Below are 55,560 nucleotides of genomic sequence, written 5' to 3'. Positions count from 1 at the left end.
CTGTTCCCAGTTGCTGCTTCCCCCTGAAGCCCTTTGTATCCCATTCTTGGATCCAGGCCTTACTGACTTTGAAATCCCAGCTGTGCCGTCCCATCTGTCCCAACTCTGCAACTCTCAGCCCCAGGCCTTGAAATCTTTTAGATTTCAATGCATAACATCTCTGATGCCATCCAGCACTGACATGAAAGCCCACAAATAAGACCCTGAGCTGGAAACAAACAAGAAGTACAGGAGGTCATTGAAAACCAAATGCAAAAAGAAAATCAGATCATGCACAAAATTGGACATGGTAACTATTTCCAGACATAACTGAGCTGAGAGTGTGCAAGACACTGCCAGAGTTCTCGTCTAGGGTCAGGTTGTAGTGAGAATCTCACTGATGACCATACAGCGTCTCCTATAGGCAAAGCTTGCTCTACGAGGAATGTTTCCTTAGCAGCTGCTGAGCCTTGGGTAAGTTATCTGGTGTGGAGGTGTTTAGGATGGGATATGAAGGAGTCAGGATGGCCAAGTTTGAGGTAGCAGGAGCTTCTGAGGGAGCAGGAATTTCTGATGTTCACTATGGCTACTACCAACCTGCTTTGAGTCTATACCAGTGCTTGCAAGCTCAATGGCAGCTGCATTTGTCTCCTGGCTCAACTCTGCGGATGTCCTAGGACGCTTTATCTAGTCCAGGACAGAGTCTGTTGTTCTTTCTGCCATAGAATTGCTTTAGCAAGAGAACCAAAGTAATCATTGTTCTTTCCTCAGCTAAACAGGTTGTTAATCTTTTCAAAGGTTATTTGAAGGTTAACACCAACAGCTTCTCCTCTGCCTGGATCTGCTCGATTTTTGGTAGCTACCATGCGCTTACTCTTTGAATAGGTTACTCCCAGGCCATGAAGGGCTATGGGTTGGATTCACTAAGGGACAGAAAACCTATGTTGGTGCTAGGTTTGGAGGGAGGGGGAGGTCCCAGGATGAGTGGAATCACGTACACTCCTGAAGGGTGTGTGGCCCAACACACTGCCTTTGAGACAGAAAATACAGTGGGCCTGCAGCAGGGTGGAGGACAGTGAAGGTAGATGGCTCTTCTGGTGAAACCTCTTCTTCTGAGGATAAGAAAGCAATGCTGGAACATGCTGGGATTCCAGACCTGGAAGACTTTCAGGACCATGATATGCAATGTGACCATGGTGGGCAGGGGGACACCCTGGGTAGTAATAATGGGGAGGTACCTTATGGTGCAAGTCTGAGGCAACCCAAGGCAGAAGCCTCTGGCACAGGTTTAGAGGAATGCAAGAGATAGGGAGCAGCACTCTAGATCACATACTAGGTAGCCTGTTAGCAAAGCACTTGAGAGCAGAATGAATGCCTAAAAAATAGTAAGATATCCCAGGAAAAGAAGAAGAGCACTCTTGGAGCATTTGGGAATAGATGGAGCTTTGGGCTACCAAGAGTGTGTCCATTCTCCTTGGTTTCCTTTTCCATGATGGGCAAGTCCTTGTGCTCAAACTCCTCCTCTACCTTAAAGGGAGTGTACTGACCTATGATGAAGGGAAGCCTTCAAATCTCTGCCATGGAGAGATGTACAGGCAACACTTGGCCTTTCCTTTCTATTGGTGTCCTTTGCCACCTTGCAGAACTGTTCAGAGACTTATCCTTCACCCTTAACTTCTGCAAGTGCCTTTGATGTCCCCACTAAACCATCTGTGCAAAATGGTGAACTGTTTATTTAAATGTATTGCCCACAAAGGTCCACAGTGTAATGCAGTGTAAGTGGTGGAACTGGGATGGACGGTTTCTGAGGAACACCAGCTGTGTTTATGGCTTGCGGTAGGCCTTATTTTAGTTAGCTTGGAGCCTGGCTCTGGGTCAGTGACAGTGCTTATTGCCAGACTAGCTGCATGAATGTTGAAGCAAAGGCAAGGCTTGAGGAAAAGATCTGATGAAGAGATCTGATGCAAGACAGCAGCCTAGGATAAGATCTGTGACAAAGAACCCTGACTGCAGTGTGCACAGACACATTAGAGATGGCCAGTGCGACTAAGATTGTAAGCTTGCTGGTGACATCCGGGGATCATTATCTTTAAATAGAATGAGCAGAGTGGAGACAAGAGGGCAATGGGATGTGGCAAGATGTGGGAGATTCACTGAAGTTGCGCTACAGCAAAACTAGCTTAAAAATCTGTTGATACAAAGTTAAGACACCAAAACTTTTTACCATATGTACCAGGGCAGTTCTCTGCATCAGACGGCCACTGCAATTTTGATCTCATAGTATTTAAAAAATGATTTACTGTTTTATTGAACCACAGCCTTAGAGGCAAGGATAGACAGTATAAATACACCTCAAATGCCAAAACAATTTAAGACCGAGCTGTGGGGGTGGGAGGAGAGAGAGAATTAGGCTAACATTGTAGATAGCATGCATATTAAGAAATGCCTGATTAACTGAGTTAATTTTCATCTGTATGAAGTCAAATGGCAAGTATTTGGACATTTTTTTTTCTCTGGTCCATACTGTAATGTAAAATCGTATTAAACAACTTTCCGTGGACGAGTCAAACAGTTTACACTACTAACACAAGATTATTAGTGCAACCTATAATTAGCTTCCACATGTGCACGCATGGCTGTCACTAAGCCAGCCCTCTCACTCAAAAAGAGTGAAACTTAAGTGAACTAGTCCTCAGAAGTAAACCAAATTTGCTCACTAAAAGAAAAACAGAAGTGCACTCTGTAGTCCCCACAACACTAGAAATGCTTACACTAGGCATGCAAATTGCACGGCTAATTTGCTATTTGTGTAAATGCATTGCCATTTGTTCAGGTGCAGCTGTGAGGGTCCTTGGGAAATGTGCAAGCTCAGAGATAAACTGAAAGAACCCATCTTTAACATTCTTAACCAAAACATGTACTACACCTTAGATTCTAATCTAATTCTTATCTACTATCTAAGCTACTGTACAGACAGTTTTTCCAATTTTACAGCTTCTGCTAAATAAAGCTGGTGAAAGTAGGCAGAATAAATATTGTTTGGGGCCTGAAATTTTATTGCATGCTAAGTCTTAACATTCTTTGGCTTAAGTACAAGTTAGAGAAATCTTAAGGATGATACATCTTTTCCAAGTCTTTCATCTCCCAGTAAGGCTATCAAATAGGGACCTAAAGGGAGAGTGAGGTATCAGAACCAGCTAGAAGTACCGTGCCTGTTAAGGGATTCCCAGCTTCTTGGATATCCTCACCAAAAAAGCTAAACTGGATTCCATCTCTTTGGGGTTCAAATGGAACAGAACTGGCCAGATGGCCTGACTCTGTGTGTTCTCCTACTTCTCTGTTTGACTTCTGATCTCCTCTTCAATTTGGGATTTAGACTTGATGTGCTATGGAATGATATACTAGCTACAAATATTTTAGCTGCTTCTGTAAGTTTTCTAATGCTTTTTATTTATAACATTATTATTTCAGTATAAATCACAGTTCTGGAAAAGAGCTGACATTTATTCAGCTGATTAAGTAGACTGATTAGTTATAAAAAAATAAGATGACAAAAGTGAAAAATGAAACACCCACAGCAGAGGTAGCTACATGCTTCAAAATTTGCAGATACAGCTGAAGATATAAAATACGTACTTGGCCGAGTAATATAGTAAATGAGAAAAAACTATCAGACAATTCCTATAACTATATAATGGCTTAGATTTGTGGGTAATTATGCAAACATTTTCTCTAAAAAGGCAAATTATTTTTTCAGAATGATGCACACACATTTTAAAACATGCTAGCTGTTGTCCCATTGCTCAGTGACATTACTCAAAATGTCGCTCTACTTTGCCATCACCTTTGCATGAATCTAAAGCATTGTCAAGGACTGACATTACCACACCCCCAAAGTAGCTGAATGCCTTGATGTGTCAAGTTGACATCTGCCAAGTATGTTGATAGTGTCATTGAGCAACAGCCAGTTGATCTGTCAAACTCATGATCAGAGCAACAGTTCACAGCACTCCCAAAGCAATAGAAGAAATTTCTTTCTACTAGTAACAGCTACAGCTCTGACAAACATTTCTAGCAAAAACTGCCAAGCGGCACTTATGCTGGTAATCTGGAGAGTGGCTTCTGGAAGATCAGAACAAAACAAATGAGGAAGTGGTTGCACAGCAAGCTCAAGGCCAAGCCTCCTGCAATAAAGAAAATCAAGAAAGCAGAGCCTAGGCATCACTTTCTGCCATCCCCACATTCTTGTATCAGAGTTGTTTAGCTTAAGACATCTCATTTGTGAGAGAATAAATGGAATGCAAAAAACAGTATCACTTGTTTTTATGGTGACCATCTTATGTGAATAATCTCCCGTTTCATCCTCTCCATAATTTACTCAAATTACTACTAAATTAGCTAGTTTTTCATTTAGCTATTTTAAAAAAAATCCAGGTCAACCCAAACCCTTAAAATGTATCAATGGGACCACAGCTCTCTCAAATAAAAACTTTTGGGGCCAAATTCTTGAGATGCTCAAGTAATAGAGCTACTACAGGACATAGCTGGAACTATGTGGCCACTCTCCTCCTGCTATTTTTTTCCCTTCCCTCTTTCCATTTTCTTTTGCATATACTATCCTGATTATTCTAGAGCCTAGCTTTTTCTTCCACATTTAATTTCCTCTCCTGACTTTTCTCCTATCTTGTTATCTTTTACCTCTCTCTGACCATGGATCAATTTGCAAAGTGGAGCTGGTTCAGCAGAGGGCTGCAAAGATGATTAGGGGACCGGATTGCATGATGTTCGAGGAGAAGCTGAGACCTATTTTCATCAGGGAGAAGAAATATCTCAGGGCAGTTCTAATTGGAATCTTTAACTACTTAAAGGTATGTAGTAGTGAAGAAGGTGCCAGATTCTTGGAGGTGCAAAGTGAAAGGACAAGAGGCAATGGCCAAGGCTGCAGCAAGAAAAATTCCAACTGGATATAAGGAAAAATATTTTCACCATGAGAGTGGCTAAATGCTTGGAACAGACACCTAGAGAGCCTGTGGGATCTCTGTCCTTGGAGATACTCGAAATTTCTAGACAGAGACCTGGACAACTGGATCTAACTTTGAGGTTAGCCCTGCTTTGAATGGGAAGTTGGACTAGATGGCTTCCAACCTATATTATTCTGCGAGTCTGTCTTCCACACTCTTTGGTCTGCTAATTCTCATCTCAGTCTTCTCAAGGTCCTCCTTTCAATAAGCTTCCTTTACCCCACTCCCACTCAAGCTTCCTGCCCTGTCTGGTCAGCTGTCAGCAGCACTGGCCCCAAAGTGAGACCACACTTTTGATTCAAGTACACCATTGCTCTTTGCAATTTTTCATCAGTACCCAATTAATTATCTTTGAACTGGAAGAAGTTATTTTAACCCTCAGCTGTTCTGCAGGTAGTGGTTGGAAGAAATCTATGGAACAGTAAAAACTGCTGAGAGTCACAACCAGCTTGTTGCATAAGAGGCTGAGCCCACCCATCCAGATCACATCCAGATGCTTCATCCAGTGTTTGGATAGGACATGTCCTGTCTCACACCATGTGTGACTACTTCACTGCTTGGTATTTGAAAGCCAAATTTAAAAATATGGCTCTTAATATCCAATTTAGTATGATGACAAGAATAACAAAACCCTGTTGAAAAAACATAAAAATGTAACAAAGATGTTAAGACACATTTATTCTCATCCAAATATATCATTAAGGCAAAGTGTAAGAAAAGAGGACTCTATTAATTGCATAAGTTTAACCTTGCCTGGCAGAGCAAAATTTCTGTGCTCCTTTTAAAGGTTGAAGGACATTTGAAAAATGAAGCTGCAAGTATCTGACAGCTGCATGGTTGTCGTAGTCAGTATTACATTGTTTCTTGAAAGGCAAGTTATAAATAGCAGTTTTGGCAAGAGTCTGGTTTTGACTAGCAGCGATAGTAACTTGCTATTACAGCACTCAAAGCAAAGTTAAGGCTATTTGCTAATGTAAGCATACAGTGAAACCTAACAATCCGGTGCTTCCTGAAAGAGTTAGCTCAGAATAGACACTATTTAGAATAATAAAAATATTACATAACAGCACTAAGAAATGGTGTTGGACAAATAGACCCCTTGGTCATGGCAAATAAAATCTTCAGGAACTAAGGACCCCATTTATCTTTGACCTTGTGGCTTTCCCCTCATCTAGGCAGTGGAGAATACAAATGAAGATAAACAGGAACAAGTGTGGGCTACTTGCTTAAAAAGAGAAACACTGAAAAGCTCTGTGAAGGAGTCCCACGGGACTCCCACTACTCAAAGAAACTGTCAGGCTGCATGAGACAGCCAGGGAAAAGAAGGACTCGGCAGCATTGAGAACTACTGAGAGCCACTGAGTGGCCTCTTCCTGGCCTTCTATGACCACTTTGTTGGCATCTGCTGGGAGGAAGAAGGCAAGGAGGTCCCAAGGAGGCCCCAAGACTTTGTGGAGCCTCAGAGGTGGGCTGTGTGAGTGTGACAACATGTTGGGGGGGAAGTCACCACCAGAGCCCTGGGGGAAGCTTCAGCTGGGTTCACAGAAGCACCTTCCTGGATCTCACACTCGTGTCAGGGGACTATGTCTACCACACTGTACTGTGACAGGATATGAAGTCAAAGAAAGGCATAGGCAGATGTTCACTAGGAATGAAGACATCTGTAGGACAGACCGATTATCATTCAGCTGGTTGTGCTGGTGAATGGAAGACTATGCAGAGAAGGCCGTTGATACAGGAGGTGTGTTAGACCCAGCCCCCAGCTGCAAGACAGTCAGGAAGCACTTGCACAAAATAGCCACAATGTTTACCTACTTCTGCCAGCAGCTGCTGAGAGGTTTCTGATGCTGAACACAACAGCCAGGATCAAGATGCTGTGTGGAGGAGAGGTGCAGCACCTGTCAAAGCCTTGTGGCATGGAGGCTGTGATGTCTGCTGGGAGGCGACTTCATATCTCCTCCCTGGACACCACACTTCCAAGCTTCTGCACTGATACTGTCTGACCCCAGGATATTGGGACCAAGCCTACCCATGAAAGGATAAACTGGTCTCCTTTTCATTTTCCTGCTTAGGCTGTAAACAATGATGTGAACCATGTGGGTGGTTTGTGCTGTATTCAAGGAAGGGGACAGTGACAACATCCATACAAAACATCTTCCAGTTCTCTGGCGGTGCTGCATTCTGGATAAGGCCAAAATAGGCCAGATATAGACAGCTGACAGAATTATGCATACTTTCATGCAAAACCCTCATGCAGCTTCTGAATAAACTTATATGTGCACTTCAGCATATGCTTTGTGAGTATTCTTTTTCTTGGTATCATCCAGTGTATGGGTTCCACTGAAACATGCATTATAAAAATAAATAAATACAACAAAAAATGTAAAAACTAACAGCAGCATAATACAAACTCTATTTCCTTCCCAACTCCACTACTTGTTTTCTGTTTAAATTTTAAAAACCTTTTCAATTAATTAATGAGAAAAGACTTATTTTTGTGAATCAGCTCAACCGTGTCAGTCATCAAAGCTAAAGGGAAGTACAACCCTAAACCGGTTTATTAGGTATGTTCTGCTGTACAAAGAGAAGTAAAGAATTACAGTGATTACACCATACTAAGCGTTGAGAACATAACAGAAAATTGATACCACAGTCACCAACAACAAACTGAAAACACGTTAGTAAGTGAACTAAAGAGAGGTCCCAGCCATTACAGAAATAAAAGTACCATTTGGAACAAAGCAACACTTTCTTTCCTATGGTATTTTTCATAGCATATTTTACTAAGTCAACTAAATCAAAGGTTTTAGGAAACAGTTGTGGGAGAAAAATTAGGAATGAAAGATAGGTTTCAGGTAGGATTTGGAGAAAAGCAGAGAAAACAAAGTTATTCAGGAAGGCTATCCCAATTAAAAGGGAGAGAAAGAAAAGGTTCTATACTGACGGTGAGAGTAGTCAGAGCAGAGGCTGAAACTAGATGAAAGAAAAAGAGCAGAAAGACATTTGGGGATAGAGCTCAAGGGCTGATGAAAGCCATGAAGAAATTTATAGTAACCTTTATAGTAACTTAAAGTAACCTATAGTAACCTTTTGGCCAAGGCTAGGAAGTAGTATTTCAGTAGTAGTTCCAGCTGGTACTTGGAATTAATAAGTAAAAGCTTTTTTCACCCACACTAGCATAGAGTGTTGAGGTTTGGAGTTAGGGCTTTTTTTGGATAAATAAATATGCATACACATAAATCCAGAGACAGTCCCTGCCCCAGAGAATTCCCAGAGTTGGAAAGCAGATAGGGAGTGGAAGATGTTTTGTTGACAGAAACAGTTGTGAAATAGATGACTGTAGGGGAAGACAGGAGAATTGGTGGCTGAAAACTGGAAAAAAGGGTTTGTCAATATAAAGAACAAAATGCTTGCTGCCAATGTGCTTGTGACCAGAACAGGAAAAGACTCAAAGAATGAAGGAATGGAAGAAGTGTATATGAAATCTGTGTAAAAGAACTAAAGAAAAATCTTCATCCTGGAGAAAATGTTGATGTAAATAGAAAATGAAAACAAGGATCCTTATCTTTATTGTTCTGTCTATTGAGGTTTTATATGTGTGTGAGAGAGAGGAAGAACAGTGCCAGAATTAAACAGATAGTATTAGTATTTAAACACTGACTTTGCCTCATTTCACTGTCAGATCATGAAGTTATGAGACTTATTTATTGACAGAATTTATTACTGGTCATTAATAATGAGGTTTACTGAAACCACAACCACAAGTGGAGACCTACTTGCTATGTCCTGTGTAAATACAGAGTGGCATTTCCTGATAGTAAGTAAAAAGAATACATACTAAGTGGCAATGAAAAATTAAACAGGGAGGGCACAGGAGCAGAATGTTTGTTATGTCATGTCATGTCATGTCATGTCATGTCATGTCATGTCATGTTGTGTTATGTAGCTCCTAGACATCTTGGTGGTTCTAGCTGTCAGTCAGGGTAAATAAAACCCTCTATCTCTCAGTGAAACATGATCATTCTAGTTTGATCAGCTACCTGCTTATAAATGTCACAGAAAAGATAAGTCTTGAGAAGGGATTTCAGGAGGAAGGTGAATTTAAGGAGGTTGCAATTCTTTCTGGTGCAAAGTCATGCCTCCAAAATGTATTACTGAAAATCAGGCTTTATTCATTTTTAATTTCTCCGCTAATTCCCATTTACTTGATCTGTAGTTATAAAGCTGACTGTTTAATTTTTAGTGATTATGTATGTGTACACACAAACACACACACACATAAACACTCTGTCTCTCAGGCTTACTCAACGATTTCTGACTAAATGCTTATCTACCTGATGTCAGATATTTTCTTCCAAAGCCTTTAGATAATAACAGATGGACTTTTGATAGATCTGAAGTTCAAAGCTCTGTTTATACTTATAGTTAGCTTGGAATGAGGAAAGCACTTTTTTGCCAAAGTGTTTCAGCTCTTCCTTCTTTCTCTGTTGTGTTTAAATACATCAACTGTCTGAACAGAACTACTATGTTCTGAATTATTTTTTTCTTCTGTTGGGTACAGGACTTGTTTGAATTCAGTTATGCCATTTTTACTGGTATTCTGATCAGCTGTATCCCCTTGTGAGTATCAAAAAGGAAAACCAGGGTAACCTGGAAATTCTTCTATTCTCATGGGGAGAGCTAAAAAAAGGTTGGAGGGAGATTAGTCTCTAAACCATGAGTGAGAGAAAGGACTGTTGGCACTGAACTCACTTCAGACCTCTCGTCTCTTACAGGTCTTTTCCAGAAAGGCTCCAGTGAAGACTCTCAGCTACTCTCTCCCTCTGATGCTGGTCATTGCTGAAACTTCTTCAAGAGACAAAAGGCTCAAAAAAATTACATCAGCTTCTCTAACCTGCCTCAGGATACTTTTCCTATGAATTCCCTACTGCTGGCCAGGAGGAGACCACAAGCCACCTTGCTGATGTAAACAGAACATCTCCGTACCTGGGTGGGCAGTTACCTGAAAGGTTGACTGACTTCCCTCTCATGACATGCAACAGGATCCAAGCATAGAGGAGAGTATAACTGCTTAGGCAGGAATCCACTGCCACCTTCTTCCCTCCTTCACTATTTATGTTTCAGGAAAAAAAATGTAGAAGTTAAACTGCACAACGGTTACAGGATGTCCTGTTGCATTTATCTAACTATGCAGGCGAATGACTCACCCAAAATATTTGATGATCGGAAGCTATTGTGTTTTTCTTTCTTTCTCACATTTCTTCCTGAAAATATCAAGTATTCAAACTTTAAAACATAGTTATCGGCAAATGTCTTAAAGCTATATGAATACCATGAAAGGGTAAGGGAACCGAGTCTATCTTTAAGAAATTACCATAATCCAGAAAAGTATCACAGGACAAATATGTGTCTGTTCGTCTTTGAAAGCTGTGTTACAAGGCATCAAAGAGTGCCATCCGGATCACCGGAAAAAATCCTGCTCAGAGCATATTCTTTGACTTGGATTATATACTGAATTTATTATCTTGATCTTTGGAGGGGGGGAGGGTGTTGTTTTTTGTTTTTAATAAAAGCATGTCCATAAATGGTTAGTCATGCCAGCAGCAAGTCACACCAGCATTAACAACTTTAAACTGTTCCCCAGTTTGCATCCTGTGGAAACCAATGCAAGCTTATTCACCTGTTGGTAGCCAGGCTGTAGCTTGCTAGCTACTGCCTTGTGCACAGATGTAGGGAGGTTTGGATTCTGCTTCTTCCCCTTGTCACATCCTGAACCAGCCTGGGTGAGGGGGAAACCTGAACTCCAGTCCCTGCTCCACAGACCATCTAGTGTAAACACAGATCAGTTATAAAGCCTGGTTCTGTTTGGCCTTGTACATACCTGTGCTAAGAAACAATCTCTGTTCAAAAGAATTTACAGTCCAAAACAGACCAGAAAAGGAAATATGATTATCCCCATCATACAGAAAACCTGAGGCACTTTTGAAGTGACTTTCCCAGAGTCATACAGGAAGTCTTTGAGAACGGAGCCCAGATCTTCTTAGTCCCAGCCTGATCACAGACTGTTTAAGGAAGAAAAACAACATGGGAGCCCTTTATTAAAATAATAGAGAAAACAAGCCATGTGTAAATTGTCAGAATATCCAATACACATTTCTGTAGGCTGACTATCAACACACACTTTTGGACCAGTAAAGGGAAAAAAAACCCTAAAGCTCTCTGACTGAGGATGAGAGCAAAGACTGTTCCAAGACATTTCACTTTGAAACAATTTTTTGTGTAGTTGTATAAGGGAAGCAGCAAGGAAACATTAGGCATATTAACCCAGGAGGAGTGAAAAAAGGATCAGAATGACAATGAGATGGTTTTATTTACTTTCAGGATTTAAGACTCGCTTGCTTCATGTTTTCTCAGCAACCACAAGACTAGAAATGTACATGTGATTATGTTAATGAAGTCAAGATTATTGTGTGGTTCCTTGATTACCATCAGCAGGAGAATTAAGAAAACATCAGATCCTGTGACATTCACAAGACTGTGAGATTTGATCAGACTGACTCTAAGCACACAGAGTAATCTCTACATGCTACACTCATTTTGGGTACTGAGCTGCTGGCTATTCTTGGGCTCCCTTCCTCTCTTGGTTAGAAGAAGGAATTCTTCAGGGTTATGCAACAGAGAAACAGAGAGGAAAGGGCAATTCCTGTTGCAGAGACGAGGCAGAAAAATGTGGGAGGCAGAAGGAGGGAACAATTTAAGCAGTTCAATGGCTTAGCTGGACACCAAGCTCTGCTGTGACTTTCAACTCAGAGCTTTTGACCCCAGTGCCACTTACATGTGACACATATTGTTTTAGAAAAGTGGGTTATGGAAAGTAAGGCGTAACCTAAGGCAGTGTAAGAATATCTTACTTAAGACTCACAAAGTCCATGTCTTAGAAAGTTCTTTAACTGGTCTTTCCCAAAATAATAGCTCCCCTCAAGCTGAAATGTGTCATACCCAAGTAAAGATTTTCTCTAATTTATAAAGAAGTTGACTTGTCTGCTAGCTTGTTTCTCAGGGATCAGCCTGTTCACAAACAGAAAACATACAGACATCCAGCTGGGGGTGATTGCTGCCAATTTTAAGACAAGAAATGGTTCACTACAATGCAAAATTCAGAACTTCTATTCCACAGAGCAATAAAAGCAGCAGACATTGTCTACTGATTCACTGCCAGGGTAAATATTACCTACTGTATAAGTTTCCGCTCAGAGCTTTCATCCGGTCAAAGTACAACTACAGACATCATCAAGCTTTATACTGCATTAAAAGATATGAAAATATTTTAATTTCATTTTTAAACATATTACTCATTACATTTTAACAGGCTACAATCTCACTCAACAACAGCTGGCACTGTTTTCCTAAAGATAAGGGTTTTATTTAGGATGAAGGCTTTTAAGGATTAGTGGCTTCTGTGGTATTTCTGGCATGCCAAGGCAGGTATCCCCAGTATATAAAAAAGAGGTGGAAGTGTCAGAGTTCAGCACACCTACAATACGGTCCCCAGCAGCAGGTAAGCCAGGAACAGAGTTTTGAGCTCACCTTTACTATTTGTTATTGTTGGATTTGTAATGCAGCCAATTGCCACAGAAAGGGTGAATGTGGGACATATGCATTAAGTGGATCATTGGTAGACTAGATGATTAGAGAGCCGCCTCCTAGTATTGGTGGAAATGCTGGCTACAAATATACCAGCTAGAAATCAAATATACATGTGAGAAATAAGAGTATTCATATATTTGTTCCTTAAAAATAAATCCAGCGTGTTCCTAACCTTGTCATGTTTAACAAAAAGTCATTTTGGCTCTTTCTGTATCTTTAGTAAAACTGTGCTCCATGTACCAATTCACAGCTTTATGCTGTGATTTGCACTGTCAGAGTGAGATGCCCAATGTGCAAATATGCACAGACAGGGATCAACAGACCTGGGTTCTGTCCTGAGCTCTGATATGCTCATTTCACTTCTCCCCATGTTGGCTGCTAAGTGGAGAAGATGTTTTTTATTTGAACAATTTGAGCTGTCACATGGATAGAAAATGCCATATCAGTTGTAAGAAAAATATGCTTTATGTGTGACTGGAAGGTTAAGTGACTTGGGTGATGGTGAACCCAAGGTGTGAAGTGAGTTTCAAAACTGAGGACCTGTCATAATGAATAGCTGTTGGCAACTCATTTCCTTTCATACTGTAAGAAATCCAGCTGAGATGCTTGGTGTATTGACAGGAGAGCAGCAAACTTTCATTGGTATTATATTTTAGGATGAAGCAAAACTTTGGTTTCTACAAGGCAGTTACCAGAAAGCAAAACGAATCATGAAGTGCTGGTCTAATATGATCTTGCTATGTCAACATATTTTAAGAAGCAGGCTTCAGCTTTTGAATAATGTGCATGTGTAGTCCGGTGAGTCCATTACATCAGACGACCTAATTAAATGGAGCTGACTGTACCACAGTTTCAGGGCTCTAGAAAAAAGGTATCTTCCAACCATTAAAAAAAACAGATTTAGATTCTATCTGTAAAAAAAAAAATTACATTCTCCATCCAGGAGATGGAGCATAAAATGCATATGCATCAACAAGCAAGGCTTTCTAAAAAAATTAATTCAATCAGTTCTATTAAATACCCTGTTTCTTTTCCTAGGGTTAATGTTTGTCCCTGCGACCATATTCCAAGATTTTGTTTGATCTGGATTTTTTTTTTTTGGTTTGTTCTTCCTTTGCAATGTCCCTTCAGAGCAGTTCTCCAGCCCAACACAATAGTTTTTCAGGAAAACATTTTTCTGTTTTAATATCATACCTTAAGTTGTGGTTGCATCCAGCAGCGCCACACTACAGAATCTCTTTTGCTTTTATTGACTTGCTCTGGTACTTTGCCTCTTTTTAGGTCAGACTCAGATTTTTATAAGGCAACTTTAAAAAGCAAGATTTTTCTCTTCATTAACTAGTAGTTACCATCTTGTTTTCAATTACATGGGCACTTATTGCATTTTAGACTGCTCAGCACTGCAGGCTGGCAATTATCTGCAATGCCCCCTACCAGGGCTGGGGAATGCATGCACAATTGATAGGAAATGTAATAGTAGCCCACAAGAGGCTCATACGGAAGCTGTTCATTAGAGCTGGTTAGAGTAAATGAGCTCCACAGCAACATGCCAAAGGATGGGAATTGCTTAGGAACTGCATTTTTATTTCATTAAAAAACAGACTCCTTTTCAAGATCTGTCATTGGGTGAGAGAGCAAACTCTAAGGAAAATGTCGGCATTACTGACAGGAATGAGTCATGGAAGAGACAGAGGTAGGAAGGATGGTCTTTGGGACATCAAGAGTTAAAACTAGGAGGTTATAATCTTTTAATGGAAAAGAGCTAAGAGCTTTATATATTTGGTAACCAGTCCCAGCTCTTGGAGCAACTGAGGTGGCAGAATCAAACTGAGAATGTTAATTACTGTAACTAAAGAATGACTATACTTATTATCTGATCTAAAGCAATTTTAGAAACCCCTGGTTTTAAAATAATGGTAATAACAGTAGTTGAGAACATGAACTGACAAGTCACTAACAACCCATTATATCACAGCAGTGTGCAAGTGCTCATATCTCTTACAAAGCACCTTCCATCAATCCAGACCCCCAACAAAAATATACACCCAAATGCAGCCTGAAGAGCTACCCTATGGAAGTTAAATCTATCACAGACCAAATCCCACATCTTGGTGTTTCTTCTGGACCTTTTTATTACTGGAGTAGGGTAGAACTGAATAAATGTATCAATACCCAGCTTAAGTAACTCATACAGGTTTGCCCATACAGATTTATTCTCTGGTGTGAATCAAATTAACTACTCTGAGCTGCCTGGTTTCACTTAGATTTGATAGGAGCTGAGAAAGGGAGGTGGAGTTAAGCAAGTAGGATTAAGAGACTATTTTTCTGTCTTGTCTCCAAGAGGTATGAGCTAGAACACTCTCCTCATTTCAAGTAGCTATAACCTATTAGTTGTCAGTCTACCTCTTAACATGCCTGGAAACAAGCATCCAGACAGGGGTCTCAGACTTCTCTTACTTGGGCTCATATGGGATAAGAATAAAACTTCAAGACATCAGAAACGGAAAGACATTATTTATTACATAGACAAGTGATTCAGAAAGCGTGTTACACAGAGACCTGTCACTTGAGCCAGAAGAGCTGCAGCTCAGCCTGCCTGCATGTGTCCTGAATCAAGTCAGAAGAGGAGAGAGGAGGACATGGGCATGAGTCCCGTGTTGCTGCCTGTTTCCTCAGCCTGACTTGAAAGTGGAAAAGACGGAAAGTTTTGTAGAGAAGCAAGAAACTTAGTCAATGCCAGATTGGACTCTAGAAGAAAAAAAAAAAGAGGTGGAGGCAGGGTATGAGATAATCTATTTAGATAACTGTGGTGTTTACATAGCAGCAGCTGGTATTTTAGGAAAACTCCTGGTAGCTAAATAATTAATAAAATAATATTAATCTCTGATCCAGCACTTGTAAGGGAGGGGCAGTTCTGAGGCTCACATAAAGTAGCATATAATTTTGTTCCATAGAAAATGTCAGGAAATGGGAAGAATGATAATTTTGGAGAGGCAGCCAGGATTTGGGTATTCCCTGCCCATGAGACTCCTGTTCACTGCTGTCTTTAATTGCTTCAAACCAGCGCTCAGAGCTTGGTGGAGGAGTGGTCCTGTGTGTCCTGCGTTTGCAGTGATCTTGCTTGAAGCTGGTAGGTACTGTGAAGCCAGCCAGCCCAAAAACACTTGACTCAAATTGAAATGAATTTTATGTGAAAGCACAACGAGATTATACTGACATGCAAAGGAGAAGTGTTCAGTGGGTCGCTGTAGAGACAGACACGTATAGAAACAAGAAGTAGCCCTGAGGGCTACTGGTGCTTTTTTTAGCTCTATTTGGTCCTCCAGTTCTTCCAGCTAGCAAGGTTTCAGGATGCTGAACTGGGTTCAGTACCTTGGCAAGGCATCTGTTCTCTCTAGGTGCCTTTACACTGTTGTATTAATTTGGATGAAGGACACATTCTTTAAATGAATTTCCTGGTTGCCACTTACTGTGGCTCACCTTGCGGAGTGGTCTAGGAGTGTGTAAACTGGATTCGTTGCAGGTGAAACTTAACTAGAAGATCACTTCACCCACTAATGCGCACTCAGCCCCTGGGACCAGATTAGAACGGTGTGTGCCACATAGGTCCCCTGCTCCGATGGTTTTCTTCTGTACCCACTTGCTATGGGGCTGCACGACTCGTGGATGTAGCCATAGCTGTAGTAAACTCTCCTGAACCGGATGCTGATTTGGGGATTGGAGTCTGGGTTGCCCTGGTAGGAAGGCAACATGACAGAAAGAAAACTAGGAGTTTCTCTTTAACTATAAGAAAAGGGATTTGGGGCTTACTCCATTCATGGTATCAATTAAGTGTCCAACTTAGCCAGAGATCAATAAGAAGCCATGAGTTATAATCAATAATTTCAGAACTTTTGCTATATCCCCTTACATATATTGTTTATTCTCAGCTATTGTTTATTCCCACAATGGTTTTAGCAAATACATTTTATAGTACATGTAGCAAATTGTGGCATTCCTATTTTGTGTTACCAGCATAAAACTAAAAGTTACCATGTCTCAGCATCTAAGTGTCGCTGCATCAGGCCACTGACCCATTTTGATCTGTTTTTAATGCAAAAGTAACCAGGAAGGGCCAGTGCAGGTGCTGGCCCCAATAGATGGGGGCTGACCTTCGCTTGTAGTGCCTCCTCCCCCAGCTTCCTTCAGCAACCCATTTGGACCTGTGAACTGTTTCAGCCACTGTGAGAGGGGACCTGGCACAGCACTGCCCACACTGGTAACATTAGCCAGTTGTTCTTCATCCCAGCTCATAGGACAGCTGCCTTCCAGGCCAACCAACTGAAGCATCTTTGGTAATTTTCTCTAAACTGCAGTTTGCCCTGTGTTTTACTGCATTTCAGAGTCTTGCTGTGTGGCCACAAGGAGCAGCTCTTGTACTTACTTCCTCTGTGAGAAGCTGGGGAAAAATGAAACCACTGGTAGTGATCGCAGCTTTGCTGCTTAGCAGGAAGTCTCAAAAACATGACATGATGCCTGTCACCAAGGTCATCTGATCTCTCTCATCGTGTGAATGAAAAATAAACTCCCTTGCATTGACCGCCCCACCCTGCAAAAGGCAATGCAAACCTCATATCGCAGAAGAGAGGACAGGAACAGCCCGTGTTTGGTTAACACAGTCTGGACTCTAGCAAGAATTTGATCTTTTCTTAAGATTGCTTTATCTATGTTATTAGGAAATGCCATGGACATCACTTCATCTTTGCTCAGCATGTTCTGCTGTGCAAGGCAACAGCTTCTTTAACATCGGCAAGGCTGTGAAGTAATGCTAGGCTGCTCCCAGTCACTCCCTCAAACACCTGCACTGGGCTGGGCATGACAATCTGCTTTTCCCCTGTCTCCTAGGACTTGTGAACTCCTTGCAAGACTAGATATCCAAAACCTGTGATCTGTAAACTCTGGTTCTTTTTATTTCTCACCCAAGCAGTTGACTTCCAGGCTGGGATCCATTGCTTCTTGGAATTTCTTCTCCTGGCAGTTTTCCAAGATCTCTAATCCCCACTGCTGATCGTGTTCTGAGTTGGCCAAACATTCAGGTTCTCTTCTCTCACTTTGAAAACTATATGGTGCATAGCTGTCAAACAGCTGCTCATCTCTTTGGTTCTTCCTCTGGACTGAGTTGAGATCACGAATCTTCTAGGATTTTCTGAGTCTTCTTGCTGACATAGCTCTTTTTTTTTTTTTTCTTAGCTATCTGGACAGTATTAATTTTTCCAAATTGTCCAAATTGGATTTCTTCTTGGCAGACTTTGATTTTGCAGCCACTGCATCCATTTGTGAACGGGTTTTCTACTTGCAAAGAGTTTAAATGATTTATTCACTTTGAAATTTTATCCTATATCCACTATCATGTCACCCAACCGACAGTAATTTTAGATTAGGCGATTCTTCTTATTAACAGAGAAACCAGTGTACAAGAAGTCAGAGTGTTTTCTACTTTAACTTATTTATAATAATAACACCATTCCTGAAACAAAGCTGGTAAATCAGAGCAGCAGCAAAGACAAGCAGCATGGTCAATCCCAAACGTTGAAAAATCATGTCAGCCTCTCTGCATGTCTGCCTCAGCCCAAATCATGAGTTTGTTCTGCTAACAAAGCAGCTGCAAAATTGCCATTTGAGCCATTTTTATCTGATTTCTGAACTATTATAATGCATCTGGATCTTGTTTTTGTGTCATCTTTTTTTTTTCACTGCAAGGTCTACAAATTTAGTTTTAAATGACACCCTGTTTTTTCAAACAATTGTTCTTTACAATTTGCATCAAAAATAAAAAAAAAAGTCACAAGACTTGGCAGCAAGATGCAAAACTGGACATGAATGTTATCTCTTGCAGAAACCACAATCCAGGCACCCTGGCATTCAGCTCTGTAACTTGAACACAGCCACTTTGGACCTGCACTCTCTGTCCTGCTTTTAGTACTCAACTTGTTCCTGAGCCATCTTCTACACTTGCTTGTAAAAGACATCTCAGTCTTTTACATCATCTCATCCTGAATGATAATCTCTCTAGTAGGTAAAGAATCTCCACAAGATTTGCTTTTGCTGGGAGAACTGGGCTTTTCAATGTAGAAAAGCAGCATTAAAAATGCTTCCCGGCACAAGGTTTCGTAGCTAAAGCCGCAGCCCTGGGTTCTCAGCACAGCCTCTTCCTGGGGAACTCCGACTTCCTACTTTGGGACAGTTGATTTCTAGAAGTACAGATTGGAGCCAGAGCTGCAGCTAGTCATGTCTTTGCTGGAATCATCTAACTGCTGTTAAGTATAAGGGAACTCTTCAAACAAGCTCAGCTGCAACTTGCATCTGCTGGAAATCCCTCCTGCGCAAGAATGAGTGTTCAGCACACAAAGCCACCCCAAGTAACCCTTCATGGTGCTCAGCTCAGTTGATCTGGGCTTCTCTTGGGCAAAGCTATAGGTATTTAACCTTCCTAGGCAGAGTTTCAGATTTCGCTTCTGTATACCAGTAAAGCTGAGTGTACAACTTGCTACCCTGTTTGACATAATCATAGGCTGTCCTTGTGCCCGGAACAACTTCATTAATACCTTAGGAACTGTTTTGCTGTCAGATCCTAATATTGCCTCTCACAGAAGCCACTTGCCACCATTACAGCTGCCATTTATGACACCGTGACAATGTGAAGAACCTTCAGAGATCTAGATAGCAATGCCCTGACAGGATAAATGTATTTATTTAAACTGCCTCAACTGTGCAGAAATATATCTTCTCTGATGTGCATTCTTTGGTCACATTTTTAGGACAAAAACTTGGGAAAAGGTATTTTATTATTCCTGATACAACATAGGAACACTGTGAGCCTCTCAACTCAAATTTATCCAGTGTGTATTAAAGTTCTAGTGGAGTCAGTGCACAAACCACAGTGGTTTCACAAGAAGGTTGCAATGTAGTCTTGAGAAAAAGGAAGATTAGTTGAGCCATATAGAGACAGGAAGAATCATACTGTCGTGAAAAACAGACCGTTTCCAACAGCACTTCTTTTTCCTAAATGATCTGAGAACTAAGAAACCCAGACTGACACTCAGCTTCAGCAGGTTTTCAATGAAACCCATGCTGCTGAGAAGTGCTTTAAATCTCCCTTAGGTCTTGCAGTGTTGCAATGGGATGGGTCAAGACCTCAGAGAACTGGCTAAAGGAAGATCTCAGAAAACTGATTTGCACATGCTCTGAAGAAGGGTACACAAGTGGCTGATGGCAAAACCTCAGTCCCTGATGCCCAAGAATATGCCTGTCAGGACATTTGCTAAAAAGATATTGATCCTTGGTCCTTTATATGGAGAATTCCAGAGCTGACATTTAGGGTAGTAGGAAAAGCACAAGGCAGATGGCCAGTGGCTACTCGGCGTTGCAGGGGCTGTTTTGCACAGCTCGGTGCACAGCTCGGTGCACAGCAACCGCCTGGGGAAGTCCCTGCTCAGGGAAACCCTTGAGCGGAGCTGCTGTAACGTCTCCCAGATGGGCTGCTCCCCCTGACCCTGGTGCGGGCACTGGTCCTGCTCAGAGCAGCGACCAGGCAATAGCAAAGTCTCACATGTCTTTAAGAGCCACCACAAAGCCAAACATCTTGCTTTAAGCTTGAAGACTACCCTGACTGAAAGCAGAAACCAAATCCTGAGGTGGACGAGCCTTGTTTACAGCCTCAAACATCACCTTTCCTCCTGCCTCTTCCCCTTGTGGTTGTGGCCAAGATTTTCACTAGTTACTTTTGTAAATCTCCAGCCTCAACGGGTTCAAGTCAGTGCAGCTTGTTTTTAGCCATTCCTCCCACTTCCTTTCAGCTAGCAAACTCTTCTGCAGCCTCTTCTCTCACAGGCTTTTCTAAATTTAGGTGGCTACATCTAACAGTGATACGACTATTTTAGGCATTTGGGGGACTGCAGTTAACAGAATCCATAAAGTATCAGTCTCAAAACTCCTTCCACAGAGTGTATGAATTGGTAACATCCTTCACTGGTCGAGTAGGCTGGAGCACTCAACATCTTACTGTTCTGACAGTTGAAATATGAAAGTGTCTAAATCAATTTCCAAGTCAGTTTTATAGCATGTATTCCTTCTCTCCCCCCCCCCCTTTTTTTAACAAAATATAAAAACATTTAAACAATGAATGCTAGGCCTTCCTCACTTGGAACACACTTGCAAAAATGTATTTGTTTTGTTTACATACAGAAATCTAAAACTTTCTTGCCACCAAAAACCAGGTTTTTAGTACTCTGGACTGCATCAAGATATTCCAGTGACAGGAGTAATAAAATACGTGTTCCAGAGAGGCTAAACTAGTCATGATGAACTAGTTAGCGCTAGGTAACAAGACTACTCTCCTTCCCTGGTATTTCGGGGCAGGACGATTTGGGCAAGAAGGGAGGAAAGTTAAAGAGAAACAGTGCGGGCAAGGAATATAAAAGCAGAGAGAGTAAAGCAAGTGAAAACATCCCAACTTTCTACTGATTTGTTCAATAAGTTGCTGCAAATATTTTTCTCCCTGTGCTATTTATGGGGTTTCCTTCTTCTAAATGTTACCATGGTCACTGTGGTGTAGCATTAATTTGTTTATATAACCCTGAGTTGCACATATAGACCCAGATGTTATTTCAGAAACACTACACTTGGGGAAGATTTTCTAAAACCTGCACATTAAAACTTCATGGAACAGTGATTTTTACCATAACATTAACAAGGCCTCCTTCAGAGAAGGGCAGCAATGCTAACTTTCCTACCATGAAGAGACGGTTGTTCAGCCTCACTGATGCTATGCTCGGATCCTGTTGAATTTGCAAACAAACTTAAGCCTTGTAATGTGCTTGTTTTAACTGAATGTTCCATCTGTTATCTTCATACCATTCAACAGAAAAAGGAACTGATGGGCTTGATTTAATATCAGATGTAATTCAGATAAACCTAAGAGATCAGGGGCTCAAGAGCATGGCAGAAACTAAGACAATTTTTTTTTATTATTTAGACTATTAACTCATGTTCAAAAAATTCTGCATTTTTTCTGCAGCCTATTTTGTAGATAAATATCTGTCATGGAACAAATCTCTATGAATATTTATTTCCCAGTTGCAACATGACTTCTTTGTATCCTGACATTAATTTTTTGGATATTTTATGCAAAATACTACTCAAATCTCAACAGGGTATTAGGAATCTGAGCGTGAGACAATCAGAACTTTGTGTCTCAGCATATACTAATTTCCGTTCTACAATTTAAAACAGAATGATATTTAGAGAATGCCTTATCATAAATGAAGCTGTCCTCCATGAAGAGTTTGTCGGTGATTTCAACCAACAAAGTAAAATTACTTAGATGTATTTTGGGTTTAACAGATCGACTGATTCACAGCCCTGTGAAGTGTTGCCTGTTCTGCCCAAGAGTGAAGCTGACAGCAGACATTCACCACAACTCAGCAGAGTATCCAGAGTCATATTAAAAAAAAAAAAAAAAAAAAAAAAAAAAAAAAAAATCAGCCCTGTTTTCCTAGTTGGTTACATAGATGACGTTCTTCCCAACACTTTTGGTTCTTAATGTGTTTGCTAAACTCAGCAGGGACCTTTGATAAGTTTGTCCTTTTTACCACTAAGTTTGCTATAATGGAAGTAAATATTTCTGGAACTAAAACTGTGTATATTATATATCTTTTATGTCACCTTTCAGCTTCCACACTTTGAATACTGGGCACTGAACAGAAACCGATTACTTTCCTGAAGGAAAAAGTAAATTCACGGATGTTTTCCCAAAGAGCTTCATTGCGTATGAGTGGAATGAGGAAGCCCTAAAAATGCTTCTAAAGCTACTCCTTAATTTTAGACAGAAAAAGAGGACAAAAAAAAAAAAAGAAGAAAAGAACTAGTATTTCTGTAAGCAATTAGGAGCACAATATAGCCAAATTCTGGTATACACAAGTGTAAGACATACAGCATAAATTAATGTATTCATTTAGCTTCATGACCATTTCTGGCTTTTTTATTTTTTTTTAGTTTGTAGAATAAAAATTGAATAATATCATTACAACTACATGCTGTTGCTGCAGTAGGTTTGGACCTCCAGTAATATTAGGTACTCTTGTCAATGCCCTCCTACTAGTAGTAAGAGGACATCTATAAAACCAACAGATTTTTCAGAAGAAGGAAGGGGTAAGGAGAGGGACTATCCTTGTCATCCTTTATAAACAAAAACTGAAGAGCAGATAGTTTTTTTTTCCAACTTCCTTTAAATATTGACATAGAGGCCTGCACTATCGCAACAGTTCTTCCTCTCTGTAGTACAGCAGCAAAACACAGTGACGCAAATTAAACAAAACTAACAGATTATCTTCAAACTAATCTAACACACCTTACATACAGCATGGATGAAGCACTCATCTTGGTATCAACTTAGCAGTTGTCTGGTACCGGATGGACAGTAAAGTTAGCAAAAGCTGTGCCCTAAGTGTAATTTTACTGCACTTCAAACTTGCACTGAGTCAAGCTCTCAGTGTATATATTTTTAACATCCCCTAAGCAAATACTTAGGACCTCCTAACTGTGATTTGAAGAGTTGGATTTCCTTCCTTACAGGGAAAAAAAAAATCCTCTGATTTGGTTATTTTACAGGGTTTGCTTGGTCAGCACAGTTCTTGTAAAATCTGAGCTTAGTCTTTTCTGCCTTCAACATCATGCATTTATATCGCTGCACTCCAACCTCAAAAACAGGCTCGAAATTGGTCCTGGGTACTCACTCTAAACCTGTTCAAATGAAAGCCATCCCCATGCCCTGAAGGGGAACCATGTACGTTACCTGTCGAAACCCTGCAGCAGGGTTTCCTGGAGGAAAAGAACGCTGGAGGAGGCCAGCCTTGGAGATCCTTCTCTGTCATGCGGTCTGAATTTGTCTCAGAGGTGTGCATCCAACAGCTCCACCAGGCTCCCTGGAGATCCCAATGGGGTAGCACAGGGAAGGCTGGGCCTGGCAGCTCCTTACCCCAGCATATGGCACCAGCCTCTCTTGTGCTGCAGCTACTGTCCGTGATTCAGTGCCTGGAGGGGAGAGGGGCTTTGAGTGCAAGGGGCGGCTGCTGGCGCTGACTTTCAGGGAGAACTGCCTTCTGGCTGCACCACCACCACAGAGCAGGAAGGGGTATTAGTTCCCTGGCACAGTTCTTTTCTCACCCAACTCCTTTTCTGCTGGAGAAGCAACTCACCTTACCCCAAAACCAGAGTGGGAACGCAGAACCACACGTCAGAGATAATTGGGCTCCCCTGAGAAAGGACCGGGATGGAGCAGAAGGAAGACACAGAACTTTTCTTTTGCCTCTTCCCCTGTGGCTTAAGTCACTTCCTGAAGCTGGCACAAGGCTCAGGTAGCCAAAGGCTTCAGAAAGGGAGGACCCAGGTGAGAACCGGGCAGGTATGGTGCAGAGGAAAACCTCATGGCAGAACTTCTCCTCAAAGCCTCTTTGCAACAAAGCAGATGGGCAAGGAAAAAAGAAGAAAAAAAAAAAAGGAGGGTTTGCACTGATGCCAGCTTTGTGCTTTTGTGCCACACATCTAGTTCTGTCCCTCAGCTGCAACAAGCTGCAGAATCCACGGTAACAAATCTGTGGTTCTTCATGTTATAAAGAAAACCTGAAAAGCTTTCCAAGTGAGTAGTGAGCCGAACAGAGAGGTTAACGCAGGGCTATATCTGGTGATGTATCTGAGCAGCTAGCTCCATACTATATTGAGATTTTTGTTTGTTTCTTAAGCATTGACAATAGTTCTTGACACACACTGTCTCTTTCAAACCATTCTCTTTTTGACGCTTTGACTATTCAAAATAGAGTACTGAAGTAGCGTAAATGAGAGTTACAAAGAAGTCCTGAACTCCCAATCAATTAGTGGGAATTGAACTTGCAAGACTGCATTCTATGAAGATTTTTTCCTACATTCATAACAATTTTCGTGTTAGAATTGTTGAAATTATTAAAAAATTTATTGACAGTAGCAATAAACAAAAATATTTTTCTGAACAAAAATTACAGCAGAAAACAGGTTTAAGTCATTTTTGACAAGCTAACTGTATAAATGGTTATACAAGCAGGAAGTCAAGGTCACATTTAGAAGTATCCACACTTAATTCAGGAGATGTCATGTCTTATTAGATCACCAAAATAAGCAGTTATTGTCTTCAGTTTGTTATTGAGAAAATTTTGTTCTATTTCAACTTTCCCTCCTGGCCCTGCTAAGGAAGCAACCTAAAAACAAAGAATGAAAAGCAATCAATCAATGCACAGGAAAAAAGGTAAAACAAAACTTTCATTCATATAAAACACCATCTAAAGCACATCTCTGCTGTGTTAATGCTGGTGACAATATTTCTCGTCATCTAACACCTCTAGTCTTTTCTCTGTGTCATTATTCACTCACAGAAGTGGTTAGTGGCTTTGTGACTCAAAATCCACCCCCCTCCCCACTCCCAAGCCATGAAAGTAACAGGACTTCAGAACCAAGATAAATAACCATTGTTTCACGCCCTGCTCAAAAGCCAGAGATGTTACACTCTGGTTTACTGGATAGCTGCATTTGAGAGACCTTGCTGCTTGCCTGTAACAGTCGTGGCAAAAAGAAAGCTGTAAATTGTGCCATGAAGGCGTCAAAATGCAAGTTGCTTTTTTTTTTTCGGGGGGGGGGGGGAAGGGGAAACTTGTGAAAACGAGTCTTAAAACCAGGAAACAAAGGTTGCACTGAAAAGGGCAGTGTGAAAAAACAATACAGGATGAAGAGAAAGGTCACAAAAAACAGTTAAAGATTTTTTTTGTTGCCGTTGCTACTGTGTGCATTTGAACCTCAAACTGTGTTTAGGTAAAGCTGCTGGCAGCTGACTCAGGGCTGTGGAATGCTGCAGGTAGACAGAGCCCGGCAGGACATGCTGCACCAGCGAGGACGACATCAATACACAGCCCATGCTTGCAATCAACGGAGGGAGAATTTCACTGGTTATGTTCTGTTGACTGCACCCGGCGAACACCTTTAGTGCTTAAAGATTAGAGAGGACAATAGCAAGGGAAATTCATTGCAACGGACTTTTTATTTTGGCCTGGAGACCACAAGATTCTGTCCTCTTCTGTTCATATTGACAATGTCTCGTAGAACCGCTGTGATGGATGACAACCATCAGACTATAGATTTCTTACGATTACAGACTGCATGGATAGAAGGAAGAGAACACCAAAATTCCCCTTTGACTTCTTTTTTTCTTCAGCAGCCCCAAATGCTGCTCCCGGGACAAGCAGACCAGGAGGACGGGTGCTGATGGGGGTTCCCTGCTCTACAGGCAGTTCTGCTCAGTGCTGCAGTTTTCCTGACCACTGCAAGCTTGGGAGACCAGGCTTATTTCATGGAACAGCCTCTGTTTCTGCATACCACACAGATGCAAATTGTTTCTACGCAGTCAAAAACTGATCAAGGTCCACAAACCTGCAGTAAATTTTAACTGATCTTTAAACCAAGAAGTCCATGATATTACCAGCTAAAATTTAAAGTATAGCTTGCATTATTAACACTTGTAAACTCCTCTGAGACTCTACCCTGTAGCATGGTTTTATATATAAATATGTTGAACTTCCTCTATTTTACTGTAAGTAAAAAACCAGCCTATCACTGAGAGGAAATAACAGATTAATCTAGATTATACTTTGAACCTTTATTGACTCGCCCAGAAAACTACCACACTTATCTAAAACAGGTGTTTACTTTTTTTTTTTCTTAATATTTGCAGACAAAAACAAAGGCATGAGCAGTTTCTTCATCCTTCAATTTAATGCTAATAAGAAAAAATCTCTATGTTCTTGTCAAAAAGGAACCTGCCACTTAAGTAAAAAAGCAGAAGCTGGCTGATTTATAAATAGCACAAGAATCTGAAATTGGCAAGTGATCAGGAATGTTAATTTTATGACTTATCTTTTCTTACTTGAAATTCTAAAAGCTGTTAACATTGCAGGGCAATTCATATTTAAAAAAAGACATTAATTTTGTACTTTTTGTTTATTACAAACAAAAGCTGGAATGACCATTTCAAAAAGCATTAAACAAACAAATATAGCTATAAAATATAGGGTAAGTCTTCTAAAATATTGATTGGATTAGTCAATTTAATATAACAATACTGAAATTACTTTGTTGGGGTTATGTATCCCCAGATTTTAGGACACAGTTTGTAGCACTAAAAGCATGTCTAAGTACAACTAATGCATTCACATTAAACAACTATTTACTAAATTTTTCTCTTCGAAGACCAAATACAGTAACAACTGATATGTTGCTCCTTCTCTTCTAAGAGGGGGCATTTACTGACGGACAGCTGAGAAGTCACATGCACTATACCTAGTTTTAAAGGCTCAAAGTATTAAACCCAGGATAATGAAGACTAATTTCAAATGACTACTAAAAATATTTGAAAACCTAAATGTGACAAAATCTAATGTGTATATAGGCATAAATTTCATAGGGAAATTAAGATTCAGTACAAAAATCTCAGGATTCCAGAATGCCATGAACTATATCACATTTTCTTCAAATCTCATTAACTCATTAGCTCAATGCTAATTTCTCAGCTTCTCATGTTAATGGCAGGTCCAGAGAAACAGACTGAGCTCAGTAAGAAGGTGCTGCCCACTCAAATGGAACAGCCAACATTCAGAGGAAAAAATTACAAATAATTTGCGGAAGTCTTCATTCGTAAATTATTGGAGGTTGCAAATTTAATTATGCACAAGTTGCCAGCCTGCGAGTTTTCCTCAGAGAGTTCAGTGAACCCTGACAGCTTAACAAGGAAAAACTGCTTTACAAAAAACTTATATACTGAATTGGTGGGGGGACGCCTTCTAAAAATAACAAGCAGATTTTTTGACAATGTTTTGAAAAAACAAAGGTGCTTATCTATTTTTAGAAATATCAACACACATCTCCCATTCTTAAAGTGAATTACAAGGAGGAGTATGGAAAGACTTCTGAATTTATTAAAAAATTGAAATGGACTAATGCAAAATTTATTTTTCATTTTTCTTTCCCATGCTGATCTTAAAGCTAGGGAATTCTTAACCCCACCCAGACACTCACCAGACTGCTTTGTTAAATTCCAGCCAGTGGATTCAGCACACTTTAATCCTCTAAAGTGCAAGCAAGACCCAGAACAGCACCTGCTTTGATGCCTTGAAGCACATCCTCAGGGTGTAAATCCCACGTATAACCGTACTGAGAAGCAGGCAACGGTGCTCCAGCTGTCCCTCTCTAGGCCTGGTGCCCACCTCCAGTCGTGCATCCTGCCTGGAAAGTGTCCAGCCTGAGGCAGGTCTGACCTCGGCTCACCTCTAACAGCAATAAGCCTGCACATACCCAACACTTCAAAGGCTCAAGGCCACTGCACGTTACTCTCTGCATAAGAAAAACAGATCTAGACAAACAATGATCACTGTTGATGTTCTCCCTCCATCCTCATTCTGGTTTATTCTTTGAGCTGAAATCCTCCTCCTCAGGGAGGAGTGGAGGGACTGTGAAAGTCTTTTCAGCCAAGCTTAATCTTGGTGCACCCAGTTCACCTAAGCCAGTCTTCTCTGCAAAACCTTCCTGGCCTCTTCCTTACCCTCTCTGAAAATCTGCAGATAAGCCCCCACTGCCATCAACTTGCCTTTCTTGTTCTGCTCAGTAATTCTGAACTTTCCACACTCCTCCCTGTGGAGAGGTAAAGGAAGCAACTTCAGTTAATACCTCTGACATTTCTCACCTGGTTGGTTAATTCTTAAATTCAGTGACTATTAATAGAATTAGTCTACAGCTACGGAAACAGTCGCAGAACATTAAGAATCCAGACAACAAGTTTGATATTAAGTTTAGTAAAGGGGTTATCAGAAAAGAAATACGAAAAGGCAAATGAGCATGGAAGACTATTTCAGAAGCACAAGTTGCTTAGAGTGCAAATTTACTTTATATTGTTCAGGTATAATATTGAACAGAATTTTCTCACTGATGCTATTCTCCCCCTTCCCTCCCCTGCCCCCTGAAAGTTTTCTGGGGTACAAGAAATAAGCTTTTTGTCTAATTAGCCAGTCACACAATGACTGTAACTCACGCCATCGTAACTTATGTCACTTTATCCAATACTAGTAAAACCAGAAAAAAAAAAACAACCTAAAGTTTAGGAGAAAAAAATCCTAACTCACTTAAAAACGATAGTATTTTTTAGACCGACCATGGTAAAATCTAGAACACTCATGCTCTCAGGCAACATTTTTGCAAATGTGCAGGTCTGGTGAATAATGTCACTACCACAGCAGTGCTAGCTTTGACAGGCTATAATATTTTTAAAACTTGAGTTGAGCAAGCTAAAATTCAGTATTCAAGCACTATGAGCTTTAGGAAGATTTAAATCCAGAACTGTTACTCTGACTTAGTGTATCGGATGGTGGTGGAGGGGTTATGCCATCTTTATTTTTACTCAAAGACAGAGAACACACGCAAGTTTAAGATTGGCTGCTTAAAAACTGAAGTTATTAATACGATAGTTGCAGCTGAAGCTTATACAATTATGTTCAGTTAAGAAAACAATCTGCAAAATATATCTACCCATAACCTTTACCTGTCAACTCCTGTAATACCCAAGCATCTTACAAATAAAACCAAATTAATTCAAGACTATCTCCTGGCCTCTTACTTCCTGCTTTGCTTGTTTTTATATAAATGTGACATTGCTTAGAAGTTCATATTTCGCTAGGTCTCCAGCCATGAACCTCATCTAAAAATCACAGCTAAATGAAAGGGGCCAGCAGTAGTATTACACGCCAGCCTTCCACAACATTCCTGAAGTAAAAATGGCTTCCATACATATTTTTGTTAAATTGATCTCTCTGGCATGGTTTTCTGTATCTGCAGCAATACCAGTCGAAAAAACAAACAAAACCCTGAATAAACAGAAACCCATGTTTTGCCCATCTTTACACTGTCTTCATTAACTTCTTACATCTAGGCGCTAAGGTTTTAGACAGAACAAGGCCTTTGTTTTTAACTGCCTTCTCTCAAAACTATTAAGATAAATGGGAACAAAGGCAAGAAAAGAAAGCACTTGTATTATGCGTGTTCTTATGACTTCAGGGTCAAAAGCATTTGGCTAGGCAAATTAATTATGGGATAAGCAAATTATTCTAAGCATTAGACAAAGAACAAAAGATAGTGCATTTCTTATGGCAAGGTTTGGAACACAAAACAGATTCATGAGACCAACATTTAGAATATCAAAAGTTCTAGCAAGGATGAAGTGCATTCCACTAAGTTAAAAACAACTATCACACCAAAAAAAAGCCCCCCAAACCTATGCAACTTGATCAACTTGTGCAAATAGTAAATGTATACACAAAGTTATAAATACAGAAGCAGGAAGAAGTCTGGAAAGTGACAGGTTTAAAAAATATTTATTAACTGTGCACAGAAACTAACTGTAAAAATTTTGTCATCCCTCTACCATGCTTCAGTTTTTAAAAACACAGTGTCTTGAGTGAATAAAATTCAGTCTGGAAGGTTTTCCTAGCAAGAACTGTTTTACATACCTATACAAAACCAATAGGACCGCTGATAGGCCAGCACATGATTAATGGACTTACTACTGGCTGATAAAAATTAAATCACATGTTAATTTGAGAGATGTTTATAATTTACATTACTTTCTTGGTTTATGTAGTTCTAGTCAACTAGTAGAAATCATGTGGGAGAATATCATAAATACCATAAATAATATTAGAGGATTTTAGAACAGAACACAGAACAGTATATGCCTGTGAACAACTTGCTAGTGCAGAACACTTATAACTTGTCACTGAACCTTCCACAAATCTGCGAAATGTAGCACTATATCCACCACACAGCTGCTTGCACACTGTGTACCCTCCCAGTGCAACTGCTGTTGCATCTGCAAGTAATACAGTCCAGGTCTCCTCTTTATGAGGCCACACTCTGTACAAGCTGTATCAGCTCCTCTTTTCTAGCAAGTTTCAAAGCTATTTTTGAAGTCTGCTCTTTTATCCTTCAGAGTGATGCAGTCATTGAAAATGTAGATTGAAGTGCTACAGTCTTATGTTTGGGAAGAAAAAAAAACACCCCACATACCTAACCTTTACTCAAAGTTAAAGGACAGAATAGGATTTTTCTTTCCACTGGCTTAAGTTAAAACCCTTGAGGTTTTCTCTGAAGTTTTAAGGACAGGAGAAAACTCCTCCTGCAGATATTGAGCAGTAAGTTATCTGCAGCCACCTAAAACCCCACCAACCTGACAACATTATGCCTGTCATGCTGTTCTACTTGTTATTTCAAGCACAAGTATCTTTGGCCTGTCAGTTCTACATAGTTACAATTAACGTGGGCAGCAATAAACAATTAACAGTTCTCCTAGCAGTAAAAATTGTGTCAGCAATTTACTCACTTTAATGTTTTAGGAAGTACAAAACTTTGCATATGGTCTGATGAAGAAGCAATACTTAAAAATGATTAAAAGAAAGCAAAATATTATCCTTTGAAATATATTACCAAAAAAGCAGCATTAGTCCTCTTCCTCTGTTACATTACACTACTGTAAGGTCCAAAAATAGCCAACATGAAGAATGAGGAAATTTTGCAGAGGGTTTAGTAACAACTCTAACAGGAAAAGGCATTCTTTTAAACTAAAAAAATAATTTCTGCTTATGAAACAGGAATTATATTAACATTGCATTGTGAAATAGACTCAAAGTTTGTAGAAGGGCTTTTATTTTTTTTAAGTCATTCCATTATTGAAAATTTTTTTGACACTTACTTTGTTTAAATAAGCCTTTCCTGATACCCTCTATCAACATGAAGTGTAAAAACTTCATAGCAAATTTACAACATCCATGATGCGACTTCACAACACTGTGGCTATTACCCTCAAAGCAGAGCCACAGTGCTGTATCCCTTCCAGGGAGAGTGCATATATATTACAGCTTCAATTGATCTAAATAGAGAAGGGCTTCTGGATACTGGCAGATGTGTTTCTGGACCTGTACTGTTTTTTCTTTTGTCACAGGCTGGATATCGGGCAGACCAAAACTTTTCTCTAACCCAATAAGGTAGCTCTCAAGTTGAACAAAAATCAGGCATTTTACTCTCAGAACCATCCAGATTTAGCAAAGGCACTAGTATTCTGTCTTAACAGTAGGTCAATATTATTCTACTCGATTTACTTTCATTGCTATAAGGGTCATAAAGATTGAAATGCTATCTGGAATTCAGCCTCAATTATCCTGCTGCTTTTATATATTAACAAGCTACCCAAATTAAACCTTTTGCATAAATGTATATTCTAGATGTTAAATATACAACATTTCCCGCAACTAAAAATGAAAGATATAAAAATAACCCCATGGTGTGTGTACACACACGCACACACATATATACACATTATATATATAAAAAATATGAAATTGACTTTCGCTAAGATAGAAAAATCTGTTTCTGAAATTAAATCACTATCTGCAAATTCGTGCAATTTGACTGTCTTAAAAGAATTTTGAAGAAGTTTAGCATAATCAGTTAGACTGAAAACATTATCCAAGGAGTCAGTTATCCTTGGTCAGGCTAGAGTTGGGCTAAACCCCAATTCCCCAGTCTTCTCCAGTAACCTGTCTCTCAAACTTGGCTAGGCTGGTCTGAATTGCTGATCAGTCTCACCAATGTATCAGGTCATCAACATAGTAGGCTCATCAGTTTATTAGGGAGAGCCATTATACAGCCTAATTCCATTCTAACAAGTAGCGACAGAAGAAATACCTTAATGATAGCATTCACGTGGTTTGCAGTAAGTCAGGTGCATCACTACATTAATATGTGAGCATTTAGGAGCATGTGTTTTGGCATCTTGGGTAACAGAGCATACCTCCTGCAACAAGGTGAAAAGAAGCTATCCACCATTATGAAGAGGCTACTACAACAACACAAAAGCGAGGTTCCTCCTTTGCTGCAAATATTAAAAGATACAAAAGGTAGAGAAAACAGGCCAACTGAGAACACAGGACTCCCACTAGGGGAGGGGTGATCCCTGAGGGGTGTACACGTTTCTCACTCTGTGCAACGGGACAGAGTACAGCTTGCTAACCACAGACTATTAATATTTAAACGGTCAGTCTCAACGACCTTGCTTCTCAGACACTCATGGAGGTCTTGGTCACATTTTGCTGAAGTATTAAGACCCAAATGTAGGATCTCCTGGAGAAATCTCTTTTCTTTCCCTTGATCTGGCAGACAGGAACCAGCTGAGAAGAGCAAAGATGCTGGGGAAGGTTCAATACCCCTGTCTTCAGGTTCCCTGCTGCCAGCAGAATCAAACAAAAGCAGAGCAGGAGGAGGAGATTTTCAGAATTTTGCCAAAGGGCGCATATTCTTTAACACTCTAATTTTTAAGTAATATCAGCTTAAATTAACATCACTAATTCCTCTTATAGAAAGCAAGAGCCTTTTTCAACTACCCAAGTATTTTTCAAATTTCCACTAGACTTCATGTTACTAGGACATATTTTTGGTTTAAATATGCAAATCTATTTGACACAGTGATCTCTAATTCTTTTGTACTTCTAAGGAACTCCAAGTAGGTCAAATCTTTTTTTTTTTTTTTTTTTTAATACCACCGGCAAATAAAAGTGTAGCTCTCCCTAGAACTACCTCTTTTTTTTTTTTTTTTTTTAAGGAATGTGAAAAAGGTTAAAGAAGACTCAGATGCAAAGACGCAGCAAAGGGATTGATATCAACAAGGATGTCACACATAGTCAAGCTTTTATGCACCTCATAATAAAACTATGTATTTTTACGTATCTATATAATGGTTCCTGATTATTCCTTGACTAGAAAGAATGTTTTATACAAGACTGATTTGACCTAAAACTAGACCTATATATTACAAATTCTGTAACAAGTATATGATTATGAGCAAAGAGATTCCATGCAATTAAGGGAAATGTTTCAGATTTCTTGTAAATGTACCAACTGTATTTCTATTGGTTTGCTGATCCCTCTTGAGGCAGAAGTATGAAAGTTCTTTTTCCTCTTAAGCTCAGAAAATTTCAGTGCAAGTAAGGACCTATCTTCTCTCTACAAGACTAACTCTACACACAAAAAGGTCATAATAAGCACTGATTTTGTAATAAAATCATGTGGAACAATGTTGTTTGTCTTGCCCAACAATAAAGCAATGAACAGAGTCCTCAGAACCACTGAGATCAAGGTTAGCTACTACCTGCTTTCATACTAGCATTTTCCAACAAGACGGCTATTCCATGTTAGCTATCCAACTGTAAAAACAAGCATGTTTCTTCCACTAAACTTGCACCACCTTAACTAAAGGCTAAACAGTATTTTTACTGTAAGGTTGCTTCTAACTGCTGGGCATTTATTTCTATTTGAGCTAGATAGTCATTGGTCGGACAAGCAAGCTCACACTGATACACTGGCTTACAGTCAGTATAAGTGCCTTCCTGGAGGCTTGCAATGGCAATTAAATCAGCTTCTAAATCAGTTTTAATTGACAAGCACACCTTGTTTGTAGAGCCAAAGCCAGTCAGTGAGAAGCAAAATACTTAAGTTGTAACCATTGCCACCTTACACATTAAGTGTACTAGACTGCCTGTCCTGGGGGCTAAGTTATCTATGAAAGCCTTACATACGTGCATGCATACACCAACAGAAAATTTTTAAGGACACTGAAGAGTCTTACATGCCTAAGCAATGTTCTCAACAATCAATCATAAAAACAAGTTTCTTTGCAAATTTAAGGCATCAGATAATCTGTTCATCAAACATTGCCTTATCTAAGTCATTCAGTTTCCAGGTGTTAATCTCCTCCAAAAATGTTTTAAGATTTACTTAAAAATTTTATAGGCCCCTAGTATTTATGGACTACCTTCACAAGCATAGCTACATTATGCTACACACTAGCAGTGGTGTTCGTGGATCTTTGCGAAGCAGGTTGTTCAAGTAGTAGAAGCGACCCTATCAGATCCATGGGAAAAGTAAGATGGATTAGATCTGGGGCAAAACCATGAGTAAAATGAGAACTGCCCACATTAACCAGTAAGGAACTTCAATATGAAATCTTCATTTTGAGATTCACAGCCCTGAAATTTTAGTGGCAGTAAATTCAGAAACTCCATTCTTAAACACAGCCAGAGACGACAGCAGTCAAACGCATGACCTTTTGCAGTCTCCTATTGACCAGAGCACCCCCTAGGGATTTGGGTAGGTAATGTTCGATCCACCTCTATTCGAGCAGGATCAAGTCTACATCTCCCCACACAGCATCCTAAACAGCAGGCTTGATTCATGCTCACTCTCACATCATCTATCCTTAGTTCCTTTTTTCTTTATACTGGCACAGTTTCTAGAAAGAGGCATAAGGAGTTGCCTTTTTGTCAAGGGAACAGTCTATAGCCTGAAGGATTGAACTGAACTCAGGCGTCCAGCTATGTGCTTTAACAACTGAGTTATGATCGCAAAGGCATGTTTTTGAGTGACAGCAGTTGGCAATCAGTGTGAAGCCAAACTGTGGATGTACATCGAGGAATATTCAGAGCGCACCAACAACATTCAGAGACAACTGGATCGGGATCCAGGGGAGACAAGACACCTAGCTCCCAGCCACGTACAGGTGCTGAGCTGTTCAGGACTGACAAGACCAAGATATTTCTGGGCATATGCTGAAGGGAACCCTTGAGGGGAGCTGGAAGATTTCAGCAACACACCAAAGGAGAGGAAGCATTTGTACGAAGAGGTGCAGGCCTGTGGATTGTACTCTTAGATGCTTTTGTGGGAACATAGGTGAAATTTAGATGCCTTTGTCCACTTGTAAATCTAGTGCCAAGTGCTTGTGAGCAGAGCAGAAGCCTGGTAAGCTGGTTCTTCATTGTGGGAATGAAACGCTTGATAAAATGCAATGGTTAGAAGTTGAAACTAGACAAACTGCCTAAAGTTAAGGTCCCTATTCAGAGATTCATAAACCATTTTGACTTTTCACCAGCTTGAAACATAAAATGCAGCTGAATCATCACCTGCTGAACAAAAGGTGCTGTGCACAGAGCATGCACATACTGTGCTAATACATAGGCCATGTGAATTTTAGCCGGTTTCTCAAGTCAGCTGTTTGCCACAGTCCACCCTGCAGATCAGATGTGGCCTGAGACCTCATCTGCTCTAGGTTAGACAGAGCTTTTGGAAAAGCAGGAAATAATTTGGGGAAGTTCTGTGGTCTGCATAATCTACAAGACATAATTAACATAGAAAATATGCAGAGGAAACTAAACCAGACACTTAGGGAAGTGTAATAGTCATCTAACTACTTCCAAAAAAAAAAAAAAGTATTTGACTGGAATATTTAATTTCAGTCAGTACCGAAATGACTGCAATTGACATTCCACTTCAATAAGCTTGACAACCAAGCATGCATAGTACTTCAACAAAAATTTCTAATAAAAACCATACACTAGTGAAATAAACTGTGTGTTTATGAAGTCAGTGATAAATCTAACTCATCTAACCACTTCAACACAAGCAGTTCATACGTAACTACATACCTGTGTAGATAGCATCAATACCATTTCTATCAGCATGACATGTGTCTCTTGTTTGAGAATCTACTGATCTACTAATCAAAATGGTATTTCAGACCATATAGTGATTATCTGCAGCTTGTCCATAAACTGAAAGCCATGAAGATTTAGGACTCTGCACTTTATCATAAGGTAAGAGCTGGTTAAAACAAATTATTTCTTTTTTTCTTTTACAATAATATATCTGTCTGATACACACTCAGAAATATACTGGCTTTGGACCTTCTGTACCTTCAAGTTGTTGCTCTGTGAAGGAACAATATCAAAATCATGGAAATAATTCACTACTCCTATTTATAAATATGTCAAAAGTCCTGGAAACATAAACTTTAAAAGAAATATACCCAGTCTTAAATTTGTTCTGGTATCTGTGTTTTGAACCAGCTAAGCTTTTTGTGACTACGAAGTCATTACCAAGTAACACACCTGGTCAATGTCAGCATTCCGAGGTAGGAAATACACAATATTGTTGGTGATCTTCTTGGAAAGCCTGAAAATTTCAAATGTAGAAACCAGTAAAGGAAAAGAACAAAAACAGAAAGCAGAGGGAGAAGTTGTTTTAAATTCATACATTTTGAAAGCACACCTCAAATTTAACGATTAAGCAAATAAGTTCTTTTAGTTAGTCTTCTCAGTGTGCAAGTCAGATAGTGTTCTGTAACGCAGGAATTAATATTGTCCAAACACAGAAACTCTTGTTTGACCATTATTGCCTCAGAAAACTAAAACTAAAAAAAAATAACTATACTATTACTCATGTTGCTAAAAAGAAGGTGATCAGGAGTAGTCAGCATGGCTTCACCAAGGGGAAATCATGCCTAACCAATCTGATAGCCTTCTAGGATGGAATGACTGGCTGGGTAGATGAGGGGAGAGCAGTGGATGTTGTCTACCTTGACTTCAGCAAGGCTTTTGACACTGTCTCCCATAACATCCTCATAGACAAGCTCAGGAAGTGTGGGTTAGATGAGTGGACAGGGAGGTGGATTGAGAACTGGCTGAATGGCAGAGCTCAGAGAGTTGTGATCAGTGGTGCAGAGTCTAGTTGGAGGCCTGTAGCTAGCGGTGTCCCCCAGGGGTCAGTACTGGGTCCAGTCTTGTTCAACTTCTTCATCAATGACCTGGATGAAGGCACAGAGTGCACCCTCAGCAAGTTTGCTGATGATACAAAACTGGGAGGAGTGGCTGATACACCAGAGGGCTGTGCTGCCATTCAGAGAGACTTGGACAGGCTGGAGAGGTGGGCAGAGAGGAACCTCATGAAGTTCAACAAAGGCAAGTGCAGGGTCCTGCACCTGGGGAGGAATAACCCCATGCACCAGTACAGGTTGGGGGTTGACCTGCTGCAGAGCAGCTCTGCGGAGAAGGACCTGGGAGTGCTGGTGGACACCAAGTTAAGCATGAGGCAGCAATGTGCCCTTGTGGCCAAGAAGGCCAATGGTATCCTGGGCTGCATCAGGAAGAGTGTTGCCAGCAGGTCGAGGGAGGTGATTCTCCCCCTCTACTCAGCCCTGGTGAGGCCACATCTGGAGTACTGCGTCCAGTTCTGGGCTCCCCAGTACAAGAGGGATGTGGCACTACTGGAGCAAGTCCAGCGAAGGGCCACAAAGATGATTAGGGGACTGGAGCATCTCTCTTATGAGGAAAGACTGAGAGAGCTGGGCCTGTTTAGCTTGGAGAAGAGAAGGCTGAGAGGAGATCTTATCAATGTGTACAAGTATGTGAAGGGAGGGTGTCGAGAGGATGGGACCAGACTCTTTTCAGTGGTGCCCAGCGACAGGACACGAGGCAACAGGCACAAACTGAAACACAGATACTTCCATCTTAACATGAGGAAAAACTTTTTCACTGTGAGGGTGACAGAGCACTGGAACAGGTTGCCCAGAGAGGTGGTGGAGTCTCCTTCTCTGGAGATATTCAAAACGCGCCTGGATGCAATCCTGTGCAATGTGCTCTAGGTGACCCTGCTTGGGCAGGGGGGTTGGACTAGATGATCTCCAGAGGTCCCTTCCAACCTCAGTGATTCTGTGATTCTGTGATTTCTTTACACATTGGAAACATGGCTACATTTTAGCCAAAAAGGAAATAACTAAGGTCATTCTGGAAAAAACAGCACTTCATATTTGAAAATAGCATACTAACAACTTCTCAACTGAATGAGAGTTCACCACCACTGTAAATAAATTAGTAATGAATTTTATGCATTAAGTGAAAGGGTTAATATTTTGCTTTCATTTTTCTGTGCTTTCCCAAGTCACAGGCAGGTGTTGTAATTTAAATAGTCTGAAGAAACTATTTTAAACAAAATGTGCCTTTCACAAATCAAGTAAAAATGGAATTAATGACAAATTCATAGCTCATGTAACTATTTTTTGCCTATATATACACCATGTGTCTACATGATGTCAATACTTTTTCATAAAATAACATGGAGTTAAAAACATCACATGCATGAATATTTTAAGTTAAAAAAAACTATTAAAAGTCTTTAAGAGTTTTTTCCCCATTTATGAGCAACTATGATATAGTTTTTAAAGCTAAAAATTACCTAAATTAAAAATTTTTGATTATAATCAACTTCATATAGCTGAGGTCTTGCGGGGGAGAGAGGTTAAACAAATGGGGCATAGCTGCAACTTCAATTGCAGTCAATATCATTCCAAGTCAGCCAGCTGGACATAACAAAGCCAGTGTCAAGACAGGAAGGAGTGACAGAGAGAAAACCCTTCATAAATGACTGAGAATCATGACTATGAAGACATACAAATCAAAGGATATCCATCAGGGCAAATCATAGTTTGAATATCGAAGATTTCAGCAGTGGCATAGTCAGGCCCTCCCCACGGAGGACTGAGAAACACAACATCTGCTTTTATATCAGAAGCCAGCACCATGAAGTCTCCACATATGAATTCTATCTGATCTGCCACACCATACACTTCTGCATTGTTACGTGCGAGACTGAGTTTCTCAGGATCAATATCAATAGCGATCACTGCAAGTGAAAGTGAGAGGAAACACAAAAGTAAGGCGAATTGTGAAGCACAAACTACCTGATTGTCAGATGGATGCTACGCAATTGCCAGAACAAATCTTCAGAACAAAGATGTTCTTGTGTAGCCACCAGATACAGATCACACTGATAATTTGCTTCTGTGTTTGTAGTTTCAACTTTCACAAATCTGTTTTGTCACACAGCAATAGGGATTATTCCAGTTTTGTAACTAACAGAAATCAAGCTACATTTCCTCAGAGGGGAACAAGTTGCCCCCCTGACTCTGCAGAAGCAGAGGTTCCACAAACACTACAAAACCATTGCACTTGCAAAACAGCAAGGGGAATAATAGAGCCAAGACTGGGGAGACACAGCTGCTATTGTAAAGCCGGAAAGCAAATTTTTTTCCCTGACATGCTATATTACAGTTTCGGGTGTCATATATCGACTACCATGACAATCCCCCATCTCAGCTAAAGCAGTGGACAGGTAAGGTTGCGTGTCTAAGAGAGGAAGTTCTCCTCTCTTTGATCTTGGCAGAAGCAAAACAATTTAAACTGTTGTCTGGAAACTTACTCTTCCCATTTGTTAAAAGTAAATATTCATCTTGTGGCCTATCACACTGTACTGTAAACTAAGCTAAGAAAATACCCAATACAGCACAAGAGATGTGATACAAGGGCAGCACATCATCACAGAAATATAATCTTGGCCAGCAAATACAAAAAGAGACATGCCATTTAGAAAATATTTATAGAATAGATCACAGCCTACCAAATTTAACACACTACAAAATATCATCTGTCTTGCTTAGAAATTACTCAGAAGTGTAAAATGAACTGGTATTTTACCAGAGTGTTTGATGAGCAAAGGAATATCAGGCAGTCAATGCTACAACGTCATGATTCACTGCAGTTCCATTACTGGCAATGGGAACTTAAACTAGGATTAAGTCATCATCTGTATTTGGTTCTGCTGCATCTGCACATTATTCCATTAAGCTATTTTAAGTACTATTCACATGTAATATGTTTTTGAGTATATACATTTAGCATAACTACTGAGAAAATAAGAAACTTTGTGGTGTCACTGCAAGACTGCATTGCTAACAGAACTCAACCTTTACCAGCAATCTTTGGAGCATCCCACAGAGTAGTTACTAAGCCATGTAAAAATAACTCTGACCAGTACAACATATATTTAACCTTACTTAAAACACAAAAGCAGTTTTATAGGTCCATTTTAAAATCATAAAGATCATGTTATGATTCTGATGAAGCAAAAAGGCTTTTGTTGCTTCAGAAGCACTGAAAAAAGGAAAATCAGTGAACAAAATCCATATCCAAATTTTGGGGGAAAAAAGGAAGGGAAAAAAGTGCTGTATACAACACCTACTTACCTCTTTTTGAGGTCAAAGCAAACTGAATAGCATTTCCTCCAACTCCACAAAATGCATCCACTATTATGTCACAGCTGAATGACTGACTGACACGCACTGCAATGTGCTCAGCTATTTTCTCAGGAGTGACAGAAAACCAACCCTCTGCAAAGGAAATGGAAGAAGTGTGTGTTTGCAACTTATTTCAAGGTCACCTACATTAAAACTCCAAGCCCTTCCTCCCTCCCTCCTTCCAGCCCCCCACCCCCAAAAAAAACCCCACCACACAGCTGAAGATTGAACATTAATCCCAACAATTTTTGCTTAACACATTTGACCAGGAAACTACAGGCTTTCAAGATGCTCAGCTTTGTTCAATAGAGCAATTTGCCAAGCATACAAAGTCTGAAGTGAACAGATATGCCAGAATTTCAGTGAATGCTTTGTTGAACTATGCGCTGAGGATTCTGGCTTATCAAGGACAAGTCCTCTAAGGCAGCTCTGAAGAACTTCACATATCAGTCACAATTCCACTCTGTAACAAATAAAACCAGAAATATATTGTCCCACACCTGACACCAGCAATGTCTGGTCCACCAGATAATCTACATGTTTATATGGGAGTGTCTGGTCCACCAAATAATCTACAGGTTTATATGGGAGAGTATTGGAAATGAAAGGTTTAAAACAACAACAACAACGAGCCCCCCCCCCCCCAAAAAAGTAGCAATCATAATTGCTCATTTACCTATGAATTGATGATTTGGAAATGATTTCCATGTAAAGATAGAAAAGAATAAGCTTGAAAATGACTGCTGAAAGACTTTGCATGCTAATAGGGCAAAATTAGACTCATCAGGATATTTCAAATTTTCACAAAATTAATTTTGTAAAATATAGCCATAGAAAATGTCATTGAGTTTCTGAAAAAGTCCTGACCAGGCATAATTTGGGAACACCATGATCTATAGCAAACATCAGGACTAATATAAACAGGGGTGTCCCATTCCAAAAGAGCAACTTAAGTCTGAGAGTTCTGTTCATCTCCTTGCTGGGTCATGGAATTTATTCAGAGGTGCAAAAAGACACTCAGTAATGCTCCTCTTACAAGAAAATGAGTAATAAATTGTAAGAAAGGCCACAGGTTTGGATACATCTTATACTACCAGTCTGCACACTTTGTACTAGACACACCTCTATCTAGTTTAATTCCCTCATCAAACCGTGAGAACAGTCTGTAACGTTGTGCCCAGTACTTGGCCAACTCAGGATCAGCAGCAATCTCAGCAGGTACATTTCCTGGTACAGTTCTGTTCCTCCTCCTCCTTTTTTTCCGGTTCTTCTCTGCAGTCTTTGTTTCACCTACAACTGGAAGACACTGCAAAAGTTAACAATTACTGTTCTCATAGGCTAGGAATGTAATCGGTAGGTAGAAAGGTGTTAAGATACAAAATGCTGAAGTTTAACACCACTGCTAAAATTCCTTTATTACTGTTTACCAGATTATACAGGTCAGTGGTTTAAATATTAAAAAAAAAAAAAAAATGAAAAAAAAAGAGTTCCTATATAACAAGGGGAAAGATTTATCTGTCACAGTCCTATACATAATAAGACTTCACCCCTTATTTAACATTCTCCACGTTAGGCATCTTTTTCAACTGATAGCAATAAATGCTACACAATGAACAAACAACTGGATCACAGACCAATTTAATGTCCATACACATACAAGGAATAACAACCAAGCTGGACAAAAGAGTTTTACTCTAGAAATTCATAGAATTGAACTAAGTGTGGGAAGGATAAAACTATATGCAGAAACCTGAAAAATGTTAAATAAAAAGGTTCATACTATAGAGGATTTTTCGCCTAGAAAACAATTTTAATACCACACGGTCCCTAAAGCTCAGCAACAAGCAAAACCCAGCAGTCCATGCATTTATCTGAAATTAATTACCCTTAAAGGGGAAAAAAGAAGGGCATAAACTGGAGACCTGTTATGTTATGCATATGACCAACAACGGCTGTTTATCTACAAAGAACTACTATTAAAATTAAAGACAAGACCCGGGACTTTTGGTGCTTCAGGAACAAGTCAGTTCCACCACTACAGTTCTAAGCCAGCCTCACTACACAGAACTTGGACTAAAGAAGTCTCTTTGAATAAACAGAATAAATAAATACCACATAAAGCTCCTTTCCCAAATTACTACACTAATTCCATTGCCAATGGATTTCCAGTCTGTAAGAAACAGATGTACCTTGGCTCACATCTTCTGTTTCTACCCGAAGATAATCTGGAATATCCAGACAGACTAACTCTCTTCCAGAATCACATTCCTGCCTTCCCACACCCTGAGAATCACAGCAATTTGCTGTTGCTTCTTCTGTTTTCTCTTCATGGTTATTCTTTCCAAGTTCACAAGTAACCACACTGGAAGACTGCGACTTATGGTTTTCAGCATTCAATTTCACATTTTGTGCAGTAACACTTTCCTGATCCTCCGAGTCGCTGCTTGTAGAAGATCCCTCTACTTTATCCTGAGGAATGGATTTCTGGGATGCAACTTCCTCCACAGGTTTATTAACCTGCTTTAAGAACTCCTCTACCTGGAATTGTCAAATATCACAGACGATTAGACTGTGCTGTTAACCAGGTACAAAAATATAGTTTAAAAGCATTATACTTTAAAAGCATCCTATCATGGATATGATCTATATCACATGTATTTTGAAAAGAGTAAAATATTCACAGAGAAAATATTGAGAAGCGTACGCAAGTCCTTAACTACTCCCTTTGCTCAATATTTTGAAACAACTAGTCTTTAGAAACTAGATACCAGGTACATGCAAAAGACAAACTCCATGAAATCAACTGATAAATGCAGTAAATCATTCACAAAAACATATGAAATAAATATAAACAAACTTGCCAACACAAGTGACCAAGATTACTGCCTTTTAATTAACTATCTTTTCTCTGATCTGCATTCAAAAAAATTGTACTCTGCCTCGCAGGTTCAGATAAACAGGTAAAATTAACTTCATACATTATAGTTCCCTTGTCTCCAAAATGCACCAAACAATTCATGTATTAAAGCATTTTACTGCACAGTAGAAAACTCACCGTTAGAGCTTAATCGATGAGATGTTGGTTCAAACTCTTCAAAAATATATGCGGATGCTCACTTTTAACATTACTATTACTATGTGGTGCTAGGCCTACGGCAGCAGGAAGAGTTCCTTACCAGAAAGTCTGAGGAAACATGTAATTTTTTTTCCAAAAAATCACAAAGTTCTCCAAGAACTATGCTGGCTTCGGATGCACAATGGCAATGGTCAAGCTTTTGATCAAAAACTGTAGCAATGGCATTTGAATTCAGTACAATATATGTTGCCAGCACTAGAAAACAGTGTTTTCTAATCAGGTATTAGTGAATGCCAGGCATCCCAGAAAAATGAGAGGTAACGTTTAAAAACTGAGGTAATAGATTTTAGAGAGATTTGACTAAGAAAAACGTAAAATGACAAATTTTTCTCCTCATGTTACTAATCTCTTAAGAAAAAATTCAGGGAAGCAATACAGGTGAAACTAGGTGCAGGTACTAACAAAAAAATTGATGTCACTAAACAGTGTAACAGAGTAGAAAGAATCAGGACTAAGTAACAATTGCTAAAAGTCTACAGAATGAAAAACCCCGTTTCTGACATTCTGTCAAATGACTGATTTGGATAATCAACACATGAAGAAGTCCTGTACTGTTCCTTTTCCATAAAAGGAGGAACCCTCCTCCCCCCCCCCCCCAAAAAAAAAATTAGTAAGAATATGGAATTGCATAGAATACACTAACACATACTTATACAAACATTTTTCTCTCACTATTGAAATTCTAGCACTAACAAGTGCACTCAGATGCAATTTTAAACCAAAGATAGTTTTACTGACTACAGAAACCTCTAAAAGAATGATAAACCCAGATATTAGGAATGACTTTCACATAGCTTCACCATTAAGCTCACATTCTTCTTGACAGATTGCCAAGAGTCCTGCAATGCCTTTCAACATCCATCCTAACCTAACTACTCTTCACTAAGGAAGAAATCAAAAGATGCAAGAATGAAGAGTACCAAACTGATGCTTAAAAATGTCAACTGCTCTGTGCAATTTTTTTTTTAATTTTCATAATTCAACAACAGCTAAGGAAAATGATAAATCTGTGAATTACAGCAAGACTAACAATTAAACCTACCTTCTTCAAAGTTTTATTTTTTTGAAAAGATGTTGTTTCAGGTTCTTCTGGAAAGAAGATGTGTGTGTTTTCGCTCTTTCTTGGTTTACGCATGTCCAAGAATCTGGACTTGAGTTTTGCATTTTTCTCCAGGTACTGCACACTTCGGTGGGTGAAATCTGGAATTCCACCGTACCTGAAATAAAAAAGGAAGGACTGAGCTTCACCTTAGTTGGCCAATTTCCAATCTGGAAGCTTTAACATGAATGCACATGTCTGGAAAAGGTGATTTAGGCTAAATTATCTCTTTAAAAGGCATTTATCCCCTCTAAAGATTCTTTTTAAATAAATACAACCTGCAGTAGCTGCAGAACAGACATACCTTCAAGAGCACTGTATTTTTATTTATTATTATTGAAACATATATACATACTAAACAATTTATGTTGGCAATGTCTTGCAGAAGCCCTAGAGCTAAGCTGCAGTCCACCCTGTACTCTTGTTGCTTCTGCAGCATTGACCACGATATCTATAGGTCATTCCACTGAAAATGAAATTTCACTAATCCATACACTGGCAACATTTTATTAATGTGGAAGTTACCTCATTCTAACATGAAATGACTATAAGTTATGGTCTAAGTTCACAAGACTCCAAACTGAGGTCATTAACAGTTAGAGCCTTTAAGCATCTCTGATTTAAGTAGCTGACCCACCATTCCACTGTTATTTACACAACTGCCTTAAGAGATACTTCCTAGTCCTATTTAATTTATAAAATTGTACTTCTGTTTCAAAGCACTTTTCTTGTTCTTTAATTCACCTCCATAACTTTGCACCTCTCTCTCCCTCCTCCCCCCCCTTGTTAAAGGCTTGCAGTTTTATTAGGAGCAAAGACTAATTTTGAGAAAAATCTTCAAACAGTTTAACAAAATTGGAGTGGAGACAAATGGCCTATTTGAATAATATCAACAGCACTGTTTTGCCGTGAAGAAACGCTGAATTTCTCATAGCAATTACTTTTGTCCTGTGCCACACTTGAAACCCAAAATAGAACAGGTTTCCTTGGGATCTTCCACTGGGTTCTCATCCACGTCCAGCTCATGACTAGGAAAAAAATGCAGATGAAGAAAAGTTACTGTTCATTAAAATGCACTTATTTTAAAGCTATGCCACTAAGGAACTTACCTATAGAGAACATTTATATGCTCACTTCAGTGAGTTCTCCCACATACTGCTGAAACCACCAGTCTGTTCATGTAGATGAACACATACCTTTTTAACCCCATTCTAGGAACATACATTCGTCCACAGGAGTTATAATATTCCAACTATTCTGAATCACTTCTCAAAGCATTTAACATTAAGCCCTACTCAGAATTGAGGAAGGTAAGTTCACCCTATTTCCGAATTACCTTCATCAACTATTATCCCCCTGTTAGCTATAATATTATCTACCTAATCTATCTAATATTATCTGTCTAATCTAATATTATTAATCCTATGGCGACAGCTTGTCTGCAGAACAATCAAGCCTCATCATTACCAGATAACAACTCCATCCATGCCTACAACTTTGAGATTGTGAATAAGAGAGGAAAGAAAAAGAGCCGTTCCTCCATCTTTGAAATTATAAATTTATTAGAGAAGAAAGAAAATGATTGAGGCAAGGTAGAGATTACCTATTTTATGATTTCCAGAGCACTGAGCACATTACTGGCAACATGTAATTCAGTTAAACGGTACACATTATTTAATATTGTTCTCATACCTTCTACGCTAATTACACCTAAAACAAACAAGCTATTCCATTGAATTTAATAATCTTGTCTCCTTCAGTGGTACAAGAACAGTAATGTTATGTTGCACAGAACTCAGCATCAAGGCCATACATTCTTTTCTAACGCAAAGGAAGATAAGAAATATCCATTGCTTGTTGTCAGGTAAAGTGGTATGCAGTGATGGAAAGCCAGACGGTTTTGTACCGAAGTGATACTTGACAATCCCAATAGAAGGAGCAGCAGTTATTAAATCAGAAGGCTTCTGGGCCTTCCTGCATTTGAGAAAAAAGGTGGTCTGAAGTTCATGACTTGCCTTCTCTTGAGTTTGGCATGTCTGTTTTCAGGAGGCTCTTCTTCATCTTCATTCTTGTCATCAAGCAGCAACTGTTCTTTGTCATTTGACTTTGATTGATATGAGCCCTGTGAACCTAAAAAGGTAGATAAGATCAATTTCCTTTTGCCTAATACATTCCTTATCTTCCAGTCCCAAAAGTATATTTGGAGATTTTTCAAACAGTATATTGACTGACTTCCTAAATCTGATAAATATGATACTGGTGCCAAACCACACAAATCTTTATCTATCTCTGTTTAGAGAGACAACATACCAATACAAGCTTCCAGTATTAGTTATGCTGTAGAAGTCTTAGCAATCCTAAGCAGGGCCAACTTTCAAATACCTCAGCTCTCCAAGAAGAATAAAATGCCTGCAAAGTACAAATTACAAATAGCTTCTTTTCTCCTCTTAAATTTTGTTTCCAGTTAACTAGCTCTTGAAGATATTCACATATGTCTAATACAAGAGGATTCCAATGCCTTACCTCATTTCTTGTTGGAAAGGAGATTTTCCTTCCATCTCTCCCACTCTAACTCTACTGTAAGATCAAGATGGGAGCATGACTGCTCCTTCCTTCCATGGACAGTCACTAGCAATGCACTCAAAGGTTTCTCCATCAAACTAACATCAAGTTGCTGACACTTAACTCACATACTCCATTACTCCCCTTCAGCAGAAGAAACCGCACAACGGTTGGGAAAGATGTTACACTACTGCTTACAGGGAACACTGACAGGTCAAACTGGCAGTCAGACTGTGGCACTTTCATTTGTTAGCACTAGCTATGAACAAATGAGGCTGGAGTTATAAAGACGACTGCAGTTGGTTGGCTAATTGATGACTTAATGTTGGAATAGACCTCTGAAAGTCATCTGGTCCACAGTACATTGTACAACAAAACAAACAAAAGAGTTTATTTACAAGTATAGTATTTTCAGACAAAAGGCAAAAAGAAACAGAACAGCAGAACTACATTTTTTTGTAAATATTTCTCAAAAAGCTGATCTTAAATAGGTCAGATTCACTAGAACGTCAACCTGAGTTTCACTCATTTATTTTAGACTACCAGAGAGAAAACAACATATCAGTAAAGATACAACTGCAATGCTAATACTAAGAGAAAAAAAAAAGGCACTACCACTGTTCTCTCGCTACTTTCTTTAGCACATTTGGAAGATTTATGACAAATATGCTTTGTTAAAAATCAATTCTGGCTGAAGTGATACGTTCAATATACCGGTTTGACAGGAGAGAGAATCAGAGGGAAGAAAAAGGAATTAAATATTCAATGATCCTACAAAAACACTCCATCCACATTTTTAAATGACATAGTAAAGACACCATCTTGTTTTTTATATGCATCCTTCTAAAGAAATACCAAGAGAATCAATTTTAACTGATTTTGTATTACCTGACTGGTTAATACTTTTATTTTCATTAGAGGCACTCCTTTTCCTGGTTCCTCCATCACATGGCTCCTTTTGGCTTGAAACAGAAGGACACTGGCTTTCACTGTCAGACGAACTATGCTTTTGAGGATCATCACAGGTAACTGTTAGAACTGCTCTGCTCTGCTCCACTTCCTCCAAATTCAGATTTATGTTACAGATCCCAGAGATTATTTCACTGTGGGGCTCAGCACTTGAAGTAGGTGTTTCCTCACTTCTGATGTTAGAGGGAGACAACTCCGAGTTCAGGACTTGATTATATTCAGCATCTGGGCTGACAAAGTCCATTTTTGCTGAAGGACCGGTTTCCTGGGTAAGCCCATTAACTTTCACACTGTCGTTACGTGAGCTGTCAGTAGTCCATCCTTGACTTGTCCAGTACTGAAACTGTTCCCAGTAATACCAGTACAGTTCCCTATAATGCTGCTCCCACTCTTCCTTGGTGTCAGGACTATTCCAAGGCTCAGAGGTTGTTGTGGCCTCAGACAACCTGACCTCTTCATGCTTTTCCAGCCAACTTTGCCAAAGAAGGCCCTCTCCATACTCACTCCAGTACCTCTCCCATTTTTCTTTAAGCTCATTGAGGAAGGCCTCATTAATAAGACTTTCTGAACTTTTACAGTTCCCTTCATTCATAACCTGAATTTTATTCCTGTCTTCACTTTGCTCTGTAGCTAGGGCTGGCTCATCAGAAATGGATTGGTTATGACCAACACAAGCTTTTTCATGAGATTCCTGCCCCATATTATACTGATGTTTTTGCTGTAACTCTTTCTTCTTTTTCTTCTTCTTTTTCATGATCTTTGTGTTATTTCTCTTTCTGTAATTGTCTATTGCCTAAAATATAATGAGAAAAGAACATATTCAGAAGCCTAGAACATATATGCAGTCTTCCCTTGTGCTCCTTCCAAGTACAGGCATACCTCGGAGATACTGTGGGTTCGGTTCCAGACCACCACCATAAAGCAAATATTGCAATAAAGCGAGTCACAAGAATTTTTTGGTTTCCTAGTGCATATAAAAGTTATGTTTACACTCTACTGTAGTCTATTAAGTGTGCAATAGCATTATGTCTAAAATAACAATGTACAAAATGTGACACAGAGACACAAAGTGAGCACATGCTGTCGGAAAAATAGCGCCGATAGACTTGCTCGACGCAGGGTTGCCACAAACCTTCAATTTGTAAAAAAAAAAGCAGTATCTGCAAAGTGCAATAAAGTGAAGTGCAAAAAAAAATAAATAAAAGCACAATAAATATGTCTGTACATTTCTGCTTCTGCTGTAACCCTCCGTCTTGCTATAACCCCACTGTAAGCTTTCTGCCTTCAAAAGGTTCAGCTGTCAGTGTTTCAAGGATCCTGAGCCCAACTCTGATATGGCCCAGCTGCATAACCTTGGCTCACACTTCTGAAAAAGTTGTGAGAAAGAGCTGTGAGAAAGTCTGTAGAAAGACAAAAAAGGCATAATTACAGGCTGTGGGATTGTTGAGATGGAAGACGTTAGTAGCTCAAGGATTCAAGAGGAAGAACACCAACATGGAACAGTATAAAATCCTAAAGGGAAGCTAGTCAGGAATTGTTGGATTGCTGGGTCGAGGTCAGCAGTAAAACAGTAATTCAGCAACATCAAGGACCTGTTCCAGGGGGCTGTGCAGGCTGACCCTTACCACCCACCATCTGATACCTGTCTGACCAGTAAACACTGTTCACATGCCTTATTAGGGTGTACTTACCTTCTGTGTGCTTTTAAAAAAAATGCTTTATACTTTTAAGTTCCGTAAATCCTGCTTGCAGAGTCTCTTCATGCACGGCTAAAGATACCTGAAGACACTGACTCAAAAGGAGGGTGTAATATTCCTCTCATTCTACACTTATCTCTGAGATGGCTAACAGAAACACACGGAAACAGTTTGCCTTTAGAATTCCAAATGCCCTACAGGATGTTTTGGAAGGGAAGTAGAAAGGCAGAAACAGACTCCTATCCAAAAAAGGGAGCCATTTCATTTGTGCAATGAATACATTTCACTTGTTATAACAAACCCTGACTGCTACAGTTATCTAGTGCAACAGAAGGCAAGAACCTATTACTGAGAGAAAACAGTAAGGTAGCTTGTTGGTTCCATTAAATACTGCTACAGTTGCTTCAGTTTGCTACATGTGCTTACATACATAAACAAGATAGAATGACAGAACCATTTTTTTTCTTCAATGTTTTTATCAGGCAAAACTGCCAAATTTTGCCTAAACTGCCAAATTAAATTCAGCAGATCAAAGAGAAAAAGCCCAAAACAATCACATGGGCAAAAGACTGTGCAAGTGTACAAGACATTACTCCAAAGTCTAATCTGTTGCAATCCCTAGTTTTGTTGCACCGACAAAGGCACAAGGCGGACAATAAAGAAGGTTGTTTCAGAGAACTGGCACTAATCTTTCATTCACATTCCTCATAATATCATGAGAATACAGACTGCGCAAAGCACAGTGCTTAACAATAGTCTAACAAAAACATATTATTTTCCCATTCAAGTTCTTTGCAGTATTACTATATAGCAACACAAATTACATATATACTTTGGGTTTGAATTCAGATTCCTGTAATGTCTGTTTACACGCCAATGTTTTAAATAACATCCAAGTTTGTCCTATTCATTTACAAAATTCATCAGGTGACAATCCCAGAGTACTCTGCCCAGAAGTACCTTTTCACCTCTAGGGAGCTCTACACTGTATAAAGTGAACAATGTGGTATACCTTTTTTCATGCAAGTACAACCTTAGTCTTCCTCTACAGTTGAGCTGCTCCCTACAGAAAGCAGAGTATCCAAGTCTAATTGCTGTCCTCTGGAAAAGCCTGGCTCTCTCCATCAGCTATAGGGGGAAAATTAGCTTTATATTTTTATCTAAAGATGACTAGAGCAGACAGTGTGAACACCCACGCTTAGTTTGGAGTACACCAGTTGTCCTGAGACAAACATCACTATGGCTGTTTTAAGCTAGCTCTCTCTAGTAGCAAAAGCTATACAGACACGGAAGCATAAAGCATAGCCAATATTGAGTTAAACTGAAAGATAAATTTTACAGGCTACACAGATCACAGTGCTGCTATGACTATACTGCTAGAAGTACTTGAGCTAGGCAACTTAAAGCCAGCTTGGCTACCTTTCCACAAACTGCTGTCTCAACAATAATTGAAGAGGAGACGTGCCCTTGCTTTTGTAGTTTGAAAACACAAAGCAAATAGAACAAAGTTTTACCACAAAGTCCCTGTGAGCTGACTGTCCACCGAACTGAAGAGGCAATCCCATACTCTTCATAAGCTCAGCCTCCGAGTCTAGTTCAACTTCTTCCTCATCCAAAGCATGATTAGTGTCCACCTTTAATGCCACTTTGGGACAATAGTTTTCTTCCTCAGATGCTCCTATGAACAATTATATCAAATAAACATAATCTGGCTTTGATACCATAATGCATCAGTCTGGCTACAAAAATTAACAGAATTGCCCCTTAAGTTTCCTTTCCCATTTCAAAGTTTCTTATAGATATTTGAAACTTATTAATAGATTATAGTATCTTTCATGTCTTGGTTTAGCTCATCAAAGCAGCAATATTAATACAAATGCAAATTTTTATATATTAGCTTTTGAAGAAATTTAACCCAATATTAGCACTGGCATGAATTCTGAACTTTTCAATTTTGTCATTATTTCAACTTGATTGGTTTCTCTTTTTCAGGAGCATGGTACATTCAGTATCCTAAAAAAGAAAGGCTAAATTTTCAAATGAGACCTCAATTTCTGCATGCCTTTGCCCTCAGGATGATATGCATACACACACACATTCTTATGAAAAAGAGCAAGTAAATGTAAGTAGAGAACAAGAGCGCATAACTGTCAGATGAAACCAAAAGCTAATTTCAACAGCCAAAAATATTAATTTCAAATACTTGCAAAGCAAACTACAAAACTGCCCAATAAACAACAGAAAATTTAATATAATAAAAAAATTCTTTGTAGGACTTTTTTTTGGCATATATCAAATCAACATTAAAATATGAGAGACTGCCACTTTTCTTACAAATCTTTTAAAACTAGGCTAACAAAGGTGACAGTTTTACAAAAATATAATGTTTCAAGTACAGAACCTAATTCATTGAGAAATACGTAATCATCAATTGAGTTACTACTTGCACTTCTGTCTCGTAAGTAACATCATATAAACATAAAATGATAAATACCACTGACAAAGTAGGTATGTATTTTGATGAAATTTATGGAATACAGACTTGATAAGGCTTGATAAAACTTGAAAAATTTAAGGGTTTTTTTTGTCAGGATATATATACTGCCAAATTACCACATAGCACAAGGTTTCTCTTTTAAGTGATTACTTTCACCAGAATTCAGCCATATATCTACAAAAACATGGTTTAGATTCTGCTTCTTCACTCCATTCATGTTTCCTCCATCTAAGCAGCACTACTCTTTCTCAGCCTCTATAGGCATTCCCTTCTGTTGAGACTTCCTCCTTTGAAATCAAGCTATTATATGATGGTGGAGCTGACAAGATAGTAAAGAAAAAAAGAGATAACAAAGGAACTATGTTCAGATAGGCATATGTGGGGAATTCTGCAGATGGAGCAAGGGAACGGAGTTGAATTTGCCAGAGCATGCAACATTATCATTCCAGAAATACAAGCATGCTGAGCAAGAAACTAACTCCTGTGGTCCTCCTCATATGCTCCCTTGTGTACATGCGAATCTGAGTTTCCCTATCAGGGCCATTGCTTTTCCTCTGCCTTTGGGACCAACTCTGCTGCTCAGCAGATTAATCAACAATAGCCAACATCCTAAAAGCTGGGGTAGAGGCTGCAGGATGGTAGTGCCCTAGACAACCATCTAGGATCCACAGACCCTCCCTTATATAATTTATTTTTGAGTTAGGGAAGTAGAAGTGATTACTTGAGAGCAGGTCAGGCACTTGTGAGCTAATCTGCTTTCTGCAGATTGGAGGTTTTGTGAGCTGATAAGTCTGTGTGGACAGGAATAAGCATCGCATTCAGTTGGACACAACCTTCCACGTCAAGATTCTAGTAACTTGAAAATTATGTAAGAGCTAAATTATGATTCGCATTTGCCCCCATAATGAAAGCAGTGAAAACAAGCCAAAAATAAGCACAAAAAATATGGGTTGGCACCTACTGCACCTTAAATAAGCAAACATAACTCACTTTAAGCATGACTGCACAACCTATCACAGTACATTTTATTACCTTACCTGTACTATCATTGTCTTCTTTGACATAGAAACCCTTTAATCCCAGCTTATATAATTTTCGATCCCTATAAAAATGAAGAGACATTGAAGCAGGTAACCATCAATAAATACACAAAGCAGAGAAAAAAAAATGGGAAAGGTAACACTTTAAAGACTGATGAACCATGTAAAAAGCCTACATAAGGGATGTTCAGAAAATGCTTTTGCTATGCAGGGTACCTGGGAGTTAGGTCCAGACTCGTGAAGGATTCCACTTAAGTCGAATTTAATGTCTTCAGTCCAAAATTGCAAATTTCTCAACTGTCACTCAAACTCTGAAGGCAACTCATCTCTGTGGATGCCTCAGTTAAACACTGACTGTGTTTAAGATCCAAAGCTCTGCTAATGGCCATTCCCATGGCCATACAGGATTCATGCACGTGCCCCATTAGGGTCCCCAAAATGATGGAATTCTTCTATCTTTGCCAGTCCAAGCCCATAAGTAATGACCTCTCGAAGCTCAATTAAGACTGGCTCTGCACAAACTGTGTCCACAGTTTCTACGTAGTTACCCAGTGAACAGCAACATCGGGACTCCAGTCCCCAGCTATGAAAGGAGCGCTGGGTTCCAGCGCTTTCTCCAAAGATCACACACTCATCAGAGATCCCCTTGAGCAGCATTGCCCTCCCTGTAGCTGAGAAACTTGTTCTTTCTTTCTGGCTCTGGGAGGCTTGAACTATTTTACCTGCAGCACATTCACTCTCAGGAACTGTTCGTAGCCTGTAGCCACTTCTGGGAACGGAAAATCCATTTGGAAACCCTAATGTAAAAGGTGAAACTACAGACTGAACACAGTAACTGCAAAGCTGCTGCTTAAACACACGGAAAAACACCACAATGCTTCCATTTGCCAGGGAGGAAACAGACTTTGCCGGACACTACTTCTGCGAGGTCCTCGCTGAAGGACCTGAGCGGAGAGCGACCCATCAGCTAAGACCACGAACACGATTTCGAGGCCTCTCGCGGCGCGGGCGCGCACAGCAGCGCGCCCCGGCCCGGCCCGGCCCGCCAGGCCTGCCGAGGAGGAGCTCGGCACGGGCGAGGCCTCGGGGCTGCTTCTTTTTTTGCCTCCAGCTCGTACTTTTAGCGAACAAAACACGGCTCTTTTCGGCATTTTGTCCGCAGCCGCCCCGACCACGGCAGCGCTAACTGCCCCCCCCGCCCGGGCCTGCCCGCCCCCGCGGCCCCGGGGCCCCGCCGCGCCGACGCCGCTACTCACTCGACGAAGGCGCGGGAGCAGAGGCAGAGGATGCCGCGGGCCGCCCCCGCCCGCAGCAGCAGCGCCGCCACGCGCCGCCCCCGCGCCTCCGGCGCCATCGCCGCGCCGGGCAGCGCCCTCCCGCCCCGCCTTCCGCCGGAAGTGCGCCGCCAAACGGCGCCGGCCGGGCCGGGCCGGGCCGGGCCCCGCCTCCCGGCCCCGCCTCCCGGCCCCGCCTCCCGGCCCCGCCTCCCCCCTCCGCACCGCCCCGCGCCGCCTGGCGGGGGCGCCCGCGCTCCGCTCCCGCCTCCCGCCGCCCCCGGGCGGTTCGTCCCCCAGCCAGCCCGCGGGGCTGCAGGCGCGGAGCTTCACCTATATATCTATACGTGTATATATGTGTGTGTATGCATGTGTGTGAATGTGCGTACGTATGTGTGCAAATCTGTACATACACCATCCTGCGTTACAGCTCTGCTGAGCAGCGCTGCGGGTTTAGAAAGAGTTAATGGAGCAGAGGGGTACAAGATTCACTGGCTGCATATTTTAGTTCGCTGCTTGTGAACTCTTAAA

General features: G+C 40.1%; 1 protein-coding gene across 2 annotated transcripts; it reads right to left on the bottom strand.

The window, feature by feature from the left end:
• Positions 1 to 24,629: 24,629 nt before the first annotated feature.
• Positions 24,630 to 55,121, bottom strand: TGS1 (trimethylguanosine synthase 1). 2 transcript variants are annotated; one of them, XM_067290462.1, is made up of 13 exons: positions 55,012 to 55,121; positions 53,753 to 53,817; positions 51,733 to 51,896; positions 48,441 to 49,314; positions 47,006 to 47,120; positions 45,932 to 46,018; positions 44,934 to 45,108; positions 42,945 to 43,293; positions 41,878 to 42,051; positions 40,705 to 40,848; positions 39,089 to 39,305; positions 36,737 to 36,815; positions 24,630 to 24,913 (listed from the first exon to the last, which is right to left on the bottom strand). In XM_067290462.1, the coding sequence occupies exons 1-13, from the start codon at positions 55,107 to 55,109 to the stop codon at positions 24,797 to 24,799; spliced, it is 2,658 nt and encodes an 885-aa protein (XP_067146563.1). In that variant the 5' UTR covers positions 55,110 to 55,121; the 3' UTR covers positions 24,630 to 24,796. The 2 variants fall into 2 exon arrangements, with proteins under 2 accessions (XP_067146563.1, XP_067146564.1); XM_067290463.1 differs by lacking the exons at positions 36,737 to 36,815; positions 39,089 to 39,305 and having other exon boundaries at positions 24,786 to 24,913.
• Positions 55,122 to 55,560: the final 439 nt, after the last annotated feature.

This window comes from Apteryx mantelli, chromosome 2 (assembly GCF_036417845.1).
Source record: "Apteryx mantelli isolate bAptMan1 chromosome 2, bAptMan1.hap1, whole genome shotgun sequence".
NCBI classification, from domain to species: domain Eukaryota; kingdom Metazoa; phylum Chordata; class Aves; order Apterygiformes; family Apterygidae; genus Apteryx; species Apteryx mantelli.
Note: the sequence above shows the minus strand (reverse complement) of the source record. Positions and strands in the feature narration are given on the sequence as shown.

Coding starts and splice junctions, on each gene's coding strand:
- TGS1 (XM_067290462.1), bottom strand. CDS start 55,109: ATGGCGCCGGAGGCGCGGGGGCGGCGCGTGGCGGCGCTGCTGCTGCGG. Junction 51,897..53,752: donor AGAAGACAATGATAGTACAG/GTAAGGTAATAA, acceptor AATTGTTCATAG/GAGCATCTGAGGAAGAAAAC. Junction 36,816..39,088: donor ACTATGATTTGCCCTGATGG/ATATCCTTTGAT, acceptor ACTGGTTTCTAC/ATTTGAAATTTTCAGGCTTT.